This window comes from Bufo gargarizans, chromosome 5 (assembly GCF_014858855.1).
Source record: "Bufo gargarizans isolate SCDJY-AF-19 chromosome 5, ASM1485885v1, whole genome shotgun sequence".
Classification (NCBI taxonomy): Eukaryota; Metazoa; Chordata; class Amphibia; order Anura; family Bufonidae; genus Bufo; species Bufo gargarizans.
The window spans coordinates 480259461-480331297 of NC_058084.1; the positions used below are offsets into that span (position 1 = coordinate 480259461).

The following is a 71837-nucleotide window of genomic DNA, read 5'->3' on the forward strand; positions in this document are numbered from 1 at the left end:
TTTAGGGCTCATGCACGTTTTTCCTCCATCCATGTTGTCACATTTCTCCCCCCTCCATCCATATTGTCACATTTCTCCCCCTCCATCCATGTTGTCACATTTCTCCCCCTCCATCCATGTTGTCACATTTCTCCCCCCTCCATCCATATTGTCACATTTCTCCCCCTCCATCCATGTTGTCACATTTCTCCCCCCTCCATCCATATTGTCACATTTCTCCCCCTCCATCCATATTGTCACATTTCTCCCCCTCCATCCATATTGTCACATTTCTCCCCCTCCATCCATGTTGTCACATTTCTCCCCCCTCCATCCATGTTGTCACATTTCTCCTCCTCCATCCATGTTGTCACATTTCTCCCCCTCCATCCATGTTGTCACATTTCTCCCCCTCCATCCATATTGTCACATTTCTCCCCCTCCATCCATGTTGTCACATTTCTCCCCCCTCCATCCATATTGTCACATTTCTCCCCCTCCATCCATATTGTCACATTTCTCCCCCTCCATCCATGTTGTTACATTTTTCCCCCTCCATCCATGTTGTCACATTTCTCCCCCCTCCATCCATGTTGTCACATTTCTCCCCCCTCCATCCATATTGTCACATTTCTCCCCCCTCCATCCATATTGTCACATTTCTCCCCCCTCCATCCATATTGTCACATTTCTCCCCCTCCATCATGTCCATTTCACCCCCCCCCATGCCACATACATTTCTCACAGACAGACTACTCAGAGACATTTGTCCACACAGTTACTCACCACCAACAGCTCCGCCTCCAGTCTCCAGACCTCCGCTCCCTAGTATACACCAGTTGCTGCTGACCGCCGCCGCCCCAGCGCCATTCGGCAGTCACACCCCCCTGACCTCGTGACTGTCTGTGTTGCCGATGCCGTGCTGCTGCTGAGCCTGCCCGGTGCTCTGTGAGGAGGTGAGGGCCGGGGCCGCACGGCACACCTGCAGGCTGGGGCAGGCGGCCGGGCAAGTCCGCAAGTTATGTATTAAATTAAAAAAAAAATCCGCCCTGGCGCTGCCCCCCTCTCTCTGCGCCCTCAGGCAGCCGCATGGTCTGCCTTATTATAGAGCCGGCCCTGGTCCTAGTGGTGGTTACCAGACCCGTCTCCAGCCTAAAGTTTCCCTCCCGGACAGATTCTCTGGGGGAAGTGATAATTTCATTTTGTTCAGAGAGGCGTGCATATTGTATTTTAGGCTACGTCCACACTCATCTGGGGATGAGATTTAGAGAGGCGGTGTGGTTATTTCTTTGCTTAAAGGGGACGCTCAGTCATGGGATTTTTCTCTGCCGACCGGATCGCAGTCTCTCCAGTCGGTGGATGAATTTTTCAGAGCTCTGGGTCTCATATATGATGACCCGGATCGGACCTCCGTTAAGCAAGCACAATCCAACCATAGGCTTTCGCAGCCTATTGCATTAGGGTGTGCACCCTAAAGCACAAACACACACACCGCGCGCGTGTATATATAGCCTTTATGCCATTAGCCCCCATTATGCCTCTCATTAGCCCCCATTATGCCTCTCATTAGCCCCCATTATGCCTCATTAGCCCCCCATTATCAGCCCTTATGCCTCATTAGCCCCCATCATCAGCCCTTATGCCTCATTAGCCCCTATTGCGCCTCATTAGCCTCCAAATTCCTCATTAGCCCCATATGCCTCATTAGCCCCATATGCCTCATTAGCCCCCATATGCCTCATTAGCCCCCATATGCCTCATTAGCCCCCATATGCCTTATTAGCCCCCATATGCCTCATTAGCTCCCATATGCCTCATTAGCCCCCATATGCCTCATTAGCCCCCATATGCCTCATTAGCCCCCATATGCCTTATTAGCCCCCATATGCCTCATTAGCTCCCATATGCCTCATTAGCCCCCATATCCCTTTTTAGCCCTAATATGCCTCATTAGCCTCCATTGCCTCCAGCAGCCTTATTTTTTATAAAATAAAAAAACACCTACCGCTCTGCTCCTGGACGCCGCCGCTCCTCGCCGCCCGCGATCCTCTTCCTCCTGCTGTCGGCTGTGCTCTGAACTGGCGCGCACAGCATGACGTCACAAAGCGCCTCACGCTGTGCGCAGCTATGCACAGTCGACAGCCAAGGACCAGGAAGCGGTAAGTACATAGCCTTCACCACTTCCCGGTCCTCCGGTACTAATGAGTATTTGTCATTAGTATTCGTCATTAGTATTCGTCAGCCAGCAGGCTTGATTAGGGTGTGCCCAGGCACACCAGAGACACTCCCCGTGCACACGCCTATGAATCCAACCATCATTTGGCAAGCTAGACAGATTCTGGATTGGGGTGATTATTGCATTGACAATTGTCTGAATACATCTTTTTCTGTCCTAACTACTGCAGCCAGCCAGTCGCAGGGGGAACACGGGAGGTTCACGGTGGACCGATGAGGGGCCAAAATATAACACAGAGTTCATCAGTTTACTCACGGTTAGCAGAAAGCCTCCCTGGACCGGCAGCACAGTGTTGAGGTGGACAGCACGAAATCCTCCGGGGCACGCTCTGTGGTAGGGAAGCATCAGCCAAGATGGTGGTTGAGGTGCCCTTGATGTTAGAGGTGCTTAGGGTGCTTGTTGTGGCTGAGTCCGTTGATGGTTTTTGTTGTGACGACAGTACCGTTAATGGTGGTACAACCATAGGTAGTAATAATGAGGTAGACAGTGGTAAGATGCAACTCACAACTTTTACTTGGGATGTCTTTTGATTGCAGCAGTACAATTATGCAGTCTCTAGATGGTACAGAGTTAATTCTGCAAATCCACTGTTTTAGGCTGTTTAGGTTTCTTGGGTTTTGGAGCAGTGGGTTAGGTCTACCTGGTTCCTTTAGATGTGGGGATCCTATTCCTTGTCTTTCCCTACAAGCTGAATATTTTAGACAGGAAAACTCAACTGTCCCTTAGAAGGTTAGTGTGGCTGCCTGAAGCTATAAATCCTCCACCATGCAAAGGTGTTTGTGGCCCTCAATAATGGCTCTTATCACCGATGATTCCTAGGAATGCTTGTTTCTTTTCCAGGGAGGCAAACGCTTCTCCTACTGGTCAGGGATGCAAGTCTATAGTCCGGCCACAGAAGGAAAACGCTCTTCAGCGCCTCACATCTGAATATCACCTCCTAGCGAAGTTGGCTCCACTCACTAATCTGTGTCATGGAGTCTTCACTCTATCTTCTCTCCCACTAACTTGATCTGACTACCTCAGATCTGCTCTCTCCTGAACTACATTTTTCCACACTGATCTTAACTCCCTCCTGGTCTCCACTAGGATCTCAACTGAACACCCTCACTAGGCCTAACCTAGGTATATAGAGGACCTGAACTTTATCCCCATCTAGTGGTGGGATGTATGAATTACACCTAATCTGCCTGGTAACAGGGATTTTGCAGATACACAAATGCAAAGTTATTTATTACAACCTAGTGCTTGTAATAGAGTAAAAAGTGCTTTTCAGCAGTGCCCACACACACGTAGTGGGACGCTGCACTACTAAGACATTACCCTCTTTTATATCTGATTTCGCCAATGTATTTTCTGAGAGTGGATGCCAGGATTTACCTCCACATTGAGACTATGATTGTCCTATTAACCTTATTCCAGGAGCTAAGTTCCCCAAATATAAGTTGTATGACCTTTCTGGACCTGAAAGACTGCCATGAGAGAGTATATTACCGAGAGTTTGGCTAAAGGACACATAGAAACATAGAATGTGTCGGCAGATAAGAACCATTTGGCCCATCTAGTCTGCCCAATATACTGAATACTATGAATAGCCCCTGGCCCTATCTTATATGAAGGATGGCCTTATGCCTATCCCATGCATGCTTAAACTCCTCCACTGTTTTTGCAGCTACCTCTTCTTCCATGCATCCACTACTCTCTCAGTAAAGTAATACTTCCTTATATTACTTTTAAACCTTTGCCCCTCTAATTTAAAACGATGTCCTCTTGTAGCAGTTTTTATTCTTTTAAATCTTCTCTCCTCTTTTACCTTGTTGATTCCCTTTATGTATTTAGCAGTTTCTATCATATCCCCTCTGTCTCGTCTTCTTCCAAGCTATACATATAAAGGTCCTTTAATCTTTCCTGGTAAGTTTTATCCTGCAATCCATGTACTAGTTTAGTAGCTCTTCTCTGAACTCTCTCCAAAGTATCAATATCCTTCTGGAGATATGGTCTCAAGTACTGAGCACAATACTCCAAATGAGGTCTCACTAGTGCTCTGTAGAGCGGCATGAGCGCCTCCCTCTGTCTACTGGTAATGTCTCTCCCTATACACCCAAGCATTCTGCTAGCATTTCCTGATGCTCTATGACATGGTCTGCCTACCTTTAAGTCTTCTGAAATAATGACCCCTAAATCCCTTTCCTCAGATACTGAGGTTAGGACTCATTATCTTGCACTTATCAACATAAAATTTTAGTTGCCAGATTTTTGACCATTCCTCTACTTTTCCTAAATCCTTTTCCATTTGGTGTATCCCTCCAGGAACATCAACCCTGTTACAAATCTTTGTGTCATCAGCAAAAAGACACACCTTACCATCGAGGCCTTCTGCAATTTCCCTGATAAAGATATTAAACAATATGGGTCCCAGAACAGATCCCTGAGGTACCCCACTGGTAACAAGACCATGGTCTGAATATACTCCATTGACTATAACCCTCTGTTGTCTGTCCCTCAGCCATTGCCTAATCCATTCAACAATATGGGAGTCCAAGTCCAAAGACTGCAATTTATTGATAAGCCTTCTGTGTGGGACAGTATCAAAAGCCTTACTAAAGTCTAGATAAGCGATGTCTACTGCACCTCCTCCATCTATTATTTTAGTCACCCAGTCAAAAAAATCTATAGGATTAGTTTGACATGATCTCCCTGAAGTAAAGCCATGCTGTTTTTCATCTTTCAATGCATGGGATTTTAGATGTTCCACAGTCCTCTCCTTAAGTATGGTTTCCATTAAATTCCCCACTATTGATGTCAGGCTTACTGGCCTATAGTTGCCCGGTTCCTCCCTACTACAGATATAGCAGGGTTAGCACTCAAACTCTGGACGGAGGTCTGTCCGTGATCCTTACCCCCTTCCTTTGATTCCTGATTTGTTTAACCAGATTGTGGATGCCAAGGTGTTCGCCAAGGTGGACTGAAGGGGGGCATATAATCTGGTCAGGATCAAGGAAGGGGATGAATGGAAGTTGGCTTTTAATACCCCACAGGGTCACTTTGAGAACCTGGTCATGCCTTTTGGGTTGACCAATGCTCCTGCGGTTTTCCAGCATTTTGTGAATACCATTTTTCATCACCTTGTGGGGAGGTTTGCAGTCATGTATTTGGTAAATTGCATAAATTGTATGCAAAATTAGAGAAGTGTGTTTTTGATGTACACGAGGTACATTTTTTGGGCTACCTGCTGTCATGTTCAGGTTTTCGAATGGATCCAGAGAAAGTCTGTGCTGTATTGGACTGGGATCGACCCGAAAATCTGAAGGCTCTTATGCAGTTTTTGGGGTTCACCAACTATTACCGAAAATATATTCAGAACTATTCGACAGTGGTAAAACCCTTAACTGACATGACTAAGAAACGGACAGATGTTTCAGTGTGGTCCAATTCGGCGTTGCAAGCCTTTTCTGCGATTAAGGAATGCTTCTCTTCTGCCCCCATATTGGTGCAGCTGGATGCATCACAATCTTTCATTGTGGAAGTGGACGCGTCCGAGTTGGGGGTAGGAGCAGTCTTATCGCAGGGCCCTTCACCTGATAAATGGCGACCATGTGCATTTCTCTATAAAAAAAACTCTCTGCCGCAGAGAGAAATTACGATGTGGGTAGCAGAGAGTTGCTGGCCATTAAGTTGGCTTTTGAAGAGTGGCGTCATTGGTTGGAAGGGGCGATTCATCCGATCACAAAAATCTGGCTTACCTGAAGTCGACTGAACCCGAGGCAGGCCAGCTGGTCTTTGTGTTTCACCAGATTTAATTTCATTGTCACTTATCGTCCTGGGGTTAAGAACATCAAGGCAGATGACTTGTCACATAGTTTTCCTGGAGGTGGGGATTTTGAAAATCTGATTCCTATACTGTCGGAGGGGTGGTGATATCCGCTCTTTACCCTGACCTAGAGATGAAGGTATTAGAGGCTCAGGGAGACGCACCGGATTCTTGTCCCTCTGGGAAATTGTTTGTTTCATCAGAATTGCGTCATAAGGTGTTTGAGGAACATCAGTAAAGTTTTTACGGGACACAATGGGAGTAGATCCACTGCCGGCCTCATCTCTCGTAGATTCTGGTGGCCGGGGTTGTGTTGAGGACTATGTGTCGGCCTGTAGTATCTGTGCACGAGCTAAGGTGACACATACTCGACCTTCTGGAACTTTACTTCCATTGCCCATACCGTCCAGACCATGGACTCACTTATCCATGGATTTTGTTACTGATCTGCCTAATTCGTCTGAAAAGAAGTTGTTCTGGTGGTCGTTGATCGTTCTAGTAAGGTGCACTTTATAGCGTTGTCTGGCCTACCTAATGCTAAAACAGTTGCGCAAGTGTTTGTTGACAACATTGGAAACTTCATGGCATTCCCTCTGACGTGGTCTCAGATCGTGGGACTCAGTTTGTGTCATGAACCAGCAGAGTCCAGGAATACAGATACGAGTCAGGAACACAAGAACACAAGCTTAAACCAGGAACCTTAGCAGGACACAAGGACCTTGACACTGAGGCATCTGGGAAGGGGGCTGAGCCACTTATATATGTGCAGGAGGGCTAGGATTGGTCAGTGAGGTCCCATGACCTAGCCCATAAAGCCCAGGAAGTGACTCACCAGCCATTTAGGAAGTGCTGCAAGAAACAAACAGCAAGCATGTGGGGGCCAGGGCTGAGAGCAAACTGTGGAGCGGATCCCAGAACAACAGCACCCACACAGACAGAGCCCAGGACTGCAGCGGTGAATGGGAAGCACCGGCCGCAGATCACCACTGATAAAAAGCGTCTTGAACTTCCTCAGGCTCTGAAAATTCATAATGTGTTTCACAAATCTCCTGTCATGGTGGATGGCAGTTTGGGATTCCAGATCGCCAAGATTATTGACTCTCGAGTTCTCCGTAGACCTCTTCAGTATTTTGATCACTGAAAGGGTTATGGACCCGAGGATAGGATATGGGTACCGGCATCTGACGTGAATGCCAGTCGTTTGGTGAAAGCTTTTCACAGGTCTCATCCGGATAAGGTTGGTCCTGGGTGCCCCGAGGTCACCCGTAGAAGGGGGGGGTACCATCATGGACATTTCCGCTACAGGTGGCAGGAGATCGGTGAGACTGGCAACAAGTGGCTTGATCTGACATGTTTTCCGTTTGGATCAAATGACGTCTGTGTTGTTTCTGGTGCATACCACACCTTCTTTCCCCAGGTGTGGCTATTCGGGTCATTTAACCTTCTCTATTTATTGTTGTTTCTCCCACTATGCTATGTGGTTTATAGCTTCTGTTGGAGTTGTCGATAGCTGGTGTGTGGATCTTGGCTGAGTTCCTGGTGCTGCCATAGCCACTTCAAGTTAAGTTTTTTTTTTCCCTTTTGTATTTTGTGTGGGTTATTTTGTGTGTTGCATTTCCCTGTCATTAGTTTTAAGGCCTGGGGGAGACTCCTGTTCGTCCTTCCTTTTGGAGGAACAGGTTGTCTCAGTCCTGACATTAGTACCAGGGTCCTATAGGGAGAGTTAGGACACTAGGTATTTTATTTCGGTGAATGAACTCCCCTACCTCTGGGGTCTATTTATATTGGTAGTTAGTCAGGACTTTGATTAGGGTTTTCTAGGAGGTGTCTATCTCCTTTTCCTAGTTTCCCAGCCTTATTTCCTCACCACTTTCCCTCCTATGTTCGGTGTGGTGTTTCCCTCCCACACCCGAACGTGACAGCTGCCTTGGAGTGAACTTGGATTCTGCCCTCTCCTTCAGACCGCACATCCAAGCCCTTTCCACCACCTGCTGCCTTCAACTCAAAAATATCTCCCGCATCCGCACTTTCCTCAATTTTGAGTCTGCAAAAATGCTTGTACATGCCCTCATCATCTCCCGCCTAGACTACTGCAACATCCTCCTCTGTGGCCTTCCATCTAGCACTCTCGCACCCCTCCAATCTATCCTCAACTATGCTGCCTGACTAATCCACCTCTCCCCCCATTACTTCTCTGCCAATCCCTTCACTGGCTCCCATTGCCAAGCGGATTCAGTTCAAAATACAAACAAATACATATAAGGCCGTCCACAACCTGTCCCCTCCTTACATCTCTGAGCTACTTTCCCGATACACCCCCACACACAATCTCCGATCCTCACAAGACTTCCTTCTCTCCTCTCTTCCTATCTCCTCTTCCCACAATCGCCTCCAAGATTTCTCCCGTGCATCCCCCATAGTTTTTTTTGTTTTAATACTTAAAAAATGTAAAACAATAAATTTTTTCTTCTCATCATTATATTCTGACTCCCATGACTGTTTGTATTTTTATCTGTGAAGCTGTGTAAGGGCTTATTTTTTGCGGGACAATCTGTATTTTTCATTGATAACACTTTGCAGTATTTAGGACTTTTTGATCACGTTTTTATTTATTTTTTTGGGGATTTGAAATGACCGAAAAAAAGGGCAAAACGGCCATTTTGATTTTTTTCCCATTATGGAGTTTACAGAATATTTTTATATTTTCTTTTTATTTATTTTTGAAACAGAGAGTGTGAGTGATTAGAATTTTTATAGCCTTTTGTGTTTTTTTTAATATATTGTTTAAAAACTTTTTCTTTTAATTTTCCATTTATTTGTAGCACACAGTCCTTTCACCCCCTTCCCATGGGAACTTTAACACACAATCATCTGATCACGTCTCCCATAGACTGCAATAATTTACAATAGCAGTCTATGTGACAACTACTACGGGGGGGGCTCGATAGGTACTTCACTATGGCAGGTGTCGGAGCCTTCAGAAGCCTTGGTACGCCCCGTCCTGTGGTCACACATAGAAGGGTCTAGGATGATATAGGACAGGTGCACAGTCACCCGCAATAACTCCACCATAACTAGGAGACATGGTGGATTAACCCTTTAGAGCCTTTTGGTCACTGAGAGTGTAGCGCTACCAGTAAATGATTCCATGGTCGCAATTGACCACGGCATATGAGGGGTTAAAAGTCCATAATCGGTGTCTGTCTGCTGTCGTACAGCAGATGTATGGAAGGGGTTAAAAAATGAGTTTTTGCTAAAACTGCCTCGTTAAACACCAAGCTTTAGTAAATGACCCCCAACGTGAAAAAGAAAAAAATCCGAAAAACACCACAAAATACGTACTGTATGTGTGAAAGTACCCTGAGGGGTTAAACCTCCACGTCTCCTAGTTACTGTGACCGCTCTCCTGTCCTATATGACCTTGGACCATGTGTGACCACAGGACGGGCGTACTACACCCCGTAGGCGCACTTTGCACCCTGCTGATAAGAGGGCGAATTCTGGCCCCGCTCTGTGACGTTGCAGGGTGTTCACCACGACGTCAGACTGGATTTCGTCATCAGTCTGCAGCCTGTGAATCCACCATAACCTCCAATGAATCCCAGGATCTGCTGGGACTCTGGGAGTTATAATCCAACCTGCGGAGAACCGACAGGACAGTCAGCGAGCTCGGCTCTGCTACATGGCCGCGCCGTGGTTCCTGGGGTATGTGACCGGACGCCCGTTATCGCTTTGTATTGTGAAATGGAAAAGGGGCGGTAAACCTGACAACTGTCGTGTTATGGTTTGTTATACAGGAGAAGCTAAGCTGCTGCTCCCTGTTGTCGGAGACTGTGGAGAAGCTGACGGCCGGACAGGCGATTACGGTCTATTGTTCTCCGTTATCAGCCACTTCTGGGGAGATTTATCAAAACCGGTGTAAAGGAAAACTTGCTTAGTTGCAACCAATCAGATTCAACCTTTCATCTTGCAAAGGAGCTCTGAAAAGTGAAAGGTGGAATCTGATTGGCTGTTACAGGAAACTAAGCCACTTCTACTTTACACCAGTTTGATAAATCTCCCCCTATGGGTCCATGTAAAGCCACGGACACCACACAGAGGGCATCCATGTTCTGCCTGTTTGTAGCAGATGCACTTTAGGGCTCATGCACACGGCCGTTCCGTGCATTGGGGACCGCAATTTGCTTCAGCAGCTGTGTACAGCTTCAGCTCATGTGTCGCCCTTTTAAGGGGAACAGTGTGCGTTGCTCCTTTAAGAGTGGACCCTCCCATCTGCACATGCCCAGTAAGTAGCTGCGGCCTGGACGGGGCACTGGCGATTGTCTGCACAGCTGTCACACCTGGAGCGTCCTGTAACCCCTCCACTGACAGGTAGGGGGCGCTTTAGTCACGTCACACTGCACCAGCTGCTGTATATACCACTGCTGTGTGTATACAGTGTATATATATATCAGTGCTGTGTCTATACAGTGTATATATATATATATATATATATATCAGTGCTGTGTGTATACAGTGCATATATATACCACTGCTGTGTGTATACAGTGTATATATATATATATCAGTGCTGTGTGTATACAGTGTATATATATATATTAGTGCTGTGTGTATACAGTGTATATATATATATTAGTGCTGTGTGTATACAGTGTATATATATATATATATATATTAGTACTGTGTGTATATATATATATATATTAGTGCTGTGTCTATACAGTGTATATATATATATATTAGTGCTGTGTGTATACAGTGTATATATATATATTAGTGCTGTGTGTATACAGTGTATATACAGTGGGATGCGAAAGTTTGGGCAACCTTGTTAATCGTCATGATTTTCCTGTATAAATCGTTGGTTGTTACGATAAAAATTGTCAGTTAAATCTATCATATAGGAGACGCACACAGTGATATCTGAGAAGTGAAATGAAGTTTATTGGATTTACAGAAAGTGCTATAATTGTATAACACAATCCGGCCGGTGCTACATGTGGTCGCTGTTGTTGTTGTTGTCATTTTATTGATTCCAAAACCTTTAGAACTAATTATTGGAGCTCACATTGGCTTGGTAAGCTCAGCGACCCCTGACCTACATACACAGGTGAATCCAATTATGAGAAAGAGTATTTTAGGGGGTCAATTGTGTTTCCCTCCTCTTTTAGTTTTCTCTGAAGAGTAGCAACATGGGGGTCTCAGAACAACTCTCAAATGACCTGAATACAAAGATTCTTCACCATCATGGTTTAGGGGAAGGACACAGAAAGCGGTCTCAGAGATTTCAGGAACATGTTGAGGAAATGGAAGACCACAGGCTCAGCTCAAGTTAAGGCTCGAAGTGGCCGACCAAGAAAAATCTCGGATAGACAGAAGCGACGAATGGTGAGAACAGTCAGAGTCATCCCACAGACCAGCACCGAAGACCTACAACATCATCTTGCTGCAGATGGAGTCACTGTGCATCGTTCAACCATTCGGCGCACTTTACACAAGGAGATGCTGTATGCGAGAGTGATGCAGAGGAAGCCTTTTCTCCGCCGCTTGAGGTGCCGCTAAAGCACATTGGGACAAGCCAGCTTCACTTTGGAATAAGGTGCTGTGGACTGATGAAACTAAAATTGAGTTATTTGGCCATAACAAGGGGCGTTATGCATGGAGGAAAAAGAACACAGCATTCCAAGAAAAACACCTGCTACCTACAGTAAAATATGGTGGTGGTTCCATCATGCTGTGGGGCTGTGTGGCCAGTGCAGGGACTGGGAATCTGGTCAAAGTTGAGGGACGCATGGATTCCCCTCAGTATCAGCAGATTCTGGAGACCAATGTCCAGGAATCAGTGACAAAGCTGAAGCTGCGCCGGGGCTGGATCTTTCAACAAGACAACGACCCTAAACACTGCTCAAAATCCACTAAGGCATTTATGCAGAGGAACAAGTACAACGTTCTGGAATGGCCATCTCAGTTCCCAGACCTGAATATCATGGAAAATCTGTGGTGTGACTTAAAGAGAGCTGTCCATGCTCGGAAGCCATCAAACCTGAATGAACTAAAGATGTTTTGTAAAGAGGAATGGTCCAAAATACCTTCAACCAGAATCCAGACTCTCATTGGAACCTACAGGAAGCGTTTAGAGGCTGTAATTTCTGCAAAAGGAGGATCTACTAAATATTGATTTCATTTCTTTTTTGTGGTGCCCAAATTTATGCACCTGCCTAATTATGTTCAAACAATTATAGCACTTTCTGTAAATCCAATAAACTTCATTTCACTTCTCAGATATCACTCTGTGTGTCTCCTGTATGATAGATTTAACTGACATCGTAACAACCAACGATTTATACAGGAAAATCATGACGATTAACAAGGTTGCCCAAACTTTCGCATCCCACTGTACATATATATATATATTAGTACTGTGTGTATACAGTGTGTATATATATATATATATCAGTGCTGTGTGTATACAGTGTATATATATATTAGTGCTGTGTGTATACAGTGTATATATATATATATATATTAGTGCTGTGTGTATACAGTGTGTATATATATATATATCAGTGCTGTGTGTATACAGTGTATATATATATCAGTGCTGTGTGTATACAGTGTATATATTCACACCTCTCTTGGCACATCTTGTTTTCTACCCGCATTCCTCATGTAATGACCATTCTGGAGCATCTATTCTCATGACTCTATCTTGTACCATTCCTCTGTTATTCCTACTAGAAGTATATAAATTATTTGCATGCTATGTGTGACTGTCACTGCCGGCAGTAACTGATTGGCGTCAGTCGCTTTTTTCCTTATTGTAATATAAGAAAAAATAATTTGTTTTATAATCCTAGATCTACAAACAGGGTAAAGCTCGTCACTGCGCTGGGTCGGACTGTTGAAGTTTGAACCTCACCCACTGGAAGACCCCCACTCTGGACCGGCTGTGTGCCCTGGGTGCCACAGGTAAATATACAGTTGCAAGAAAAAGTATGTGAACCCTTTGGAATGATATGGATTTCTGCACAAATTGGTCATAAAATGTGATCTGATCTTCATCTAAGTCACAGCAATAGACAATCACAGTCTGCTTAACCTAATAACACACAAAGAGTTAAATGTCACCATGTTTTTATTGAACACACCATGTAAACATTCACAGTGCAGGTGGAAAAAGTATGTGAACCCTTGGATTTAATAACTGGTTGAACCTCCTTTGGCAGCAATAACTTCAACCAAACGTTCCCTGTAGTTGCAGATCAGACGTGCACAACGGTCAGGAGTAATTCTTCACCGTTCCTCTTTACAGAACTGTTTCAGTTCAGCCATATTCTTGGGATGTCTGGTGTGAATCGCTTTCTTGAAGTCATGCCACAGCATCTCAATCGGGTTGAGGTCAGGACTCTGACTGGGCCGCTCCAGAAGGCGGATTTTCTTCTGTTTAAGCCATTCTGTTGTTGATTTACTTCTATGCTTTGGGTCGTTGTCCTGCTGCAGCACCCATCTTCTGCTGAGCTTCAGCTGGTGGACAGATGGCCTTAAAGGGGTTGTCCGAGTTATGAAAAAAACTAATATAGCACTGAAAATCTGATATATAACTGAGCTAAGCAAGTTTTATGCAAAAAATATATATATTTTTCCTCATTTCCCTAGTTATTTTCTGGGCCTTTGTTTACATGCAATAAAAACAATCTCTGCCCTTCCCCCTGCTCTGCTAAGGGAGTGAATACAAGTACTGCCCTGAGTGACATGTCTGCCTGCTGGGAGACTCTGCAGCATGTTGTATGTGTAGGACTACATGTCCCAGCTGTACAATGACACTGCTAATACACACAGGATCTTCCCCCTACCTTCTTGTGTAATGCTCTCTCTAGAATCTCAGCTCCAGTGCCCAGAATTGTTCCTGCTGCAGAGCTGTGCAGCTGAAGGGGTTAAGAATCCCAGCAGAGAGTAGACTGCAGTGAGGGGGGCGTGGCCAGCACAGTGACGTCTCGTTTACAGGCTTGTAAACGACCTTTATCAGAGCAGGGAGAGAAGCTGACATCACAGGTCATGTGACCCTCTGTGAAATCTGAGAAAACAGCCACTGGAGATAAAGGGAGTGAATTGGAAAGCTGTTACAGTTGCTTAGTTAGGAACATAGAAAGAACAAAAAAATAACTCGGACAACCCCTTTAAGTTCTCCTGCAAAATGTCTTGATAAACTTGGGAATTAATTTTTCCTTCGATGATAGCAATCCGTCCAGGCCCTGACGCAGCAAAGCCGCCCCAAACCATGATGCCCCCACCACCATACTTCACAGTTGGGATGCGGTTTTGATGTTGGTGTGCTGTGCCTCTTTTTCTCCACACATAGTGTTGTGTGTTTCTTCCAAACAACTCAACTTTGGTTTCCTCTGTCCACAGAATATTTTGCCAGTTCTGCTGTGGAACATCCAGGTGCTCTTGTGCAAACTGTGAACGTGCAGCAATGTTTTTTTTGGACAGCAGTGGCTTCCTCTGTGGTGTCCTCCCATGAAATCCATTCTTGTTTAGTGTTTTACGTATCGTAGATTCGCTAACAGGGATGTTAGCATATGCCAGAGACTTCTGTAAGTCTTTAGCTGACACTCTAGGATTCTTCACCTCATTGAGCAGTCTGCGCTGTGCTCTTGCAGTCATCTTTACAGGACGGCCCCTCCTAGGGAGAGTAGCAGCAGTGCTGAACTTTCTCTATTTATAGACAATTTGTCTTACCGTGGACTGATGAACAGCAAGGCTTTTGGAGATACTTTTACAGCTTTATGCAAGTCAACAATTCTTAATCGTAGGTCTTCTGAGAGCTCTTTTGTGCGAGGCATCATTCACATCAGGCAATGCTTCTTGTGAAAAGCAAACCCAGAACTGGTGTGTGTTTTTATAGGGCAGGGCAGCTGTAACCAACACCTCCAATCTCATCTCATTGATTGGACTCCAGTTGGCTGACTCCTCACTCCAATTAGCTCTTGGAGATGTCATTAGTCTAGGGGTTCACATACTTTTTCCACCTGCACTGTCAATGTTTACATGGTGTGTTCAATAAAAACATGGTAACATTTAATTCTTTGTGTGTTATTAGTTAAGCAGACTGTGATTGTCTATTGCTGTGACTTAGATGAAGATCAGATCACATTTTATGACCAATTTGTGCAGAAATCCATATTATTCCAAAGGGTTCACATACTTTTTCTTGCAACTGTAACTAATTACTTAATGTTGTTCGGTGCTGATGGATTCCAAGGGGTAACCAGAACTGTAAATGCAGCTCTGGTTGTGAGTTGAGCATCATCTATGATGTGCTTACCGGCTCCCTCTTACTAAAGCTTATTGAGTCAATGATGGCCTGTATTGTAATCTAGAGCTGCAGTCAAAATTCAGCTGTTACTGGAAACAGTCAGCAAGCAAAAATATTGAGCTCTGAGAATAGTGAGTGCAGATCTGGAAAATATATTATGGAATATATGTACACAGTGACTGCACCAGCAGAATAGTGAGTGCAGCTCTGGAGTATAATGCAGGATGTAACTCAGGATCAGTACAGGATAAGTAATGTATGTACACAGTGACTGCACCAGCAGAATAGTGAGTGCAGCTCTGGAGTATAATACAGGATGTAACTCAGGAACAGTACAGGATAAGTAATGTATGTACACAGTGACTGCACCATCAGAATAGTGAGTGCAGCTCTGGAGTATAATACAGGATGTAACTCAGGATCAGCACAGGATAAGTAATGTATGTACACAGTGACTGCACCAGCAGAATAGTGAGTGCAGCTCTGGAGTATAATACAGGATGTAACTCAGGAACAGTACAGGATAAGTAATGTATGTACACAGTGACTCCACCAGCAGAATAGTGAGTGCAGCTCTGGAGTATAATACAGGATGTAACTCAGGATCAGTACAGGATAAATAATGTATGTACAGTGACTGCACCAGCAGAATAGTGAGTGCAGCTCTGGAGTATAATACAGGATGTAACACAGGATAAGTAATGTTATGTATGTACACAGTGACTGCACCAGCAGAATAGTGAGTGCAGCTCTGGAGTATAATACAGGATGTAACTCAGGATCAGTACAGGATAAGTAATGTAATGTATGTACACAGTGACTCCACCAGCAGAATAGTGAGTGCAGCTCTGGAGTATAATACAGGATGTAACCCAGGATCAGTACAGGATAAATAATGTATGTACACAATGACTCCACCAGCAGAATAGTGAGTGCAGCTCTGGAGTATAATACAGGATGTAACTCAGGATCAGTACAGGATAAGTAATGTATGTACACAGTGACTCCACCAGCAGAATAGTGAGTGCAGCTCTGGAGTATAATACAGGATGTAACTCAGGATCAGTACAGGATAAGTAATGTATGTACACAGTGACTGCACCAGCAGAATAGTGAGTGCAGCTCTGGAGTATAGTACAGGATGTAACTCAGGATCAGTACAGGATAAGTAATGTATGTACACAGTGACTCCACCAGCAGAATAGTGAGTGCAGCTCTGGAGTATAATACAGGATGTAACTCAGGATCAGTACAGGATAAGTAATGTAATGTATGTACACAGTGACTCCACCAGCAGAATAGTGAGTGCAGCTCTGGAGTATAATACAGGATGTAACTCAGGATCAGTACAGGATAAGTAATGTATGTACACAGTGACTCCACCAGCAGAATAGTGAGTGCAGCTCTGGAGTATAATACAGGATGTAACTCAGGATCAGTACAGGATAAGTAATGTAATGTATGTACACAGTGACTGCACCAGCAGAATAGTGAGTGCAGCTCTGGAGTATAATACAGGATGTAACTCAGGATCAGTACAGGATAAGTAATGTATGTACACAGTGACTGCACCAGCAGAATAGTGAGTGCAGCTCTGGAGTATAATACAGGATGTAACTCAGGATCAGTAATGTATGTCCACAGGGACTGCACTTTGTATCTAGATTAATTCTATATGTCGTCAGTAATTGCTTTTACTGGTATCTTTTGTTCAGATGGTGACTTCATGAGTCGGACAGCAGTGGCTACCTATGATCCTGTACGCCTGCATCGTGAGGCTGCAGGATGGTCTCCCGCTCTCAGCTTCCACAGATTTCCACCTGAACAAACAAGTGTTGGAGTGCAAGAGATGGCTGAGGAGGTTATGTGTGAGCCTGTGCCAGCGGCCGGCCAGGGGCACTGCCATGGTGTGCGACCACAGTATCCAGTGAGTCCAGTGACCCCCCCGACATCTGTCATCTGGGAGGTTATTCCTAGTGATCTTGGCTTATGTTTGTGCCTGTTTTTCGGATATATACAGTGTATGGCCTCCCCCACCAGAAATACTCCAATTTCAGACTCCCCCATTCTGTAGATCTTGAGGGGTGAGAAGACTCGTGGCAGCATGTTCTCAAAGTGTCATGCACCCGTCCCCCAGAAGGGGTCACCAGATGACACTATTGGTATACAGAGCACCAAGGGCAGGAGGAGTCCTCTCAGGAACAGCAAAGCTTCTGACCCTTTAAGATGCCCCAAGGACGGGGATACAAGGGTGATTTAAAAAAATATACTATTATGGAATTGCCATATATTCTAGGTCCACCTGTGGTAAATACATAAATACATGCTATATACTGCATATATGTACACCCCGTTCCTTCTCGCTCACATGTTTGGTGTCTCCCCAGCTTCCGCTCGGCAGGTGACGTTTCCTCTCTGACCATCTGCTCCAGCAGTTTCCCGGTGGCCGCGGCGTTCTCCTTCCTGGAGGAGCTCATCTGGGAGTTCTCATCCTCCTACAATAGCACCGCCATCGCTCTGGCATCCAGACCCTACACCTTCCTGGAGTTCGGTGAGTTACGGACAGCCACTGTGCCGATCCTAGTAATCTAGAAGGGTCAGTGCAGAAAATAGGATCTGATCACTCTGGACGCCCTTAGGCCCCTTTCACACGGGGCGAGATTTCCGCGCGGATGCGTGAGGTGAACGCATTGCACCCGCACTGAATCCGGACCCATTCATTTCTATGGGGCTGTGCACATGAGCGGTGAATTTCACGCATCACTTGTGCGTTGCGTGAAAATCACAGCATGCTCCTCTTTGTTCGTTTTCCACGCAACGCAGGCCCCATAGAAGTGCATGGGGCTGTGTGAAAATCGCAAGCATCCGCAAGCAAGGGCGGATGAGGTGCGATTTTCACGCACAGTTGCTAGGAGACGATCGGGATGGGGACCCGACCATTATTATCTTCTCTTATAACATGGTTATAAGGGAAAATAATAGCATTCTTAATATAGAATGCTTAGTACAATAGCGCTGAAGGGGTTAAAAAAAAATTATAATAATTTAACTCACCTTAATCCCCTTGTTTGCGCAGCCGGCATCTCTTCTGTCTTCATCTTTGCTGTGCACAGGAAAAGGACCTGTGGTGACGTCACTACGCTCATCACATGGTCCACCACCATGGTAAAAGATCATGTGATGGACCATGTGATGAGGGCAGTGATGTCATCAGAGGTCCTATTCCTCAAAGAAGACAGAAGAGAAGCCGGGCTGCGCGAACAAGTGGATTAGGTGAGTTAAATAGGCATTTTGACTATAGACCCCCAGAAATTGCAGGATGCACATGACCAGCAGCGATGTGATTGATTCGCTCCGGCTTGTAGAGTAGTAATTGAAGTAGATTAGATAAAAATGCAATTCCTAATAGGTAAAAGAAGGTTCCCCAAAGGTTGAACTCATTACATTAGGAGATTGAGTGTATTGCAGTGTGTCTCCACCAGAGGGCGCTGTGCTCTTATAGTGCACCGCAGAGGTAATTACACCTAAGCCGTTCCATTCACTTCTACGGGACGGCTCCTTTTTATTTAAGTGTATAATACAGAGCAGTACCATATAAGTGAATGGGGCGCCATAGTTGTTATTACACCTGCTCACTGCTGCGGTTGCGACGGCGAGCAGGTAAACAATGAAGAGAAGAAAGCGCTTGTACGGTGTCGGACCCCCGCCAATCGGATATTGATGACCTATCCTGAGGATCAATATAAATAATACGGACAACCTCTACTCCCTAAGTAAATGTAGACCTCAGACCACACTCTATAAATAAATACAGAACGTAGATCGGACCCCCTAAATAAATACAAACCCCCAAAGCAAATGCAAACCCACGACTAGAACCACTAAATAAAAACAAATGCAGACACCAGACCAGACCACTAAATATATACAGACCCCAGACCAGACCACTAAATATATGCAGACCCCAGACCAGACCACTAAATATATGCAGACCCCAGACCAGACCACTAAATATATGCAGACCCCAGACCAGACCACTAAATATATGCAGACCCCAGACCAGACCACTAAAAATATACAGACCCCAGACCAGACCACTAAATATATGCAGACCCCAGACCAGACCACTAAAAATATGCAGACCCCAGACCAGACCACTAAAAATATGCAGACCTCAGACCAGGCCACTAAATATATGCAGACCCCAGACCAGACCACTAAAAAATGCAGACCCCAGACCAGACCAGACCACTAAATATATGCAGACCCCAGACCAGACCACTAAAAATATGCAGACCCTAGACCAGACCACTAAAAAATGCAGACCTCAAACCACAAAAAATATGCAGACCCCAGACCAGACCACTAAATATATGCAGACCCCAGACCAGATCACTAAATATATGCAGAACCCAGACCAGACCACTAAATATATGCAGAACCCAGACCAGACCACTAAATATATGCAGACCCCAGACCAGACCACTAAATATATGCAGACCCCAGACCAGATCACTAAATATATGCAGACCCCAGACCAGATCACTAAATATATACAGACCCCAGACCAGATCACTAAATATATGCAGAACCCAGACCAGATCACTAAATATATGCAGACCCCAGACCAGATCACTAAATATATGCAGACCCCAGACCAGACCACTAAATATATGCAGACCCCAGACCAGACCACTAAATATATGCAGACCCCAGACCAGACTCTGCAGACCCCCCTCTTTGCTCCTGGGCACCTCTGTAGGTGCTGCCCCCGGGACCAGGACGTTGTCTGCGGGGGGGTCCTGGGAGGAGGACTGTGGGAACGAGGAGAGGGGGCTCGGTGCCTGGTGAAACCACTTGACTGCATTTTCTCATTTTCTTCCCCTTGTCTCTTGCAGATCGTGTCATACAACGTGTGAAACACAATTATAACTATGGCGCCAGCCCGCCAATCCACCTGGACCGCGGCACCACGCCTGTCACTGTCCAGCTTGAGGAGGTAGCGGAGCTCAATGGCGTTGCAAATGGGCACACAGCTGCACAAGTGAGCCCAGGTGGGAGGGACTTAAAGGGCTGGTCCTGTATATATCATTTACAAACAGAAACTGTTACTTCTTCACCGCTCACGCCGGGTCTAAAAACAGGGGGGTGTGGAGTGAGCGGGGAAGGGGCTGGCAGGCATGTCTTATTTACCATTTTCTACGCCTGGTTTAGGCATATAAAATGGTCTAAATGTAAGACAGCTAGAAAGCTGTCTAACATTTAGAATAGGCAATGGATATGCCAAAGTTAAAGCGAGGCCAGAGCCTCTACAGGGGCTTATTAAGACCAGCGTCTAAAATGCCCCATAATGTTTAATTTCTTAATATGGATGCTATATATACCCATATATAAGTTCCCTCTAGTGTCAGCTGTATAATCTTTATGTAGTGAGCTCCCTCTAGTGGTAGTTATATAATCTTTATGTAGTGAGCTCCCTCTAGTGGTGGCTGTATAATCTGTGTGTAGTGACCTCCCCCTAGTGGTAGTTATATAATCTTTATGTAGTGAGCTCCCTCTAGTGGTGGCTGTATAATCTGTATGTAGTGAGCTCCCTCTAGTGGTGACTGTATAATCTGTATGTAGTGAGCTCCCCCTAGTGGTGGCTGTATAATCTGTATGTAGTGAGCTCCCTCTAGTGGTGGCTGTATAATCTGTATGTAGTGAGCCCCCCCTAGTGGTGGCTGTATAATCTGTATGTGGTGAGCTCCCCCTAGTGGTGGCTGTATATTCTGTATGTAGTGAGCTCCCTCTAGTGGTGGCTGTATATTCTGTATGTAGTAAGCTCCCCCTAGTGATGGCTGTATAATCTGTATGTAGTGAGCTCCACCTAGTGGTGGCTGTATATTCTGTATGTAGTGAGCTCCCCCTAGTGGTGGCTGTATAATCTGTATGTAGTGAGCTCCCCCTAGTGGTGGCTGTATAATCTGTATGTAGTGAGCTCCCCCTAGTGGTGGCTGTATAATCTGTATGTAGTGAGCTCCACCTAGTGGTGGCTGTATAATCTGTATGCAGTGAGCTCCCCCTAGTGGTGGCTGTATAATCTGTATGTAGTGAGCTCCCTCTAGTGGTGACTGTATAATCTGTATGTAGTGAGCTCCCTCTAGTGGTGGCTGTATAATCTGTATATAGTGACCTCCCCCTAGTGGTGACTGTATAATCTGTATGTAGTGAGCTCCCTCTAGTGGTGGCTGTATAATCTGTATGTAGTGAATGCCTTCTAGTGGTGGCTGTATAATCTGTATGTAGTGAGCTCCCTCTAGTGGTGGCTGTATAATCTGTATGTAGTGAGCTCCCTCTAGTGGTTATTTGTAGCCAGAATTTTATTATTTATCTTATAATCTGGAGAAAACTTCAGCTCCGATCCCTAAAAATATTTATTAGGAAAAAAAGCACAAAATCCAGTTTCAGGCCAGAAGCAGCGAGCAGACGTGTACGGGTCACTAATGACTCTTTTGGGTGATAATTGCAGCATTTTTCTGATTTCCTTGTTACTCCTCCTCTGCAGCCAATCACAGAATGGGCTCGGTGAGCCCCCTGGGTATCCTGTCGCTGACGCTGAACATCATGTGCGCTGCGCTGAACCTCATCCGAGGAGTCCACCTGGCTGAGAACTCATTCCAGGTAATCGCTGGGAGGACACGCCTGCCGGTTGTTCAGTGGTGGGGCGAGGGTACGGACTCTGTGCTCGTGATATGACTGCTCTGCCATCACTGTATTACTGCTGTCCTACTGAAGTGCAGACTATGCTGACTGTAGGTACTGGGGGCGGCCCCAGTATGGAGACGCTCCACCTTATGTTTGGTTTTTCAGGCAGGGGGGGCTAGAGAAGGATTACCCGTGAAGTCGGCCGCACTATGGCCTTCTCTGCTTCCATCACTGAGGCTCCTAACCTGCAGTGCCATGTCATACCGAGAGCGGACACTAGAGGGAGTGCGGGATCTGAGATGTCTGAAGTGACATCAACGATGTCATCGCTCCTTGTCCTCACAGGTGGACCATACTATATGCACAGCTTATTCACCAGCATAGGGGGCCCTGGAGGCATAGGGGCCCACCGCCACATAAAACGAATCATTCTGATAACTCGCAGGTCATTTTTCTGCGTCTGACCGGTTCCCTCACATAAAGTGCTTGTTATGGAGTCACAGGATGCTTTCTTCTCCTCTGTACAGGACGGATATGACAATGCAGGAAGAGTTCTGGCTTTTCTCATGGCTTTTTCTGCGTCTATATTACAGGTGAGGAGAAGATACGGAAATTTACTGGAGTCTAAGGCCTCTTTCACACGAGCGGGTCCGGATGCGTTGTGGCAAACCCGCGCGAGTAGGTACGCAATTGCATTCAGTTTTGACCGCGGTTGCGTTCCGTTGTTCAGTTTTTATCGCGCGGGTGCAATGCGTTTTGCACGCGCGTGATAAAAAACTGAATGTGGTACCCAGACCCGAACTTCTTCACAGAAGTTCAGGCTTGGGATGTATTATTTCCCCTTATAACAAGGTTATAAGGCAAAATAATAGCATTCTGAATACAGAATACATAGTACAATAGCGCTGGAGGGGTTAAAAAATAAATTTAAAAAATTGAACTCACCTTAATCCACTTGTTCGCGCAGCCGGCATCTCTTCTGTCTTCATCTGTGAGCAATAGGACCTTTGATGACGTCACTACGCTCATCACATGGTCCATCACCATGGTGATGGATCATGTGAATGACCATGTAATGAGCGTAGTGACGTCATCAAAGGTCTTATTCCTGACAGAAGAGATGCCGGCTGTGCGAACAAGTGGATTAAGGTGAGTAAAATTTTATTTTATTTTTTAACCCCTCCAGCGCTATTGTACTATGCATTTTGTATTCAGAATGCTATTATTTTCCCTTATAACCATGTTATAAGGGAAAACAATAATGATCGGGTCTCCATCCCGATCGTCTCCTAGCAACCGTGCGTGAAAATCGCACCGCATCCGCACTTGCTTGCGATTTTCACGCAGTCCTATTCACTTCTATGGGGCCTGCGTTGCGTGTTAAACGCACAAAGAGGAGCATGCTGCGATTTTCACCGCTCATGTGAACAGCCCCATAGAAATGAATGGGTCCGGATTCAGTGCGGGTGCAATGCGTTCAACTCACGCATTGCACCTGCGCGGACAACTCGCCCGTGTGAAAGGGGCCTAAGATGAAGGGAGATGATGGGGAGAGTTGTCCCTGACTTTTCTGACGTGTCTCCGGGCACAAGGGAGATCAGAAGCCTCACTCACTGTATAACGAAAAGTTCTGCAACTTTGTAATAGATGTTTCTTATTATTTTCAAGATCTCTGCTTGCTTGCAGTGTATAAAACTACTGCTTCTTACAGCTGAGGGTTTGGTACAGTTGTATCCAGTTTAGACAAGCCTCTGTGAGTTAGGGCTCATGCACACAAACATATTTTATTTCCGCTTCCGTTCAGGTTTTTTTTGCGGACCGTACGTGGGCCCATTGACGTGAACGGTTCCGCATACGGAAGGTACTCCGTGTGCATTCCGTTTCCATATTTCTGTTCCGCAGAAAAGGAGTGCAGGTCCTATTATTGTCCGCAATTTACGGTCCGAGGCCACATTCAAGTCAAAGGGTCCGCAAAAAATACGCAATGCACAGGGAACACATCGGTATTTTGCGGATCCATACTGTAGAAATGCTACGCCCAGCCCACATCGCTCATGCGTTTGGTGATTAATAAGTTACTGTTTCCAATCCGCAAAAAACGAATCGCATACGGATGTGTTTTGTGGAATAACGGAACGGAAGAGGACTTAAATCAGAGAAAAAAAATCTCAGATACAGAACAACGGATCCGTGAAAAACGGACCGCAAAACAACAACGGTCGCGTGCATGAGCCCTTATTTCGGACTCCAGCCCGGATAGCGTGAGAGAGATCAGAGGATTGTGTAGAGTGGATACAACTGTAACAAACCCTCAGCTGAGAGAAGTATTCAGTCTTTGCAGGTTTTTCAGAATAAGTTTTTTTTCCATACACTGACAGAAAGCAGAGATCGTGTTAATGTGCATACATTCAAATTCTCTAAGCCCCAGAAATATGAGCAGTATCTGAGAAGCCATGTACTGACCCTTCCAGGGCACTGACCCTCATGTCGTCATCTTATAATAGCTGCAGACATAGAGTAGTCGTCATTGGGGGCCGGGAGGTCTCTGCACTTCTTGTCACGCTCCCCCCGCAGCGAGTGGAGGACAGACAGATTCAGGACCCTTTGGTACAATCCTTGTCTCCTCACCCCCAATCTCCTCTTCTTCCAGTGTTACCTCTACCTTTTCTACTGTCCGTCCCGCACCTTGAAATCCTGGGGACTGCTCCTCGGCATCGGCCTGTGTAACCTGCACTTGTACGGACTGCGCAGCCTGTGGCAGATCGGCTTCCATGTCTTTGTGGCGTTCCTGTCTGCGGTGCAGATCGTGAGCCGGAGACCTCTGGACAGACACAGCGACTGTGGGGTGTAACGACCGGCGATGGACGCCTCTTATTTATATGACTTTTATTTAATCTTTTTTTTATAAATGAACATACAAGAACCTTCCTGACAATTACTATGCTCCTGCACTCAATCATTATAAATCAGGCCACTAGATGGCGCTGTTCTATCCTGCACTCCATCATTATAAATATGGCCACTAGATGGCGCTGTTCTGTGGCCACTAGATGGCGCTGTTCTATCCCGCACTCCATCATTATAAATAGGGCCACTAGAGGGCGCTGTTTTGTGTGTCCATTAGAATTTTATTTTGTGTTTTATCTAATGGCCACTGGGGGGCAGTATGCCTCTATAGCTGGGATGCCCAACCTGCGGCCCTCCAGCTGTTGCAAAACTACAATTCCCAGCATGTCTGGACAGCCTACAGCTATTAGAGCATGCTGGGAGTTGTAGTTTTGCAACAGCTGGAGGGCCGCAGGTTGAGCATGCCTGCTTTATAGTATAGTCTTAGGCTGGCATGGATGTAGTTGACAGAGCAGTGATCCATGGACACCGCGATCAGCAGGGCATCATTTTAGTCATATTAACATAGTAAGCCACCATTGTCCTTCTGTGTCACCAAGAAGCAAGCAAGCAGAGGACTTCACCCTGGACATCTGCCCCCTAGAGGTCACTGGTTTCCCTGACAAGAACATGTCTGCCCCCTAGAGGTCACTGGTTTCGCTGAACGGATGATATATAAAAATGCGTTACTGGGAGGATCGGTTATCGATCATTTGCCCATGAAGCTGACAATTTATTAGTTACTGTACATAGTGTCTTGTACTCCAGTCACCTCCAGAGCTGGCTGGCCATCAGTTTCTTCTGCGGTATTATGTAAGCCTTTATTTGCCAAGCCAATAAACTCATCCCTGCCCTTCCCTTACTACTCCTATCATCTACTATATCACCACCGATGGTACCACTGCTCCCATACTGAGCCTGTACTTTCCTATGCTGACATCTAGTGGCCAATATAAAAACTGCAATATTTCATCATTTCCATTTCTGATTTATTTCCAAATGGATACAAATTACAAACCTACAATTTTCAAATTGCTTTTCTAAGAAATAAAAATTAAGTTTCCCTTTAATTCGGAATCTCGGATGCTCTGTAATGTTCCAGGTTGTGAAGCAGAAGGAAAACTTGCAGGAACGTCAGATCCTCAGCAGAAGTTCAGAGGATCTGTGAGAACCCCCAGGATCTCCGGAGCCACAAATCTTACTAATCTGTAATTAGCGATCACTTCCGATAGTCTGGAGCCTCCTCTCGCCGTCCCTGGTTCCCAGTGCCGGATTATTGGAAGTTCATTGTTCTGTCTGCCCGAGAATAATATCCGTGATGAGATTCTCCAGCTCGGATTCTACAGAAACGAGGGGGCCCCGGACATCGTGAGGAGGACCCCCGGATCTCTGTCTATAGAGGCAGCGGCTCAGTATGGCTACAGTCTGTACATGTGATGGTTTCTTCTCTGGTCACAACCAAAGCTGAACTCAGTGAGCAGTGCATTGTGGGTGTTCAGGTGAAAAGACGACTTGTCAGAGCCTCATTTTCTATATAACACCTTCTCCATATACTTGATATGGGGGGGGGGGGGAATCTAGAAGGGGCCCCAATTTGCTTTGGGGTCCTTACACTGTAGCAGTGACACCCCATCTGTAGAGAACTCGGGTCCTGTGGGGGCAGGGCGACCATCTCATTGCTCGGGGCCCTTCCTCTCGTGGTAGACGGGCCTACAGGGAACGTGTCTTGTTGTTTAACCCTCTAACGTCCACTCACTCCCAGCAGTGGGATGCAATTCTCCACAGTGTCCTACAAGACCCATGTCCACACGATCACCAGCAGTGATTGACTACTACACCCAACGTACACGACTGGAGAAAAGTCCTGCTGCTTAAAGGGGTCGTGTCACCATTAAATGTCACTTTAATATAATTCAGCATAAAAGAAAATCTGTTACTTTATGTTGCAAAAATGTTCGAGTTGCGAGATATTCTCTTCGCTTCATTATAATGTCGCCCCCTGGCGGCCCTCTGTATAGTAATGTGGACATCCACCTACAGAGGTGGACGCATATGCTCAGTTCCATCCTTCGGCTGCTACCAGCTATATCTAATGATAGCTACAGGGGAAGAGCTGCAGCAGAAAGGACGCGCCCCCTGAGCTCCGATTGGGAGAGAGCTGCAGCAGAAAGGACACACACCCTGAGCTGGGATAGGGAGAGAGCTTCAACGGAAAGAACACACACCCTGAGCTGGGATAGGGAGAGAGCTGCAGCAGAAAGGACATGCCACCTGAACTGTCATAAAGAGAGAGCTGCGGCAGAAAGAGCATGCCGCCTAAGATCTGAAAGGGAAAGAGCTGCAGCAGAAAGGACATGCCCCCTAAAACCTGAAAGGGTGAGAGCTGCAGCAGAAAGGACATGACCCCTGAGATCTGAAAGGGTGAGAGCTGCAGCAGAAAGGACATGACCCCTGAGATCTGAAAGGGTAAGAGCTGCGGCAGAAAGGACATGACCCCTGAGATCTGAAAGAGTGAGAGCTGCGGCCGAAAGGACATGACCACTGAGATCTGAAAGAGTGAGAGCTGCGGCCGAAAGGACATGACCACTGAGATCTGAAAGGGTGAGAGCTGCGGCAGAAAGGACATGACCCCTGAGATCTGAAAGGGTGAGAGCTGCGGCAGAAAGGACATGACCCCTAAGATCTGAAAGGGTGAGAGCTGCGTCAGAAAGGACCCACCACCTTAGCTGTAGCTGTGATAGGGAGAGAGCTGCAGCAGAAAGGACATGCCACCTGACCTGTCATAAAGAGAGAGCGGCAGTAGAAAGGGCATGACACCTGAGACCTGAAAGGGTGAGAGCTGCAGCAGAAAGGACATGACCCCTGAAATGGTGAGAGCTGCAGCAGAAAAGACATGACCCCTGAGATCTGAAAGGGTGAGAGCTGCAGCAGAAAGGACATGACCCCTGAAATGGTGAGAGCTGCAGCAGAAAGGACATGACCCCTGAGACCTGAAATGGTGAGAGCTGCAGCAGAAAGGACATGCCCCCTGAGATCTGAAAGGGTGAGAGCTGCGGCAGAAAGGACACGACTTCTGAGCTGTGGAACTGCTGATATCATTGGGGGACACAGGAGACCATGGGACGTTCTAAAGCAATACCATGGGGAGGGAATAGAAGACCAGAACAAATGTGAGGCTGGCCATGAGATCTCGCAGGATAAACAGGAAGAGCCTGACCAGGAGGGCCGGCCAGAGAGCATAGAACACCCAGTGAGGCAAACTGGGCAGAAAGAGGAAAGACCAGTCAAACGAAGACAAAGGGTTGGAGCTATCAGGAGACGTGGACAGCAGCAGAGAATAGCCACGAGGAGAATCAGACGTGACCACTGGAAGTGATGTCTGGAAGGTACCTATGGATATCGAGGACTGGAGGTGACGCCAGGACACCTTGTATGACAATAGGCCCCAAGGAACCAGATGGAGGTCCACCCGATAGAGAGGGTCTGTAGAATGCGGGGACATGGGAGACCAGGCCGACAATATGCAAGTACCAGGAAGAGATCCATGGTAAACTGGAACAACTGGGCAGACGGCAGAGGACCAGTCCTGGAGAGACCCCCAGATGGACGAGGGGACATCTGTCCTTTGTGAAAATACCAGCACAAGAAGAGTCTGGTCACTGATCAAGACGATAATGTACAACAACCCAACCCTTACGCGGCCCGTCCAGAACTTCCGTTATTTTTGTTATTCTGCTCATGTAACGGAGCAGAACAGAAATAAATAGCGGTGGTGTGAACATGGCCTCAGAGGTGAGGAACCTGCTCTGAAGAACATGAGGCAATTATAGGGAAGTGATAAAGTCCGGTCCAATATGGCGGATCCTCCCTGTACTTTAATAACCTGCATTCACTACATGCATCACACACACATCAGTGCGAGGTGCGTGTAGTGCAGTGTGTAATGTGCATGTGGTGCAGTGTGTGATGTGCATGTGGTGCAGTGTGTGATGTGCAGTGTGTGATGTGCATGTGGTGCAGTGTGTGATGTGCATGTGGTGCAGTGTGTGATGTGCATGTGGTGCAGTGTGTGATGTGTGAGGTGCAGTGTGTGATGTGTATGTGGTGCAGTGTGTGATGTGCATGTGGTGCAGTGTGTGATGTGCATGTGGTGCAGTGTGTGATGTGCATGTGGTGCAGTGTGTGATGTGCATGTGGTGCAGTGTGTGATGTGCATGTGGTGCAGTGTGTGATGTGCATGTGGTGCAGTGTGTGATGTGCATGTGGTGCAGTGTGTGAGGTGCAGTGTGTGATGTGCATGTGGTGCAGTGTGTGAGGTGCAGTGTGTGATGTGCATGTGGTGCAGTGTGTGATGTGGTGCAGTGTGTGATGATCACACTGCACCACATACATGGATAGATCACACACTGCTGTCACCTTGTGCTGCGCATCCATCTTGATGTCTGGGATGTCGTCTTCAGCTCCACCGCTGCCATATTTGCCGGGGTCCTTGAGAAGCGTTCCCGCCAGCTAGCCCCTCCTCCTAAGGCTCCATTCACACGTCCGCAACGTGTTTTGTGGATCCACGGAGCCGCAAAACATGGACACGGCAATGTGCGTTCCGTATTTTGCGGACCGCACATTGCTGGCACTATAGAATATGCCTATTCTTGTCCGCAATTGAGGACAAGAATAGGACATGTTCTATTTTTTTCGGGAACGGAATTGCGGACGTGTGAATGGACCCTTACAGCTCCCGCCAGCTAGCCCTTCCTCCTTACAGCTCCCGCCAGCTAGCCCTTCCTCCTTACAGCTCCCGCCAGCTAGCCCTTCCTCCTTACTGCTCCCCCCAGCTAGCCGCTCCTCCTTACAGCTCCCCCCAGCTAGCCCTTCCTCCTTACAGCTCCCGCCAGCTAGCCGCACCTCCTTACAGCTCCCGCCAGCTAGCCCTTCCTCCTTACAGCTCCCGCCAGCTAGCCCTTCCTCCTTACAGCTCCCGCCAGCTAGCCCTTCCTCCTTACTGCTCCCCCCAGCTAGCCGCTCCTCCTTACAGCTCCCCCCAGCTAGCCCTTCCTCCTTACAGCTCCCGCCAGCTAGCCGCACCTCCTTACAGCTCCCGCCAGCTAGCCGCTCCTCCTTACAGCTCCCGCCAGCTAGCCCTTCCTCCTTACAGCTCCCGCCAGCTAGCCGCTCCTCCTTACAGCTCCCGCCAGCTAGCCGCTCCTCCTTACAGCTCCCGCCAGCTAGCCCTTCCTCCTTACAGCTCCCGCCAGCTAGCCCTTCCTCCTTACAGCTCCCGCCAGCTAGCCCTTCCTCCTTACAGCTCCCGCCAGCTAGCCGCTCCTCCTTACAGCTCCCGCCAGCTAGCCGCTCCTCCTTACAGCTCCCGCCAGCTAGCCCTTCCTCCTTACAGCTCCCCCAGCTAGCCCCTCCTCCTTACAGCTCCCCCCAGCTAGCCCTTCCTCCTTACAGCTCCCGCCAGCTAGCCGCTCCTCCTTACAGCTCCCGCCAGCTAGCCCTTCCTCCTTACAGCTCCCGCCAGCTAGCCGCTCCTCCTTACAGCTCCCGCCAGTTAGCCGCTCCTCCTTACAGCTCCCGCCAGCTAGCCCTTCCTCCTTACAGCTCCCGCCAGCTAGCCCTTCCTCCTTACAGCTCCCGCCAGCTAGCCCTTCCTCCTTACAGCTCCCGCCAGCTAGCCGCTCCTCCTTACAGCTCCCGCCAGCTAGCCGCTCCTCCTTACAGCTCCCGCCAGCTAGCCCCTCCTCCTTACAGCTCCCGCCAGCTAGCCCCTCCTCCTTACAGCTCCCCCCAGCTAGCCCTTCCTCCTTACAGCTCCCGCCAGCTAGCCGCTCCTCCTTACAGCTCCCGCCAGCTAGCCGCTCCTCCTTACAGCTCCCACCAGCTAGCCGCTCCTCCTTACAGCTCCCGCCAGCTAGCCCTTCCTCCTTACAGCTCCCGCCAGCTAGCCGCTCCTCCTTACAGCTCCCGCCAGCTTCCTCTGCTGCAGGACACTGTACCGTCCAAACTAACCAATGACAAAGCTCCTTTTTTTTTATTTATTTATTTATTTTTTTAAATGACAAAGCTCCTTATTGCAGACACAGGCAGCACTTCCATGATGTTCAGAGCGCCTGCGCTGATGAATGGCATGGAAAAGTCTACGGCGTATTGCTACACCTTAAACGGGGTTCAGAGAGTAAAACAGCCTGAACAGGCGTCTCTGGCGCTTGTACAGACGTTACTGCGACCTCTGGTCTGAAGTCATCCCCACATTCTCATATCATCAGTCCAGTGTAATACCGCCGGCAATTACCGGATGATTGTGCAGGTTACAATCTGCCGCTGGCAAAAAACTGTACAGCGTGGAGACAAGCAATGGAATAACGACCGCCCCCCCCCCCCCCCCCTCCTCATACTGGGGAGAAGACGGCTGCATGTAATGGGAGCGGTCTCCTCAGCAGGCGAGTCCTTCCTTATCGCCTGGAAAATCTGCCTCTGTAATAATACAGCCTTTACACACACTACCAACAACATACAATCCCACACAGCAGCCCCCCCATCACACACAACACACAGGCAACTCCCCAGTATATATCACACAGCAGCCCCCCCAGTATATAATATCACACAGCAGCCCCCCCATCACACACAACACACAGGCAACTCCCCAGTATATATCACACAGCAGCCCCCAGTATATAATATCACACAGCAGCCCCCCCAGTATATAATATCACACAGCAGCCCCCGCTGGATACAATTCTCAGCCCCTCCCCAGCAGTCAGACTCTCTCCCCCCCCTCCCCAGCAGTCAGACTCTCTCCCCCCCCCTCCCCAGCAGTCAGACTCTCTCCCCCCCCCTCCCCAGCAGTCAGACTCTCTCCCCCCCCTCCCCAGCAGTCAGACTCTCTCCCCCCCCCCTCCCAGCAGTCAGACTCTCTCCCCCCCCCCTCCCCAGCAGTCAGACTCTCTCCCCCCCCCTCCCCAGCAGTCAGACTCTCTCCCCCCCCTCCCCAGCAGTCAGACTCTCTCCCCCCCCCCCCTCCCCAGCAGTCAGACTCTCTCCCCCCCCCCTCCCCAGCAGTCAGACTCTCTCCCCCCCTCCCCAGCAGTCAGACTCTCCCCCCCCCCTCCCCAGCAGTCAGACTCTCTCCCCCCCTCCCCAGCAGTCAGACTCTCTCCCCCCCCCCTCCCCAGCAGTCAGACTCTCTCCCCCCCCCCTCCCCAGCAGTCAGACTCTCTCCCCCCCCCCCCCAGCAGTCAGACTCTCTCCCCCCCCCCCCTCCCCAGCAGTCAGACTCTCTCCCCCCCCCCTCCCCAGCAGTCAGACTCTCTCCCCCCCCCCTCCCCAGCAGTCAGACTCTCTCCCCCCCCCCTCCCCAGCAGTCAGACTCTCTCCCCCCCTCCCCAGCAGTCAGACTCTCTCCCCCCCTCCCCAGCAGTCAGACTCTCTCCCCCCCTCCCCAGCAGTCAGACTCTCTCCCCCCTCCCCAGCAGTCAGACTCTCTCCCCCCTCCCCAGCAGTCAGACACTCCCCTCCCCTCCCCAGCAGTCAGACTCTCTCCCCCCTCCCCAGCAGTCAGACTCTCTCCCCCCTCCCCAGCAGTCAGACTCTCTCCCCCCTCCCCAGCAGTCAGACTCTCTCCCCCCTCCCCAGCAGTCAGACTCTCTCCCCCCTCCCCAGCAGTCAGACTCTCTCCCCCCTCCCCAGCAGTCAGACTCTCTCCCCCCTCCCCAGCAGTCAGACTCTCTCCCCCCTCCCCAGCAGTCAGACTCTCTCCCCCCTCCCCAGCAGTCAGACTCTCTCCCCCCTCCCCAGCAGTCAGACACTCCTCTCCCCTCCCCAGCAGTCAGACTCTCTCTCCTCTACAGACGCCGCCTTACCTGACCTTCCCTCTCTGCAAACAGTCAGCCTGTGCTAGTCACGTGATGTTGTGACGTCAGCAGGTCCTTTCTGACTATAGCAGCCGTTACCCTGGTGTTTGTGCTGAGGCCGAAATTGCAGCGCACGTGGGGAAGAAGATGGAGCTGCTGGCGGCGGAGCTTCACCGGGTGCAGGCGCTGAAGTTCGGCAGCTTTACCCTGAAGAGTGGGGTCCTGTCCCCCGTCTACTTCGACCTGAGGGTGATCGTGTCCTACCCGGCGCTGCTCAACCAGGTGCGTGGATGGCGGGGGCAGTGAGTGTGGGGGCAAAGGGGGGAGAAGTCGCAGGAGGAGGGGGCAGTGAGTGTGGGGGCAAAGGGGGGAGAAGTCGCAGGAGGAGGGGGCAGTGAGTGTGGGGGCAAAGGGGGGAGAAGTCACAGGAGGAGGAGGGGGCAGTGAGTGTGGGGGCAAAGGGGGGAGAAGTCACAGGAGGAGGGGGCAGTGAGTGTGGGGGCAAAGGGGGGAGAAGTCACAGGAGGAGGGGGCAGTGAGTGTGGGGGCAAAGGGGGGAGAAGTCACAGGAGGAGGGGGCAGTGAGTGTGGGGGCAAAGGGGGGGGGAGAAGTCACAGGAGGAGGGGGCAGTGAGTGTGGGGGCAAAGGGGGGAGAAGTCACAGGAGGAGGGGGCAGTGAGTGTGGGGGCAAAGGGGGGAGAAGTCACAGGAGGAGGGGGCAGTGAGTGTGGGGGCAAAGGGGGGAGAAGTCACAGGAGGAGGGGCAGTGAGTGTGGGGGCAAAGGGGGGAGAAGTCACAGGAGGAGGGGCAGTGAGTGGGGGCAAAGGAGGGAGAAGGAGGAGGAGGGGCAGTGAGTGTGGGGGCAAAGGAGGGAGAAGGAGGAGGAGGGGCAGTGAGTGTGGGGGCAAAGGAGGGAGAAGTCACAGGAGGAGGGGCAGTGAGTGTGGGGGCAAAGGGGGGAGAAGTCGCAGGAGGAGGGGGCAGTGAGTGTGGGGGCAAAGGGGGGAGAAGTCACAGGAGGAGGGGCAGTGAGTGTGGGGGCAAAGGGGGGGGGGAGAAGTCACAGGAGGAGGGGCAGTGAGTGTGGGGGCAAAGGGGGGAGAAGTCACAGGAGGAGGAGGGGGCAGTGAGTGTGGGGGCAAAGGGGGGAGAAGTCACAGAAGGAGGGGGCAGTGAGTGTGGGGGCAAAGGGGGGAGAAGTCAAGGAAGGAGGGGGCAGTGAGTGTGGGGGCAAAGGGGGGAGAAGTCAAGGAAGGAGGGGGCAGTGAGTGTGGGGGCAAAGGGGGGAGAAGTCGCAGGAGGAGGGGCAGTGAGTGTGGGGGCAAAGGGGGGAGAAGTCACAGGAGGAGGGGGGCAGTGAGTGTGGGGGCAAAGGGGGGAGAAGTCGCAGGAGGAGGGGGCAGTGAGTGTAGGGGCAAAGGAGGGAGAAGTCGCAGGAGGAGGGGGCAGTGAGTGTGGGGGCAAAGGGGGGAGAAGTCACAGGAGGGGGGGCAGTGAGTGTGGGGGCAAAGGGGGGAGAAGTCACAGGAGGGGGGGCAGTGAGTGTGGAGGAAAAGGAGGGAAGTCACAGGAGGAGGAGGGGCAGTGAGTGTAGGGGCAGAGGAGGGAGAAGTCACAGGAGGAGGGGGCAGTGAGTGTAGGGGCAGAGGAGGGAGAAGTCACAGGAGGAGGGGGCAGTGAGTGCGGAGGCAAAGGGGGGAGAAGTCACAGGAGGGGGGGCAGTGAGTGCGGAGGCAAAGGGGGGAGAAGTCACAGGAGGAGGGGGCAGTGAGTGCGGGGGCAAAGGGGGGAGAAGTCACAGGAGGGGGGGCAGTGAGTGTGGGGGCAAAGGGGGGAGAAGTCACAGGAGGGGGGGCAGTGAGTGTGGAGGAAAAGGAGGGAAGTCACAGGAGGAGGAGGGGCAGTGAGTGTAGGGGCAAAGGGGGGAGAAGTCACAGGGGGAGGGGGCAGTGAGTGTAGGGGCAGAGGAGGGAGAAGTCACAGGAGGAGGAGGGGGCAGTGAGTGTGGGGGCAAAGGGGGGAGAAGTCGCAGGAGGAGGGGGCAGTGAGTGCGGGGGCAAAGGAGGGAGAAGTCACAGGAGGAGGAGGGGGGCAGAGGCGGACAGTGTAATAATGTGGGGGGCAGGATAGACAGAGGCCCTACTGTCTGACCCCAGGGATGATGCCCTCGGTGGGTCGTGTTTTTTACCTCTGGCTCGTGCAGGTCGCGGATCGCCTCTATCAGACGGCTCAGGATGCGGGGGTGCAGTATCACACGGTCTGCGGCGTTCCGTACACCGCCCTCCCCCTCGCCACCATCATTTGCGTGAATCACCAGTTACCGATGCTGATCCGCAGGAAAGAGGCCAAAGGCTACGGTGAGTGGGTCATGTGACTGGCGGTTCTGGACGGTGTCCAGCTGGGTGGGGAGGTCGGATCCTTCATCCTCGTCTTCTGTTCCAGGAACAAAGCGTCTGGTGGAGGGCACCATAACCCCTGGGGACACCTGCCTGATCATTGAGGACGTTGTGACGAGTGGCTCCAGCGTCCTGGAGACAGCGGAGGTGCTCCGACGGGAGGGGCTGCAGGTGACGGACGCCATTGTGCTGGTGGACAGAGAACAGGGCGGCCGGGAGAAGCTGGCGGAGAGCGGCATCACGCTGCACGCCATCTGCACCCTCAGCCAGCTCATGGACGTCCTGCAGCAGCTAGGGAAGGTGGACGCAGAGACGGTGGAAAACGTCCGGAGGTTTATAACAGGGAGTAAGGTGAGCGCACCAGTCAAGGCCCCCTGCAGCGCCCTCAGCTACTCCACCCGCGCCGCTCTCCCCGGCACTCACCCTATGGCACAGCGGCTGCTCCGCCTGATGGAGAAGAAGCAGAGTAACCTGTGCGTGTCAGCCGACCTCACGGACTGTGCGGAGCTGCTCCAGTTGGCTGAGGAGCTGGGACCCTCCATCTGTATGCTGAAGACCCACGTGGACATCCTGAGTGACTTCACTCCCGACGTCTCCTCCCGGCTCCGGGCGCTCGCTGATCAGCACGACTTCCTCATCTTCGAAGATCGCAAGTTTGCAGACATTGGGAACACGGTGAAGCACCAGTATGAGGGTGAGGACTCCCCCTGCGCCCCCCGCGCCTGCACCCACACCCTCTGGTCTCCAGGTGGCACGGTGACCCGACTTTTGATCTTTTCTGCAGGTGGCGTTTTCAGAATCTCATCTTGGGCTGATGTGGTAAACGTCCATGCTGTGCCAGGCCCCGGGGTGGTACAAGGTCTACAGGAGGTGGGGGAGGAGCTGGGCAGGGGCTGCCTCGTGATCGCCGAGATGAGCTCCAAGGGGTCACTGGCTACTGGAGAGTACACCAAGGCGGCTGTGAGTAGTCTGATAGCGGGCTATAATCACCAGGCAGATCCCGTAAGGGGTATCCCTTAGCTGTGGTGCCGGTGGGGTCTGGTGGGAGGGGTTTGCAGTGGCTTCTGGTGGGAAGGGCCTGCGGTGGGGTCTGGCAGGAGGGGGTTTGCGGTGGGGTCTGGCAGCGATCTGTCTCCCTCACGCTTACCTATACCTGCCCCTCTGTCTATGGTGGGGTCTGATTGTTCTCCTCTGTCCCCCCCTAGGTGCGTCTGGCGGAGGAGTACCCCACTTTTGTGTTCGGCTTTATCTCTGGAGGTAAAGTGAGTGAGCGGCCGCAGTTTCTGCACCTGACGCCAGGGGTCCAGATGCAGCCGGGAGGTGAGTGGTATCACAGGAGGCCCGCACCTCACATCATGCAGAAACCAGGCACCTCGTGGCCTCTTCTGCCCACACCGAGGGTGACCCAGCTCCAACTACAGGTGGTAGCGCAGGGAGGGGTATGAGGGGCATGCGGAGACCCTGCTGGTCCAGAAGTTGGGATCCGGTGACCCCTTCACTACTGATCTGTGTGTAGGATGTAGTAAGCAGTTGGAAGACCCCCATCAGATCCACTCCGGTTATGGGGTCACTCACTCACGTGTCTTTGTCTCTCACAGGAGATTCTCTGGGGCAGCAGTACCAGACGCCACATGAGGTCATGAACAAGGGCTGTGACGTCATAATCGTGGGCCGCGGTATCCTTTCATCTAACAAGCGGCTGGTGGCGGCGGAAATGTACCGGCGGGCTGGCTGGGAGGCTTATGTGGCCAGGACTGGCGGGGGACCATGAGTCCCTGCCGATGGTCGCTATTACGGATGAGCGAAAGTCTATTCGCGTAAAATTTAGTTCTAATACTGTATGGCGCTCCCGCTCCGTACAGTATTAGAATGTATTGGCTCCGATGAGCCGAAATTATTGCTTCACTTCATGCAATGACTTCATAAATTAATTTGTATTGTAAAAAAAAACATTTCCCAAACTGTGGTTCGGTTCTAAGGTAGCACTTGGAACCAAACCTGAGTTCGGTAATTATTTTTGTATTTTTTTTTTTTTTTAATGAAGTTCTATAGTATTCAATTCATGGCCGGCTCTGTCCAATATACACTGGCGATCAAAATTGGAGAACAATTTATGAACACTTGATATATAGGGAGCGCACATGTTGCTGCGAGGGCCGTAAGTGTAAACGGACCCAACTATCAAAGGGAACGAAGGGCTTGTTGGCAGGAGCACAGGGAAACCAATAAGCAAGATAATGGTTGGAGGACGTCTATTATAGAACAAGGAGGGGAAGGAGTGGGGCTCAGAGGAGGCATGAAAGGGAAGGCCGTAGACTCAACACGGAATCAATAGGAAACAGTTTGATAAATAGACAATGGGTTTATAGAAAATATATTTTTTTTATTTTTTTTATATATATATTTTAATAGTTTGGACTTTTCAGACGTGGCGATATGTGATGTTTATTTATATATTTTATATGTTAAATTGGGAAAGGGGGTGATTTATACTTAATAATTTTTTACTTTTTATTTAATAACTATTTCCCCTCCCCCACCCTTAGGGGCTAGAACCTGGGCTTTTAATCCCTTGTCCTATTTAGGCTACATGTACACGGCACTTGTTTTTTGCAGTCCTGTTTTTTTTTTTTTTTTTTTTTTTTTTACATCCCCATCCATTCCGTTTGTCTGCAAATTTTGTAGGTTGCGTTTCTGTGTGTCTTCATTTATTTATTTTTTTGCCGTCCGCATAAAAAACCCCTGAAGGCTGTAATTCTTATTTAATATATACAGGTTTCCCAGCAACCATCTGCAAAAAAAAACGGCTACGGATGGCTTCCATTGGTCATCCGCATTTTTGAGCGGACCCATTGACTTCAATGGGTCTGCAAAACGTTCATTGCGGACAAGAATAGGACATGCAATCCTTTTTTTGCGGATGGGAAACACTGACGGCGGACGCGGAAAAGAAATGGATTAGTCCACTGCATTTTTAACGGATCCATAGAAATGAATAGGAAACTATCCAATCCGCAAAAAAACGGATCAGAGGCGGCAAAAAACAATTGCCGTGTGCATGTAGCCTCACCCTGATAGATCTCACACTGTCCCTGCTGCCCTGTGCATAGTACACACAGCAGCAGGGAGGTTACTATGGCAGCCAGGGCTTCAGTAGCGTCCTGGCTGCCATGGTAACCGATCGGAGCCCCAGGATTACACTGCTGGGGCTCCGATTGGAACTGCCACTGCACCACCAATGAGGAGGGGGGTGACCCTGTGGCCTCTGCCATCAATTATTTTAACGTTTAATACAGGAGGCGGGTGCTGGCAGCAGATCAGCGGCAGTTAACCAGTCAGGTGCCACACCTGAGGGGTTAACTGCCGCTGATCGCAGCTCCCTGTCATAGGCAGAGTGCCGGCTATGTGATACTGCTGCCGGCACCTGCATCCTGTATTAAACGTTAAAGATGACCTTTCATGGGCCCAGACTTTAACTAGCAGGCTACATAAAGCGGCGCCCAGGGATCTTTCTGCACTTACTATTATTCCTGTGCGCCGCTCCGTTCGCCCGCTGTGGCCCCCATTACAGTCTCCTGCTCCGTATGCTAATTACTACTATCGGAGCAATGGGGAGGAGACATCAGCTGCTCTCCTGGGCGTTCCTTCTCGTGATTGGACAGCACAGGGAGAAGGATCTTATCAATGCCCACGAACGTGATTCGGGCACTGCCATTATGCAGAGTATGGACATGTTTTACGACCGGTGTGTCTTTTTGATTAACAATATCATTTAGGTGCTCGCCCACCCGTCTCCGAAATTCACGAATCGTCTTTCCAATATACTCCTTGCCACATTTGCATGCAAGTCCGTATATGATCCCACGAGATCTGCAATTAATAAAATCATGGATGGTACACCTCTTCCCAGTCGCATTACTCCGGAACGCCTTACCAGTTTGGATATACTTGCAGGCGATACACCCGCTACATCCCTGAATGTTACTACGGATCCATGTGCTACCGGACGTGGGCACGGGAGTGAACTGGCTATGCACGAGTCTGTCCTGCAGACTCCTGCCTCGCCCATAGGTGGGTAATCTCCTACAACTTCCTTAAGATCAGGATCCGTCAGGATTTCCCCACAATATCACGTATCGGCTTGGCCACTTCATCATAGGTCGTTATGAGACGAATGGTTCGATTCGTTTGTGCACATTTAGGTTTTGGTGTAAGCAGAGAAGTACGGTCAGCCTGCAAGATACTGCCCTTTAGGAATACCTCTTCTGAGTGGGAGTGGATGTCCACTCTCCCACCTCCAGAAGGGAAATGGTGGAATTGGGTTTCCTATATACAGTAGTATCCAGTTCACCCATCTTATTTTTAGTAATAGAGACGTCCAGAAAGGGTATAGATATGGAGTCAGACTCGCAAGTGAAATGTAGACCTATCTGGTTGTGATTGAGCCCCTTAACAAATGTTTCAAAAGTATTCTTGGTCCCATACCAGATGGTGGTGATGTCAACAATGTACCGTGCCCACAGCCCAATCAAATCAAGAGGTCCCATGCAGTCCTCACCAAAAACATGTGCAGCCTCCCACCAGCCCAGATGGGGCACAGGGGCTCCCCATCGCAGTGCCCCTGACTCTGTGGTAAGGCTGGTTATTAAACATAAAGACGTTCCTGGTTAGAGTAAATTGTAGAATGCGAAGGACAAATTGGCTGTGGGCACGGTACTGGCAGCCCCTCATCTGGAGGAAATAGTCTGCAGCCTGGATACCCAGGTCATGTGGGATGCTGGAGTACAGCGCTTCCACGTCGATACTGGCAAGCGTGTGACCAGTCTCCACATGTACCCCCTCTAAACGCTTCAGTAGTTCGGTGGGCAATGCACTTACGAATGGAGCCAAATCCCTAGATTTTGACAGAGGGTGCCCACTCCCGAGACAATGGGGGCATACACGACGTGTATCAATGGCCTGGGTTCACTTGACTGGAGCTTAGCCGCGCCCAGGCCATTGATACTAGTCGTGACGTCTCTGGGCCTGCGGTAAACAGCGAGAAGGCCGCGGCGCTGCTGCCTTCTCAAACAACAGATCGGCGGGGGTCCTGGGTGTCGGACCCCCGCTGATCAGATGCTGCTGATCTCATCAGTTTAAAAAAAATTGCAGAACTCCTTTAAGGAAATTAGCGCCAGTTGCCAGATTAACTCCAATAACTTGCAGGTATCTGAAAGTTTTCTCTAATTTGGATCCGTGTTCTTTTTCAATTATCTCATTTACATTTTTATTCTGTTCTTTAGAATAAATACAATTTATGAAAATGAGCGTAAAATGCTGCTATTTTACTCATGTTAGGATATTTTCACATAGGACTGACTACGCTATGACCTTGACATTTCGGAAAATTGTGTGTTCTCTAATTTTGATCGCCACTTGTATATCTATCTTTTTATTTTAAAGCAACATATTATACATAAAATGACAATTGTACAATTCATCTAAAAAAATAAAAAAAATATTTTTTTGCTGTCTATTACTTGATGGTATGTAATATAACCAATTGTGGTCTCAGTCCCTCCATCTGTTCCTGTTGCGGAGCTCGCGCAATTTGCTGGAACCTATGTTAATATATTGCGGTAATTAATAAGAGTACAATAGTCCTCTAATTAGTGTCTTTCTCCACACTGTGTTATTTGTATTTGTACGTTGCAATCCTGTTGCCACTTTTTGTCACAATCTCCACGTGCTGCACGCTTTCTGTATATGTCCGGTGCTACCGGTAGTGATTTACGGTATACATACTGTACGTGGCTTCTCCCCATATCTTTTTCTCGTTCTCCCCGTCAGTCCCCGCGCTCGCGCTGGCACCTTTCTTTCAGCGCATGCAGATTGGTGGTATTGAGACGCCAACTCCGCTACGTGACTTGTGTTTTTGTTAATGGAGGATCTTGGCCTTTCTTATTACCGCTGCTTTATCTTTCTTTCCCAAATGCGTTTCGAAACCTGTGTGGTTTCTTCTTCAGTGGTCAAAGATAATGATACAAAATGGGTATAAATGCAAAAAATCTAATCCAACAGTGTTTCCCCAGATGTTATAGGGGCGGTGGGATGATGCAGGTCATGTCAATGCGCTGGAAAACAGCCGGGCATCGACATGTCGGGTAAATCTACCAGCGGCCTGTTTATAGGGAACAAAAAGTTTCCAGTTCTGTATTGAGTCCCAGAGGTTCCAGTTATGTCATTCCAGATTCATACGTTGACATATTTGAAATGAAATCTCCCCCCAATCTTTCTTCATTGTTTGAATTGTTGCATATATTTTAAACTTAACGGGGGGGCAAACTGGGCAATTGCTCAGGGGCCTCCTGCTTCAGTGCTGCTGTTCAGCTGAACGTCCGTGGAAGCAGACGGGCGGACAGCTGAAAAGCTTCACGTTCAATGCAGTGTAATGCCCCCCCCCCCCAAAATACATAACGCAAGTCATTACCACAGTGCTGCTCTGCTAACTGACAGCTCCGGACGCCAGCAACACTCTTCTACTGGAGCTGTAGGACCTGCCATGATGTCACGCGCAGGAGGTGGAGCTCAACAGAGAAGAGGGTGGTGAAGGACCTGCAATGACCTCGCCATCATGTGACCAGAACAGGAGGTGGAGCTATGCAGTAAAGTAATGAAGACAACCAGTGGAAGAAGTGAAGGATTCAATGGGAGTTGTAGTCCTCTCCTCTTACACCTCTTGTTATGTAATATCAGAGTACATTACAAGATGAGGAGAGGACTACAACTCTCAGCATGTCCAGGCCATTATTATGTAATATCAGTGTACATTACAACACCCTGGATATGCTGGGATTTGTAGTCCTCTCCTTATAATGTACTCTGATATTACATAATAACGGCTTGGATATGCTGAGAGTTGTAGTCCCATTCTCTTATACGTCCCCCTGTAATGCACTCTGATATTAAATAATAATGGCTTAGACAAGGGCTGAAATGATTACTCGATTGAATTGAGTAAATCGACACAGAAAAAATCCTCCATGCAAATTTTTTGCATCGCGGATTAGTTTGTGTCATGTGACCACGCAGCGGGACTGAAGCGCTTGCTATTACTCACCGCTCCGTGGTCACCCTCTGGCTTCTCCCGAACAGCATCTCACTCCAGTGGTCACGTGGCCCGCCTCCCTTACCTCACATCCCCATAATTTGTACCACACCCTCTCAGGCAAATCTGCAGCCAACTCTGCCTGGGGTCCTGGCGCTCCGGATTGTTATTGGTTACAGGACGGTGCGGCCCACGCACGGGGGGGTTATACTGGGAGGGGCGTGGTCCACATCGAAGCCTATCGTTGACTGGCACGGCTTGCTAGCTGGGTTCACAGAGACAACAAAGCTGGCCGGGATTTTGGGACACCGGATTATCCGTTCAGATAATACAACAGTTTGCATCTGTTCAGAACGGATTTGTTTATATTATATTTAACATACAGTACAGACCAAAAGTTCTCATTTAAAGAGTTTTCTTTATTTTCATGACTATGAAAATTGTAGATTCACACTGAAGGCATCAAAACTATGAATTAACACATGTGGAATTATATACATAACAAAAAAGTGTGAAACAACTGAAAATATGTCATATTCTAGGTTCTTCACAGTAGCCACCTTTTGCTTTGATTACTGCTTTGCACACTCTCGGCATTATCTTGATGAGCTTCAAGAGGTAGTCACCTGAAATGGTTTTCACTTCACAGGTGTGCCCTGTCAGGTTTAATACGTGGGATTTCTTGCCTTATAAATGGGGTTGGGACCATCAGTTGCGTTGTGGAGAAGTCAGGTGGACACACAGCTGATAGTCCTACTGAATAGACTGTTAGAATTTGTATTATGGCAAGAAAAAAGCAGCTAAGTAAAGAAAAACGAGTGGCCATCATTACTTTAAGAAATGAAGGTCAGTCAGTCCAAAAAATTGGGAAAACTTTGAAAGCCTCAGAAATTGCAGGTTAACAGCAGCTCAGATTAGAGACCAGGTCAATGCCACACAGAGTTCTAGCAGCAGACACATCTCTAGAACAACTGTTAAGAGGAGACTGTGTGAATCAGGCCTTCATGGTAGAAGATCTGCTAGGAAACCACTGCTAAGGACAGGCAACAAGCAGAAGAGACTTGTTTGGGCTAAAGAACACAAGGAATGGACATTAGACCAGTTGAAATCTGTGCTTTGGTCTGATGAGTCCAAATTTAAGATCTTTGGTTCCAACCACCGTGTCTTTGTGCGACGCAGAAAAGGTGAACGGATGGACTCTACATGCCTGGTTCCCACCGTGAAGCATGGAGGAGGTGTGATGGTGTGGGGGTGCTTTGCTGGGGACACTGTTGGGGATTTATTCAAAATTTAAGGCATACTGAACCAGCATGGCTACCACAGCATCTTGCAGCGGCATGCTATTCCATCCGGTTTGCGTTTAGTTGGACCATCATTTATTTTTCAACAGGACAATGACCCCAAACACACCTCCAGGCTGTGTAAGGGCTATTTGACCATGAAGGAGAGTGATGGGGTGCTGCGCCAGATGACCTGGCCTCCATTCACTCGACCTGAACCCAATCGAGATGGTTTGGGGTGAGCTGGACCGCAGAGTGAAGGCAAAAGGGCCAACAAGTGCGAAGCATCTCTGGGAACTCCTTCAAGACTGTTGGAAGACCATTTCAGGTGACTACCTCTTGAAGCTCATCAAGAGAATGCCAAGAGTGTGCAAAGCAGTAATCAAAGCAAAAGGTGGCTACTTTGAAGAACCTAGAATATGACATATTTTCAGTTGTTTCACACTTTTTTGTTATGTATATAATTCCACATGTGTTAATTCATAGTTTTGATGCCTTCAGTGAGAATCTACAATTTTCATAGTCATGAAAATAAAGAAAACTCTTTGAATGAGAAGGTGTGTCCAGACTTTTGGTCTGTACTGTATATATATAAATTTGTTAGGGCTCGTTCACACGACCGTTGGTGTCCCATGCTGTGAACCGCAAATTGCGGTCCGCAATGCACGGGCGGGCGCATGGGGATCGCAGATCCATTTACTTGAATGGGTCCGTGATCCTTCCGTTCCGCAAAAAGATAGAACATGCTCTATCTTTTTGCGGTGCGGAGGCACGGAACGGAACCCCAGAAAGCATTCCGCAGTGCTTCTGTAGTGTTCTGTTCCGTGCTTCCGTTCCACATCCACGGATTTGCGGACCCATTGAAATGAATGGGTCCGCATCCGTGATGCGGAATGACAACGGAACGGTGCCCGTGCATTGCGGATGCGCAAATGCGGTCCGCAATACAGGAACGGGACACCAACATTCGCGTGAACGAGCCCTTAGTGTGAGTTTAGGTTTTTGCACGAACGCACCTTCTGCGTACGTGCATTTTGCAACCACTGAGTACCGATCAGTAGTGTCCATTACTGATCGCGTCTGCTCAGTTTGCACTGCAATTTATTTATTTTTACTACTTTTATACAAAATTTAATTAGAAATTTATTACAAGCCCCTTCACGTGTGAAAACACTACATACACACTAAATAAAGGTTTACACGTTTCACACATCATACCCCAATAAAATAAAAATGGCCCGTCCGTCCCAACAACTATACTCAGCTGAAGAGGTATACGCCATGCTTGCCTCAAAAAAAAACGAGTCTGCCAGTGAGGGAGAAGAGGATGCTCTTTCCTCTATTCCTCTACCCCCTCATCATCATCATCCGCTGATGAAGGACCCTCTAGAAGGCGCCCCAGGTAGCAGAGGAGGCAACCCCCCAGAGTGAACCCTTATGGACCCCACCCCCTGACCATTATCAGCCCCAAATTCCTGAGTTTGTGGGAAACTCTGGATTCCGAATTGACTGCACGGGCTTCACAGAAATTGATGTTTTCAAAATCTTTTTCTCAGAAGATTTTATAAATTTGATGGTGACCCAAAAAATGTATATGCCCAGCAATTTATTTCCCAGAACCCTACTTCGCCATATGCTAGACCCCTAGGTTGGACCCCAGTAAGTGCAGCAGAGATGATGACATTTTGGGGACTCGTGCTGCATTAGGCAATATTGGAGTTCGGACATTTTCTACCAGACTCCAATTTACAGTCAGACCATGACGCGGAATCATTTTGATTCAATTTGGAAATTCCTACACTACAATGACATTGCACAGTGCCCACCCCAAAACGACCCAACATTTGACCGTCTGTTCAAAATTAGGCCTGTTATTAACCACTTCAGAAACTGGTGTCTAGGATATATGAATGCCTGTCACATCAGAAGACTGCGGCTTGGATGCGGACCAAAACATGTGCATAAGGCCTTTGTAAAATCCGTTTTGAATAGCTTGAGGGGTGTAGTTTCTAAAATGGGGTGATTTATGGGTGGTTTCTATTATGTAAGCCCCAGAAAGTGACTTCATAACTGAACTGGTCCTGAAAAAATTGGGGTTTGGAAATGTTCTTAAAAATTTTAAGATTTGCTTCTAAACTTCTAAGCCTTCTAACGTTTTTGGAGGTATTACTATCTATTATAAAAGTAGAGAAATTGAAATTTGCTAATTTTTCCCAATTTTTGGTAAATTTTGTATTTTTTATAAATAAAAATGAAATTATTTGACTAAATTTTACCACTCTAATGAAATTCAATATGTGACGAGAAAACAATCTCAGAATGGCCTGGAAAAGTAAAAGCGTTTTAAAGTTATTACCACATAAAGTGACACAGATCTGCTAAAAATGGCCTGAGCAGAAAGGTGAAAAATGGCCCAGTCCTGAAAGGGTTGATGATGATGATGATGTTTAGTCATGTGTACACGCAGTCTTACCCTTAGGGCCTCCATGCGCTTAGCTGGCTGAGAAGAAGGCATGACACTTTATCATGGGCCGCAAAGGCCTAGAGTATAAGGCACCTATTCCAGAGACCAATTTCCTGGCACTTATCAAAATGGAGAATCAAGAAAGAGGGAGGGAGGGAAGGTAAGGGGATCTCAAGGTTCAAAGGGTTCGGACAAGATATAGAGAATGTGAAGATAACAAAATTAATAAACGTGAGGAAAAGGTATCTTTAAAATAGAAGGGACATTACCAACCGTGAATTTATAGACTAAGATTTAGGAAAAACCCCAAAATTATATGAACCAAAAATAAGATTTACATAGGAAGATCAAACGCCAGTTTAAAAAGTAGGGTTTTCAGTGCACGTCTGAATGAGAGAAGACTGGGAATCATTTTCAGGGCCAGAGGTAGGTGGTTCCAAAATCTGGCCCCTTGAGCCGAAAAGGATCTACCTCCACGTCTGATCTTATTAACTTGTGGAATGTTAAAATTACAATTTTGAACAGCACCCGTTGTTGGACGGGGAGCCAGTGCAAGGCATTAAGAGAGGGAGTGATATGCTCTCGGCGGGCAACACCCGTTAGTAGCCTTGCTGCGGCATTCTGCACAAGTTGAAGTCTATGCAAGTTCTTCTTAGGGAGTCCCATGTACAAGGCATTACAATAGTCCAACCGACTGCTGATCGCTGCTCCGACCAAGGCTTTCCTGAGAGGGGATTCGATGTATTTTAAGATCCTCCTCAGAAGTTTCAGCTGGTAGTGGCAGGTACTAACCACCTGATTTATCTGAGGAGCCAGGGTTAATCTGGAGTCCAAGACCACTCCCAAGTCCCTGACCTGGATGGCTGTCTCAGGGACGGGTACAAAAGACAATGGCCATTGGGGTGCTGAGGGTGTAATTTTCTGGTCACTGAATGTAATACATTCAGTTTTGGTGCCATTAAGCTTTAGATGATTGGCACTCATTCAGTGATCGATCTCCAAGAGACATCCGGCCAGATCGACTTGATCAACTGTACCTTTGGCAAGCCTAAAGTACAGTTGTGTATCATCCGCATAAACATGAAACTGAAGATTGTGGCTCCTGATGATATCAGCCAATGGTCTCAGATAGATGTTGAACAAGACTAGAGATAGTGCCGAGCCTTGTGGTACTCCACAGGACAGTGGGAGATCGGCTAAGTGAAATACCCCCAGCTTCACTCGTTGTACCCTGTCCTGGAGAGATGAGACCATCCATGCCAAGGTCTTTCCATCTAGTCCGGCTACCACTTTCAACTGGTTCAGTAACACTTGATAGTCAATAGTGTCAAAAGCGGATGATAGGTCCAGAAGGACTAGGACCATAGAGTCATTCTGGTCTAATGCCATCGTCCTGGACATTGATGAGAGCGGTCTCAGTACCCCTTCCGGGTTGGAATCCCGACTGGAAGTCGTTAAGAATGTGATTGGCCTCCAGAAATTCCTGTAGTTGTGCAACAACCTCCCTCTCGCCTATCTTTGCAGCGAACAGCAGTCCCAAAATCGGTCTAAGGTTACTCAGATCGGTCACAGGTAGCACCGGTTTCTTAGGCAGGGGTGTTACCACTGCCTGCTTCAGAATAGCCGGCACCTGACCGCTGAAAAAGGAGCTATTTATAATGTCTCGAATGTATGGTGCCATTGCAACCGCGGCGGACTTCACCACGGCCGCCGGGCATGGGTCTAGAGGCGAGGAGGAGGATCTGAGAGCTCCAATGATTTCAATCGTTCTCTCCTCAGAGATGGGCTGAAATTCTGTGAGGGAATAGGGTAAGGTTGAAAGTGAGGAAGAAAGTGTCTGTCACGGACGGTGTACAGGAAACAAGACAAAGCAACATGCATATATGACTCACTGGATCCAAAGCTAAGGAACCAAAAGGGAGACCCCTGCACAAGACCTGAGACTTTCCCTGGCTGCTCAGCCTATGCAAAGATCCCAGAGGTGGATGGTTGCATATCCACGTACCTCGACTATATAACCCCTGAACACCCTACAATAGTGAGGGGACACGACCACCGGCTCCCTACACCAGACACGGAGGGAGTCAGGGTCACCTGGGATCCAGCAAACAGAAAATAACAGATAAATGTTCAGCACTTAACTTTGTAGCAGACTGGAAAACAAGATCAGCATGCACACACACTCCAGGAAGTAGTATAAGCCGCCCAGTAATGCATTCTGGGGAGGAATTTAAAGGGAAGCAATCAATCCAACTACATGACAGCTGAGAGAGGCTAACGAGATGATGAACTGAACATCACAACAAAGAAAGTCAAGGAGGAGGTTCTGAAAGGCTTCTGTCAGAGCTTCTCAGCTGTCTGGTTGTGACAGTACCCCTCCCTCTACGAGTGGACTCCGGACACTCAGAGCCCGCCTTACCAGTTTGGATATACTTGCAGGCGATACACCCGCTACATCCCTGAATGTTACTACGGATCCATGTGCTACCGGACGTGGGCACGGGAGTGAACTGGCTATGCACGAGTCTGTCCTGCAGACTCCTGCCTCGCCCATAGGTGGGTAATCTCCTACAACTTCCTTAAGATCAGGATCCGTCAGGATTTCCCCACAATATCACGTATCGGCTTGGCCACTTCATCATAGGTCGTTATGAGACGAATGGTTCGATTCGTTTGTGCACATTTAGGTTTTGGTGTAAGCAGAGAAGTACGGTCAGCCTGCAAGATACTGCCCTTTAGGAATACCTCTTCTGAGTGGGAGTGGATGTCCACTCTCCCACCTCCAGAAGGGAAATGGTGGAATTGGGTTTCCTATATACAGTAGTATCCAGTTCACCCATCTTATTTTTAGTAATAGAGACGTCCAGAAAGGGTATAGATATGGAGTCAGACTCGCAAGTGAAATGTAGACCTATCTGGTTGTGATTGAGCCCCTTAACAAATGTTTCAAAAGTATTCTTGGTCCCATACCAGATGGTGGTGATGTCAACAATGTACCGTGCCCACAGCCCAATCAAATCAAGAGGTCCCATGCAGTCCTCACCAAAAACATGTGCAGCCTCCCACCAGCCCAGATGGGGCACAGGGGCTCCCCATCGCAGTGCCCCTGACTCTGTGGTAAGGCTGGTTATTAAACATAAAGACGTTCCTGGTTAGAGTAAATTGTAGAATGCGAAGGACAAATTGGCTGTGGGCACGATAATGGCAGCCCCTCATCTGGAGGAGATAGTCTGCAGCCTGGATACCCAGGTCATGTGGGATGCTGGAGTACAGCGCTTCCACGTCGATACTGGCAAGCGTGTGACCAGTCTCCACATGTACCCCCTCTAAACGCTTCAGTAGTTCGGTGGGCAATGCACTTACGAATGGAGCCAAATCCCTAGATTTTGACAGAGGGTGCCCACTCCCGAGACAATGGGGGCATACACGACGTGTATCAATGGCCTGGGTTCACTTGACTGGAGCTTAGCCGCGCCAAGGCCATTGATACTAGTCGTGACGTCTCTGGGCCTGCGGTAAACAGCGAGAAGGCCGCGGCGCTGCTGCCTTCTCAAACAACAGATCGGCGGGGGTCCTGGGTGTCGGACCCCCGCTGATCAGATGCTGCTGATCTCATCAGTTTAAAAAAAATTGCAGAACTCCTTTAAGGAAATTAGCGCCAGTTGCCAGATTAACTCCAATAACTTGCAGGTATCTGAAAGTTTTCTCTAATTTGGATCCGTGTTCTTTTTCAATTATCTCATTTACATTTTTATTCTGTTCTTTAGAATAAATACAATTTATGAAAATGAGCGTAAAATGCTGCTATTTTACTCATGTTAGGATATTTTCACATAGGACTGACTACGCTATGACCTTGACATTTCGGAAAATTGTGTGTTCTCTAATTTTGATCGCCACTTGTATATCTATCTTTTTATTTTAAAGCAACATATTATACATAAAATGACAATTGTACAATTCATCTAAAAAAATAAAAAAAATATTTTTTTGCTGTCTATTACTTGATGGTATGTAATATAACCAATTGTGGTCTCAGTCCCTCCATCTGTTCCTGTTGCGGAGCTCGCGCAATTTGCTGGAACCTATGTTAATATATTGCGGTAATTAATAAGAGTACAATAGTCCTCTAATTAGTGTCTTTCTCCACACTGTGTTATTTGTATTTGTACGTTGCAATCCTGTTGCCACTTTTTGTCACAATCTCCACGTGCTGCACGCTTTCTGTATATGTCCGGTGCTACCGGTAGTGATTTACGGTATACATACTGTACGTGGCTTCTCCCCATATCTTTTTCTCGTTCTCCCCGTCAGTCCCCGCGCTCGCGCTGGCACCTTTCTTTCAGCGCATGCAGATTGGTGGTATTGAGACGCCAACTCCGCTACGTGACTTGTGTTTTTGTTAATGGAGGATCTTGGCCTTTCTTATTACCGCTGCTTTATCTTTCTTTCCCAAATGCGTTTCGAAACCTGTGTGGTTTCTTCTTCAGTGGTCAAAGATAATGATACAAAATGGGTATAAATGCAAAAAATCTAATCCAACAGTGTTTCCCCAGATGTTATAGGGGCGGTGGGATGATGCAGGTCATGTCAATGCGCTGGAAAACAGCCGGGCATCGACATGTCGGGTAAATCTACCAGCGGCCTGTTTATAGGGAACAAAAAGTTTCCAGTTCTGTATTGAGTCCCAGAGGTTCCAGTTATGTCATTCCAGATTCATACGTTGACATATTTGAAATGAAATCTCCCCCCAATCTTTCTTCATTGTTTGAATTGTTGCATATATTTTAAACTTAACGGGGGGGCAAACTGGGCAATTGCTCAGGGGCCTCCTGCTTCAGTGCTGCTGTTCAGCTGAACGTCCGTGGAAGCAGACGGGCGGACAGCTGAAAAGCTTCACGTTCAATGCAGTGTAATGCCCCCCCCCCCCCCCCCCCCCAAAATACATAACGCAAGTCATTACCACAGTGCTGCTCTGCTAACTGACAGCTCCGGACGCCAGCAACACTCTTCTACTGGAGCTGTAGGACCTGCCATGATGTCACGCGCAGGAGGTGGAGCTCAACAGAGAAGAGGGTGGTGAAGGACCTGCGATGACCTCGCCATCATGTGACCAGAACAGGAGGTGGAGCTATGCAGTAAAGTAATGAAGACAACCAGTGGAAGAAGTGAAGGATTCAATGGGAGTTGTAGTCCTCTCCTCTTACACCTCTTGTTATGTAATATCAGAGTACATTACAAGATGAGGAGAGGACTACAACTCTCAGCATGTCCAGGCCATTATTATGTAATATCAGTGTACATTACAACACCCTGGATATGCTGGGATTTGTAGTCCTCTCCTTATAATGTACTCTGATATTACATAATAACGGCTTGGATATGCTGAGAGTTGTAGTCCCATTCTCTTATACGTCCCCCTGTAATGTACTCTGATATTAAATAATAATGTCTTAGACTAGGGCTGAAATGATTACTCGATTGAATTGAATAAATCGACACAGAAAAAATCCTCCATGCAAATTTTTTGCATCGCGGATTAGTTTGTGTCATGTGACCACGGAGCGGGACTGAAGCGCTTGCTATTACCGCTCCGTGGTCACCCTCTGGCTTCTCCCGGACAGCATCTCACTTCAGTGGTCACGTGGCCCGCCTCCCTTCCCTCACATCCCCATAATTTGTACCACACCCTCTCAGGCAAATCTGCAGCCAACTCTGCCTGGGGTCCTGGCGCTCCGGATTGTTATTGGTTACAGGACGGTGCGGCCCACGCACGGGGGGGTTATACTGGGAGGGGCGTGGTCCACATCGGAGCCTATCGTTGACTGGCACGGCTTGCTAGCTGGGTTCACGGAGACAACAAAGCTGGCCGGGATTTTGGGACACCGGATTAGCCGTTCAGATAATACAACAGTTTGCATCCGTTCAGAACGGATTTGTTTATATTATATTTAACATACAGTACAGACCAAAAGTTCTCATTCAAAGAGTTTTCTTTATTTTCATGACTATGAAAATTGTAGATTCACACTGAAGGCATCAAAACTATGAATTAACACATGTGGAATTATATACATAACAAAAAAGTGTGAAACAACTGAAAATATGTCATATTCTAGGTTCTTCAAAGTAGCCACCTTTTGCTTTGATTACTGCTTTGCACACTCTCGGCATTCTCTTGTTGAGCTTCAAGAGGTAGTCACCTGAAATGGTCTTCACTTCACAGGTGTGCCCTGTCAGGTTTAATAAGTGGGATTTCTTGCCTTATAAATGGGGTTGGGACCATCAGTTGCGTTGTGGAGAAGTCAGGTGGATACACAGCTGATAGTCCTACTGAATAGACTGTTAGAATTTGTATTATGGCAAGAAAAAAGCAGCTAAGTAAAAAAAAACGAGTGGCCATCATTACTTGGTGGTCCCTTTTGTTAGGATCGACCACCAGAGGACACAGGTAGGTCAGTAAAGTCGCACCAAACACCACACTACACTACACCCCCCCCGTCACTTATTAACCCCTTATTAACCCATGATCACCCCATATAAACTCCCTGATCACCCCCCTGTCATTGATCACCCCCGTCAGGCTCCGTTCAGACGTCCGTATGATTTTTACGGATCCACGGATACATGGATCGGATCCGCAAAACACATGCGGACGTCTGAATGGAGCCTTACAGGGGGGTGATCAATGACAGGCGGGTGATCACCCATATACACTCCCTGATCACCCCCTGTCATTGATCACCCCCCTGTAAGGTTACATTCAGACGTCGGCATGTGTTTTGCGGATCCGATCCATGGATCCGTAAAAATCATACGGACGTCTGAATGGAGCCTTACAGGGGGGTGATCACCCATATACACTCCCTGATCACCCCCTGTCATTGATCACCCCCCTGTAAGGCTCCATTCAGACGTCCGTATGATTTTTACGGATCCATGGATACATGGATTGGATCCGCAAAACACATACGGACGTCTGAATGGAGCCTTACAGGGGGGTGATCAATGACAGAGGGGTGATCACCCATATACACTCCCTGATCACCCCCTGTCATTGATAACCCCCCTGTAAGGCTCCATTCAGACGTCTGCATGTGTTTTGCGGATCCGATCCATGTATCCATGGATCCGTAAAAATCATACGGACGTCTGAATGGAGCCTTACAGGGTGTGATCACCCATATACACTCCCTGATCACCCCCTGTCATTGATCACCCCCCTGTAAGGCTCCATTCAGACGTCCGTATGATTTTTACGGATACATGGATCGGATCCGCAAAACACATACGGACGTCTGAATGGAGCCTTACAGGGGGGTGATCAATGACAGAGGGGTGATCACCCATATACACTCCCTGATCACCCTCTGTCATTGATCACCCCCCTGTAAGGCTCCATTCAGACGTCTGCATGTGTTTTGCGGATCCTATCCATGGATCCGTAAAAATCATACGGACGTCTGAATGGAGCCTTACAGGGGGGGGTGATCAATGACAGGGGGGGGGATCAGGGAGTCTATATGGGTGATCACCCCCCTGTCATTGATCACCCCCCCGTAAGGCTCCATTCAGACATTTTTTTGGCCCAAGTTAGCGGAAATATATATATATTTTTTTGTTTGTTTTTTCTTACTAAGTCTCATATTCCACTAACTTGTGTCAAAAAATAAAATCTCACATGAACTCACCATACCCCTCACGGAATCCAAATGCGTAAACATTTTTAGACATTTATATTCCAGACTTCTTCTCACGCTTTAGGGCCCCTAAAAAGCCAGGGCAGTATAAATACCCCACATGTGACCCCATTTCGGAAAGAAGACACCCCAAGGTATTCCGTGAGGGGCATATTGAGTCCATGAAAGATTGAAATTTTTGTCCTAAGTTAGCGGAAAGTGAGACTTTGTGAGAAAGAAACAAAAAAAATCAATTTCCGCTAACTTATGCAAAAAAAAAAAATATTTCTATGAACTCGCCGTGCCCCTCACGGAATACCTTGGGGTGTCTTCTTTCCAAAATGGGGTCACTTGTGGGGTAGTTATACTGCCCTGGCAATTTAGGGGCCCAAATGTGTGAGAAGAACTTTGCAATCAAAATGTGTAAAAAATGGCCTGTGAAATCCGAAAGGTGCACTTTGGAATATGTGCCCCTTTGCCCACCTTGGCTGCAAAAAAGTGTGACACATCTGGTATCGCCGTACTCAGGAGAAGTTGGGCAATGTGTTTTGGGGTGTCATTTTACATATACCCATGCTGGGTGAGAAAAATATCTTGGTCAAATGCCAACTTTGTATAAACAAAATTGGAAAAGTTGTCTTTTGCCAAGATATTTCTCTCACCCAGCATGGGTATATGTAAAATGACACCCCAAAACACATTCCCCAACTTCTCCTGAGTACGGCGATACCACATGTGTGACACTTTTTTGCTGCCAAGGTGGGCAAAGGGGCACATATTCCAAAGTGCACCTTTCAGATTTCACAGGCCATTTTTTACACATTTTGATTGCAAAGTACTTCTCACACATTTGGGCCCCTAAATTGCCAGGGCAGTAAACCTACGCCACAAGTGACCCCATTTTGGAAAGAAGACACCCCAAGGTATTCCGTGAGGGGCATGGCGAGTTCCTAGAATTTTTTATTTTTTGTCGCAAGTTAGTGGAATATGAGACTTTGTAAGAAAAAAAAAAAAAAAAAATCATCATCATTTTCCGCTAACTTGTGACAAAAAATAAAAAGTTCTATGAACTCGCTATGCCCATCAGCGAATACCTTAGGGTGTCTACTTTCCGAAATGGGGTCATTTGTGGGGTTTTTCTACTGTCTGGGCATTGTAGAACCTCAGGAACCATGACAGGTGCTCAGAAAGTCAGAGCTGTTTCAAAAAGCGGAAATTCACATTTTTATTACCATAGTTTGTAAACGCTATAACTTTTACCCAAACCATTTTTTTTTTATCAAAGACATGTAGAACAATAAATTTAGCGAAAAATTAAAATATGGATGTCGTTTTTTTTGCAAAATCTTACAGCTGAAAGTGAAAAATGTCATTTTTTTGCAAAAAAATCGTTAAATTTCGATTAATAACAAAAAAAGTAAAAATGCCAGCAGCAATGAAATACCACCAAATGAAAGCTCTATTAGTGAGAAGAAAAGGAGGTAAAATTCATTTGGGTGGTAAGTTGCATGACCGAGCAATAAACGGTGAAAGTAGTGTAGTGCAGAAGTGTAAAAAGTGGCCTGGTCATGAAGGGGGTTTTAGCTAGCGGGGCTGAAGTGGTTAAGAAATGAAGGTCAGTCAGTCCGAAAAATTGGGAAAACTTTGAAAGTCTCCCCAAGTGCAGTCACAAAAACCATCAAGAGCTACAAAGAAACTGGCTCACATGCGGACCGCCCCAGGAAAGGGAGACCAAGAGTCACCTCTGCTGCGGAGGATAAGTTCATCCGAGTCACCAGCCTCAGAAATCGCAGGTTAACAGCAGCTCAGATTAGAGACCAGGTCAATGCCACACAGAGTTCTAGCAGCAGACACATCTCTAGAACAACTGTTAAGAGGAGACTGTGTGAATCAGGCCTTCATGGTAGAATATCTGCTGGGAAACCACTGCTAAGGACAGGCAACAAGCAGAAGAGACTTGTTTGGGCTAAAGAACACAAGGAATGGACATTAGACCAGTGGAAATCTGTGCTTTGTTCCGATGAGTCCAAATTTGAGATCTTTGGTTCCAACCACCGTGTCTTTGTGCGACGCAGAAAAGGTGAACGGATGGACTCTACATGCCTGGTTCCCACAGGAAGCATGGAGGAGGAGGTGTGATGGTGTGGGGGTGCTTTGCTGGTGACATTGTTGGGGATTTATTCAAAATTGAAGGCATACTGAACCAGCATGGCTACCACAGCATCTTGCAGCGGCATGCTATTCCATCCGGTTTGCGTTTAGTTGGACCATCCTTTATTTTTCAACAGGACAATGACCCCAAACACACCTCCAGGCTGTGTAAGGGCTATTTGACCATGAAGGAGAGTGATGGGGTGCTGCGCCAGATGACCTGGCCTCCACAGTCACCGGACCTGAACCCAATCGAGATGGTTTGGGGTGAGCTGGACCGCAGAGTGAAGGCAAAAGGGCCAACAAGTGCTAAGCATCTCTGGGAACTCCTTCAAGACTGTTGGAAGACCATTTCAGATGACTACCTCTTGAAGCTCATCAAGAGAATGCCAAGAGTGTGCAAAGCAGTAATCAAAGCAAAAGATGGCTACTTTGAAGAACCTAGAATATGACATATTTTCAGTTGTTTTTACGCTATTTTGTTATGTATATAATTCCACATGTGTTAATTCATAGTTTTGATGCCTTCAGTGTGAATCTACAATTTTCATAGTCATGAAAATAAAGAAAACTCTTTGAATGAGAAGGTGTGTCCAAACTTTTGGTCTGTACTGTATATATATAAATTTCAGTTAGGGCTCGTTCACACGACCGTTGGTGTCCCATGCTGTGAACCGCAAATTGCGGTCCGCAATGCACGGGCAGGCGCATGGGGATTGCAGATCCATTTACTTGAATGGGTCCGCGATCCCTCCGTTCCGCAAAAAGATAGAGCATGTTCTATCTTTTTGCGGTGCGGAGGCACGGAACGGAACCCCAGAAAGCATTCCGCAGTGCTTCTGTAGTGTTCCGTTCCGTGCTTCCGTTCCACATCCACGGATTTGCGGACCCATTGAAATGAATAGGTCCGCATCCGTGATGCGGAATGACAATGGAACGGTGCCCGTGTATTGCGGATGCGCAAATGCGGTCCGCAATACAGGAACGGGACACCAACATTCGCGTGAACGAGCCCTTAGTGTGAGTTTAGGTTTTTGCACGAACGCACCTTCTGCGTACGTGCATTTTGCAACCACTGAGTACCGATCAGTAGTGTCCATTACTGATCGCGTCTGCTCAGTTTGCACTGCAATTTTTTGTTTTTTTTACTACTTTTATACAAAATTTAATTAGAAATTTATTACAAGCCCCTTCACGTGTGAAAACACTTCATACACACCCCACACTAAATAAAGGTTTACACGTTTCACACATCATACCCCAATAAAATAAAAATGGCCCGTCCGTCCCAACAACTATACTCAGCTGGAGAGGTATACGCCATGCTTGCCTCAAAAAAACCGAGTCTGCCAGTGAGGGAGAAGAGGATGCTCTTTCCTCTATTCCTCTACCCCCTCATCATCATCATCTGCTGATGAAGGACCCTCTAGAAGGCGCCCCAGGGTAGCAGAGGAGGCAACCCCCCAGAGTGAACCCTTATGGACCCCACCCCCTGACGATTATCAGCCCCAAATTCCTGAGTTTGTGGGAAACTCTGGAATCCGAATTGACTGCACGGGCTTCACAGAAATTGATGTTTTCAAAATCTTTTTCTCAGAAGATTTTATAAATTTGATGGTGACCCAAAAAATTTATATGCCCAGCAATTTATTTCCCAGAACCCTACTTCGCCATATGCTAGACCCCTAGGTTGGACCCCAGTAAGTGCAGCAGAGATGATGACATTTTGGGGACTCGTGCTGCATTAGGCAATATTGGAGTTCGGACATTTTCTACCAGACTCCAATTTACAGTCAGACCATGACGCGGAATCATTTTGATTCAATTTGGAAATTCCTACACTACAATGACATTGCACAGTGCCCACCCCAAAACGACCCAACATTTGACCGTCTGTTCAAAATTAGGCCTGTTATTAACCACTTCAGAAACTGGTGTCTAGGATATATGAATGCCTGTCACATCAGAAGACTGCGGCTTGGATGCGGACCAAAACATGTGCATAAGGCCTTTGTAAAATCCGTTTTGAATAGCTTGAGGGGTGTAGTTTCTAAAATGGGGTGATTTATGGGTGGTTTCTATTATGTAAGCCCCAGAAAGTGACTTCATAACTGAACTGGTCCTGAAAAAATTCAGGGTTTGGAAATGTTCTTAAAAATTTTAAGATTTGCTTCTAAACTTCTAAGCCTTCTAACGTTTTTGGAGGTATTACTATCTATTATAAAAGTAGAGAAATTGAAATTTGCAAATTTTTCCCAATTTTTGGTAAATTTTATATTTTTTATAAATAAAAATGAAATTATTTGACTAAATTTTACCACTCTAATGAAATTCAATATGTGACGAGAAAACAATCTCAGAATGGCCTGGAAAAGTAAAAGCGTTTTAAAGTTATTACCACATAAAGTGACACAGATCTGCTAAAAATGGCCTGAGCAGAAAGGTGAAAAATGGCCCAGTCCTGAAAGGGTTGATGATGATGATGATGATGATGTTTAGTCATGTGTACACGCAGTCTTACCCTTAGGGCCTCCATGCGCTTAGCTGGCTGAGAAGAAGGCATGACACTTTATCATGGGCCGCAAAGGCCTAGAGTATAAGGCACCTATTCCAGAGACCAATTTCCTGGCACTTATCAAAATGGAGAATCAAGAAAGAGGGAGGGAAGGTAAGGGGATCTCAAGGTTCAAAGGGTTCGGACGAGATATAGAGAATGTGAAGATAACAAAATTAATAAACGTGAGGAAAAGGTATCTTTAAAATAGAAGGGACATTACCAACCGTGAATTTATAGACTAAGATTTAGGAAAACCCCCTAAATTATGTGAACCAAAAATAAGTGTTACATAGGAAGATCAAACGCCAGTTTGAAAAGTAGGGTTTTCAGTGCACGTCTGAATGAGAGAAGACTGGGAATCATTTTCAGGGCCAGAGGTAGGTGGTTCCAAAATCTGGCCCCTTGAGCCGAAAAGGATCTACCTCCACGTTTGATCTTATTAACTTGCGGAATGTTAAAATTACAATTTTGAACATCACCCGTTGTTGGACGGGGAGCCAGTGCAAGGCATTAAGAGAGGGAGTGATATGCTCTCGGCGGGCAACACCCGTTAGTAGCCTTGCTGCGGCATTCTGCACAAGTTGAAGTTTTTGCAAGTTCTTCTTAGGGAGTCCCATGTACAAGGCATTACAATAGTCCAACCGACTGCTGATCGCTGCTCCGACTAAGGCTTTCCTGAGAGGGGATTCGATGTATTTTAAGATCATCCTCAGAAGTTTCAGCTGGTAGTGGCAGGTACTAACCACCTGATTTATCTGAGGAGCCAGGGTTAATCTGGAGTCCAAGACCACTCCCAAGTCCCTGACCTGGATGGCTGTCTCAGGGACGGGTCCAAAAGACAATGGCCAAGAGACATCCGGCCAGATCGACTTGATCAACTGTACCTTTGGCAAGCCTAAAGTACAGTTGTGTATCATCCGCATAAACATGAAACTGAAGATTGTGGCTCCTGATGATGTCGGCCAATGGTCTCAGATAGATGTTGAACAAGACTAGAGATAGTGCCGAGCCTTGTGGTACTCCACAGGACAGTGGGAGATCGGCTAAGTGAAATACCCCCAGCTTCACTCGTTGTACCCTGTCCTGGAGAGATGAGACCATCCATGCCAAGGTCTTTCCATCTAGTCCGACTACCACTTTCAACTGGTTCAGTAACACTTGATAGTCAATAGTGTCAAAAGCGGATGATAGGTCCAGAAGGACTAGGACCATAGAGTCATTCTGGTCTAATGCCATCGTCCTGGACATTGAGAGAGTGGTCTCAGTACCCCTTCCGGGTTGGAATCCCGACTGGAAGTCGTCAAGAATGTGATTGGCCTCCAGAAATTCCTGTAGTTGTGCAACAACCTCCCTCTCGCCTATCTTTGCAGCGAACAGCAGTCCCAAAATCGGTCTAAGGTTACTCAGATCGGTCACAGGTAGCGCCGGTTTCTTAGGCAGGGGTGTTACCACTGCCTGCTTCAGAATAGCCGGCACCTGACCGCTGAAAAAGGAGCTTTTTATAATGTCTCGAATGTATGGTGCCATTGCAACCGCGGCGGACTTCACCACGGCCGCCGGGCATTGGTCTAGAGGCGAGGAGGAGGATCTGAGAGCTCCAATGATTTCAATCGTTCTCTCCTCAGAGATGGGCTGAAATTCTGTGAGGGAATAGGGTAAGGTTGAAAGTGGGGAACAAAGTGTCTCATCCATCCTATGAAACGTTGGGATATTGTCCCTAAGTTTCTGGATTTTTTCAGCAAAGTAGTCGGCTATTTGCTGGCACAGTGCTTGAGAGTGCTCCGTCGTTGCAATCTTACATTGAGGATTGACTAGTTCTTTAGCCCCTTTGAAAAGTTCTCTGGAGTTGTTAACCGCATTGCCTATTTTATTTGAGTAGTATGTTCTTTTGGTATTTTTAATATTATCTCTGTACTTTCTCATACTTATTTTGTATTTAATTTTGCTGTCTTCTATGGGATTTTTTCTCCAGGCCTTTTCAAGGGCTCTGGTAGTCTTTTTATCCTCTCTTAATTCAGCAGTGAACCAAGGCGGGTTTTTATTAGGGGGACGAGGTTGCTGTTTATGTTTCATAGGGGCTAAGGTGTTTAGTGTAGCCTCTATACAATCATTAAAAGCTGTTAATGGAGCGGAATACATCTATATTCAGATTCTCCTTAAAGCTGTTGCCAAATTCCTACAAATTAAGAATTTTCAAATTTCTTTGTTGGGTGAGAGTCACTGGAAAATGGGGAGCTTTTTTTAAAGGGGGGATAGTTTGAGTAAAAAGTATATTTTTGTGATCAGTCCACAACAGATCATGTATGGATTGAACCTGTATCTCCACCCCGGATGTCAGAATCCAGTACAGGATGTGGCCTCCCCTGTGAGTCGGGGAGGTCACCTCCTGCATGAAGCCAATGGTCTCAAGAGATGTTAATAATTGCTGGGTTTGGATGTTGGACACATCATTGGCCCAGAAATTTATGTCGCCCACAATGATGTTCTTCTGACTATCTAAGGAAGGCCGATGTGGCCAATTCCAGCAGTTCATCTTCAAATCCTGTTTTTAAATCTGGGGGGTGGTAGACAATATAGATTGAGAAGGCCTCTTCTGGCATTTGATAGCTAGGTGTTCGAAAGTTTCGATAATTGGGCCATTCTTTAGGGCTGTCATCATTAGATGCTCACGAAAGATCATTGCAACACCTCCACCTCTAGTGGCCCTGTCTATGTGAAGAATTTTGTACATGGGGGGGACCAATTCAACCAACATAGGATTCACCCCCTCCCAAAACCACGTTTCGGTTAGGCACAAATAGTCTAGATTATTAGATAAAATCAAATCGTAAATGTTGGCTGCATTCTTAACCGCAGAACGGCAGTTTAGAAGTGCCCCTTTCAGCATATGCTGGTTCTGAGTTGGAAACGGCCCCGAAGGTGTAATCTTTTTCGGGAAGCTTTTCCTTTTTCTTAAATGCCTGTGGGTTTTTGGCAAAGATGCGGATTTCCACAAATGATGTGTGGTCAATTTCCTCGTTGTTTGTGCGGGCAATAGTGACAATGTGGCCCCATCCAGAGCAATTAGCTCATTACGTGTGTACATCATCATATCGATAACCATCCTAAAAAATCAGTTATTGTAATAAAATTACTATAAAAATTAAAACTACAAAAGTAGTTACAAAAATAAATAGTACATTATAACAAAGACATTAAAATGTCTATTGTGTTACCCAAGTTCTCTGATCAAACCAGGCGAGCGTTTCCCAATAGTGGAGGAATCTTGGTGATGTCAGTTAGTCTAATAATCCGTCCGTGCCCGGACGGGCACAGACGGGCTTGCCTTTGGCGCGCCGCCGGCAAGCAGTCGGCGCCCGCTATGTGGGCGCAGTGGGGCCGGGTTAATAAGGGTACCTAATTAGGCCACACCCACAGTGTCTCTGTCGAGGCTCCGCCCAGAGTGGTGTTCTTGGGATTCCTGGGAGATAGGCTCTGGCAGGAGGAAGTCTCTTGTATTTGAGGTAGGTGCTGGAAGTTCAATCTGGATAAAGTGCTCGTGCTTCTCAGTTGGTGCAAGGTGCAAACAGATCTGGGATCCACTGCCCGCTCACCCGCTGGGGGGAGTCAATTAGCCGCTTAAGGTAGCCTGCTGCTCCAAGTCGTTATATTCCTCCTCCTCAATGATGTTATCTACCTCTTCTCTTTTCATATGGCGGCCAATGAACAATTATATCTGCAGGTTATGGCCTCATGCACACGACAGTGTTTTTTCACTGTCAGTGATTTGGCTTCAGTGGTCCGATTTTGCTTCAGTTGTGTTTCCTTGTGTCTTCCTTTTTTTTTTTTTTGTCTGACAGGGGAAATAAAAGGAAGGTTAATGAAAAGTGTAATTTTATTGCACCAAGGTCTTATAGAAAAAAACGGACACCGACGCGGACACGGATGACTTACTAGTTGTGTATCCGTTTTTTTTGACGGACCCATTCAAGTCCTCTGTTTTCCACTGACAAGAATAGGACAGGTTATATTATTTTGACGGACTGGAATCACGGACGCGGAGAAAAAACTGAGGACTATCAGTTTTTTTTCACAGCTCCATTGAAATGAATGGGACCTCCGCTAAACTGTGAAAAATTACGGAGCGGACGCGGATGCACACAACGGTCGTGTGCATGAGGCCTATGTCAAACTTTTAGCAATGACAAAATTGGCCTCATTTATGAGAGGCCCCACTTAGACTCACAGTGACCAATCAAGTAGCTGCTTTTAGCTGGTTTATACATTTTTTGTTTTTATGCGGTTCGGACGGATCACGGACCCATTCAAGTTCAATGGGTCTGGATCCGTCTGCAGAATCCGCACGGATGTTGCCCGTGGATTGGGGTTCGCAAATACACGCAATGGCCGTGTGCATGAGCCCTAAGACAAATTTATCAAACAACATGAGACATTTGATAAATTTGGCATAAAGTTCTCCAACGTAGACTCCAGCAAAACTGACTTCAAATTTTCCCCTCATGATAAATTGCCTCCTATATCTACAGGTTATATCACATCCATAGAGATGATATTGGCCACATTAAGTGTCTCCATAGTCTGATAGGTGGCTGCATTCATCTGATTGATAGAATTTTAGGGATATTACACATTATCGGCGGATTATAGATAAGGTACCGGTGCTTTTTCTATTGAGGGAATGTGGGGGAATATCCAGGAATATGATAACAATGATGATAACAATGGTCTACAGAATGTCTATATATCCTTACATTATACCCGGTATTCTGCTGCCTCTGTAATTCCTTCTCCTCCGTCTTTTCTATTGACTCTTCCATCTTTTCTTTTTACTTTATCCTGTTAAAGAGTAATGAAGACGGATACTGAAAGTGAGACAATTTACTATTTCATGTTGGGACAGGGGCCACATAAGGCCTCCTGCACACGACCGTAGGTGTCCCGTTGCCGTATTGCGGACCCGCAATACACGGGCACCGATCCATGTGCATTCCGCATCACAGATGCAGACCCATTCACTTCAATGGATCCGGATTTGCGGAATGGTGCGGAATGGAAGCACGGAACCCTACAGAAGCACTACGGAGTGCTTCCGTGGGGTTTCGTCCTGTACTTCCGTTCTGCCAAAAAATATAACATGTCCTATCATTTTGCGGAACGGGCGGATTGCGAACCCATTAAAATGAATGGGTCCGCGATCCGCTGCGGCTGCCCCACGGTCGGTGTTCGTGCATTGGGGCCACGGGGTGCACACGTTCATGTGCAGGAGGCCTAAGGCTGAAAATGTAAGTGGCACTAATAAAACAAACAGCTGGAGGAGCTAATAATTCACATGACTGGGTATAGAAAGAGCATGTTAGAGGGATACAGTCTCTCAGAAGCAAAGATGGGCAGAGGATCATCAATCTGCGAAAAACTTCATCTTACAATTGAGGAACATGGGTTTGGACATTATTTCAATAAGGAGATATAAAAAAAAATTAAGTAACAATTTCAGAAATATCCCACCACCCATAGTACATAATATCAGAAGATTCAGAGTACCGCTATGCAGAGACCTTGCTATGGGCAGAGTGATTGACCAGCTCAGTACGTGGCTATGCAGTTTAAACACCAGATGGCGCTATAGTCTCGTCTAGAAATTTCATATTGCTTCACTGCTGGTTTTTTCGACAACATGTAGCTGTTGAACACTACTCATATTATCTTTTAGTCAATATACATGAGATTTAACCCTTTGATGTATGCAGTTTTCATATTTACATTTTTTCCTGCTTCCTTGTCCTCCAAGAGCCATCATTTTCGGTTCAAATAGTCGTGTGAGGGATTGTTTCTTGTTGGACAAGTTGTACGTTCTAATGCTACTGTTTTATATTCCATACAATGTACTGAGAAGCTTTGAAAAAATAATAATTACCAGGTTGTACTGCATGCAGTACTTTTAGTCCGGCTGCCTCTCGCCGTGCGCTGCCGTGCCGCCGCCGGAACTCCTCCCCTGCCCCCATTATAATCAATGGGGACGAAGTGGCAGTCCGGGGGCACACATTCACTAGGACGGATCCGACAGGTTGTTCACCCGCCGGAACAGCCTGCCGGAGTCCCCTACCGCTAATGTGAAAGTATCCTTAGTTGCAAGACCTTCTATATGTCCCAGTGCTAGCACAACGTATGGCTCTATGCTCTCAGAGAAAGTAGCTGATGTTCAGCAGGCATAAGCCTGCTGAACATCAGCCACAAGCCACAAGCGCTCCACGTCACATTGCACCTGGTGTAGCTCCCTACAACGGCCGTCCTGAATTCAGTGGAGGAGTCGGGGGATATGACCAGCTGTGCTCCAGTAGACGGCCATCGCAGGGAGAGCTAGGGATCCCCGTGACGTCTTTAGGACTAGTGATGAGCGGCAGGGGCTATATTCGAATTCACGATATTTCACAAATATTTGGGAGAATTCGTCATATATTCACGAATTCCAGATTATTTTCTTGATTGCAAAAAAATTGGCAATGTAATATTTGCATAATGCGCGCGCAATACAGGCGTGGGTCACTTTTGCAACATTTTCCAAGGTGCTAGAAGTTTCCTGAGACTGGAGAAAATGGTTGGCACGGCAGAACATTAAAAAAGGCTTTATATGCAGATCACCACCCTATTCATGGTCAGATAGCCCTTACACAGCCTGGAGGTGTGTTTGGGGTCATTGTCCTGTTGAAAAATAAATGATGGTCCAACTAAACGCAAACCGGATGGAATAGCATGCCGCTGCAAGATGCTGTGGTAGCCATGCTGGTTCAGTATGCCTTCAATTTTGAATAAATCCCCAACAGTGTCACCAGCAAAGCACCCCCACACCATCACACCTCCTCCTCCATGCTTCACGGTGGGAACCAGGCATGTAGAGTCCATCCATTCACCTTTTCTGCGTCGCACAAAGACACGGTGGTTGGAACCAAAGATCTCAAATTTAGACTCATCAGACCAAAGCACAGATTTCCACTGGTCTAATGTCCATTCCTTGTGTTCTTTGGCCCAAACAAGTCTCTTCTGCTTGTTGCCTGTCCTTAGCAGTGGTTTCCTAGCAGATATTCTACCATGAAGGCCTGATTCACACAGTCTCATCTTAACAGTTGTTCTAGAGATGTGTCTGCTGCTAGAACTCTGTGTGGCATTGACCTGGTCTCTAATCTGAGCTGCTGTTAACCAGCGATTTCTGAGGCTGGTGACTCGGATGAACTTATCCTCCGCAGCAGAGGTGACTCTTGGTCTTCCTTTCCTGGGGCGGTCCGCATGTGAGCCAGTTTCTTTGTAGCGCTTGATGGTTTTTGTGACTGCACTTGGGGACACTTTCAAAGTTTTCCCAATTTTTCGGACTGACTGACCTTCATTTCTTAAAGTAATGATGGCCACTCGTTTTTCTTTATTTAGCTGCTTTTTTCTTGCCATAATACAAATTCTAACAGTCTATTCAGTAGGACTATCAGCTGTGTATCCACCTGACTTCTCCACAACGCAACTGATGGTCCCAACCCCATTTACAAGGCAAGAAATCCCACTTATTAAACCTGACAGGACACACCTGTGAAGTGAAAACCATTTCAGGTGACTACCTATTGAAGCTCATCAAGAGAATGCCAAGAGTGTGCAAAGCAGTAATCAAAGCAAAAGGTGGCTACTTTGAAGAACCTAGAATATGACATATTTTCAGTTGTTTCACACTTTTTTGTTATGTATATAATTCCACATGTGTTAATTCATAGTTTTGATGCCTTCAGTGTGAATCTACAATTTTCATAGTCATGAAAATAAAGAAAACTCTTTGAATGAGAAGGTGTGTCCAAACTTTTGGTCTGTACTGTATGTATATATATATATATATATATATATATACACTAACTAACCATTTCAGGACCCTGACATTTTTCACCTTCCTGCCCACGCCATTTTTAGCAAATCTGACATGTGTCACTTCATGTGGTAATAACTTTAAAATGCTGTTACTTATCCAGGCCATTCTGAGAAAGTTTTCTTGTCACATATTGTACTTCATGACAGTGGTAAAATTAAATAAAACATTTTTATTTATAAAAAAAATACCAAATTTACAAAAAATCAGTTGTGGCCATCATCACAGGGGTGGTGTGACACGCGAGGCGGGCCCCCTATTCGCGATTGCACTAATCGGCACTAATGATGCAAATATTTTGGCACAATACGTGAAACTTCACATTTTTGCAGGTCTGCATCTATGTATGGACAGCAGAACCTATCACACTACCTAACACCCTGTACTGGAACAGCTACACTATATAAGGATATAACCTACACTGACTATCTCCAACTAACTATCAGTATTATATACACTGCCTGTCCCAAAAAAAAGTCGCCACCAAAAAAAAAAATGAAAAGATTCTCAATGGGGTTAATGTCTGGACTCTGTGGTGGCCAATCCATGTGTGAAAATGAGGTCTCGTGCTCCCTGAACCACTCTTTCACAATTTGAGGCCGATGAATCCTGGCATTGTCATCTTGGAATATGCCCGTGCCATCAGGGAAGAACAAATCCATTGATGGAATAACCTGGTCACTCAGTATGTTCAGGTAGTCGCTGACCTCATTCTTGGAGCACATACTGTTGCTGAACCTAGACCTGACCAACTGCAGCAACCCCAGACCATAGCACTGCCCCCACAGGCTGGTACAGTAGGCACTAGGCATGATGGGGGCATCACTTCATCTGCCTCTCTTCTTACCCTGATGCGCCCATCACTCTGGAACAGGGTAAATCTGGACTCATCAGACCACATGCCCTTCTTCCATTGCTCCAGAGTCCAATCTTTATGCTCCCGAGCAAATTGAAGCCTTTTTTTCTGGTTTGCCTCCCTGATTAGTGGTTTTCTTACGGCTACACAGCTGCTCAGTCCCAATCCCTTGAGTTCCCTTCACATTGTGCGTGTGGAAATGCTCTTACTTTCACTATTAGACATAGCCCTGAGTTCTACTGTTGTTTTTCTTCGATTTGATTTCACCAAACGTTTAAGTGATCGCCGATCACCATCATTCAGGATTTTTTCCCCGCCACATTTCTTCCTCGAATACGATGGGTCCCCACTATCCTTCTAATTTTTTATAATGCTTTGTACAGTTCTTAACCCAATTTTAGTAGTTTCTGCAATCTCCTTAGATGTTTTCTCTGCTTAATGCATGCCAATGATTTGACCCTTCTCAATCAGACTGACATCTTTTCCACGACCACGAGATGTGTCTTTCGACATGGCTGTTTAAGAAATGAGAAGCAACTTATTGCACCAGTCGGGGTAAAATAACTTATTGCAGCTGAAAGAAAATCGCCCGAGTAGTAATTATCCAACAGGAGGCTCATAACTAATTGCTTAGATTTAGGTGGTGACTCTTTTTTTGGACAGGCAGTGTATATATAAGCTAACTAACTGACTATATAATGTAGTGTTAAAGGCCCAGAGCACAGCAATGACACTGCTCTCTCTCTCTCTCTCAGAACTTTAAAAAACTGTAGAAAATGGCTGCTGGGGAGGTTCTTACAGTAGATATAAAAAGTCTACACACCCCTGTCAAAATGTCAGGTTTCTGTGATGTAAAAAAATGAGACAAAGATAAATCATTTCAGAACTTTTCCCACCTTTAATGTGACCTATAAACTGTACAACTCAATTGAGAAACAAACTGAAATCTTTTAGGTGGAGGGAAGAAAACTAAATAAATAACTAAAATAATGTGGTTGCATAAGTGTGCACACCCTCTTATAACTGGGGATGTAGCTGTGTTCAGAATTAAGCAATCACATTCACAATCCTGTTATATAGGAGTCAGCATACACCGGCCATCATATAAAGTGCCTCTGATTAACCCCAAATAAAGTTCAGCTGCTCTAGTTGTTTTTTCCTGACATTTTCTTAGTCGCCTCCCACAGCAGAAGCCATGGTCCACAGAGAGCTTCCAAAGCATCAGAGGATCTCATTGTTAGAAGGTATCAGGTATCAGTCAGGAGAAGGGTACAAAATAATTTCTAAGGTATTAGATCTACCATGGAACACAGTGGAGACAGTCATCATCAAGTGGAGAAAATATGGCACAACAGTGACATTACCAAGAACTGGACGTCCCTCCAAAATTGATGAAAAGACTGGGAGGCGACCAAGAGGCCTATAGAAACATTAAAGGAGCTGCAGGAATATCTGGCAAGTCCTGGCTGTGTGGTACATGTGACAACAATCTCCCGTGTTCTTCATAGGTCTGGGCTATGGGGCAAGACGAAAGCCTTTTCTTACGAAGAAAAACATCCAAGCCAGGCTGCATTTTGCAAAAACACATCTGAAGTCTCCCAAAAGCATGTGGGAAAAGGTGTTATGGTCTCATGAAACCAAGGTTGAACTTTTTGGCCATAATTCCAAAAGATATGTTTGGCGCAAAAACAACGCTGCACATCACCAAAAGAACCCCATCCCCGCAGTGAAGCATGGTGGTGGCAGCATCATGCCAAGGGGCTGTTCTTCTTCAGCTGGAACTGGGGCCTTAGTTAAGCTCGAGGGAATTATGAACAGTTCCAAATACCAGTCAATATTGGCCCAAAACCTTCAGGTTTCTGCTAGAAAGCTGAACATGAAGAGGAACTTCATCTTTCAGCATGACAACGACCCAAAGCATACACCCAAATCAACCAAGGAATAGCTTCACCAGAAGAAGATGAAAGTTTTGGAATGGCCCAGCCAGAGCCCAGACCTGAATCCGATTGACAATCTGTGGGGTGATCTGAAGAGGGCTGTGCCCAGGAGATGCCCTCGCAATCTGACAGATTTGGAGTGTTTTTGCATAGAAGAGTCAAAATGTGCCATGCTGATAGACTCAGAACCAAAAAGACTGAGTGCTGGAATAACATCAAAAGGTGCTTCAACAGTATTAGTTTAAGGGTGTGCACACTTATGCAGCCATATTATTTTATTTTTATATTTTTTCTTCCCTCTACCTAAAAGATTTCAGTTTGTTTTTCAAATTACGGATATATATCACTATATTCTAAATATTCACGAATTCCCGAAGTGCCGATATTCACAATTAATATTCGAAATTCGAATATTCGCGCCCAAGGCTATTTAGGACACGCCTATGGGAGATCCCCTCTACTCAGCCACTCTCTGTGTACTGATGGGGTATCTCTCTTATTTAGACCTGGCGTTAGCAGGGAAAAGTCGCAGTTTGCGGCGCAAAGGTCCTTTGCACCGCAATCTGCGCCAGAAATAGAAAAGAACCACCTTCTTGGGTAAGATTGTATAATTTCTTATTTTAAGCACTTGTTATTGTTTGTTTTTTTACTTACTATTTTAATGAGGAGATTAAAAGTTAAGTTTTAATTAAGATTGTCCTTTCCAGTGATGGCATACCTCTGGTTCTTGGCTTGTAAAAAATAAATCGCCCCATCCTAAAGTCCAAAATAAGAGGTACATAAAAGACTCATTTCACACATGCTCCCACCAAAGCCTCAGACGTTGTAGCCAACGTTTGTCTGTGTGTCCAAACCCTGAGGACCATATGATTACCACCTGGCACTTTATAAATATGCAAACTATTTTTCCTTCCTCTTTGCACCTTCCATTGGTTGTGCCCATGCCAGTTTTCTCCCAGGCTATACTTACGCAGATACCACAAAGCATTCTCTAGTCAGGCCTGCAACCTTTTTAGGGAAAATGTTTCATTTGTCGCTGTATAACCATTTTCATTTTGTCTTGGTGCCTAAGGGCTAAATCAGCCGATTGTGTTTTTGTCCATTGTTCCTATAAGAAGACAAGTCAAGAGGTTGAGCAACCTCAAAGGATAAAAGACAACAGTGAATGGAATGAGAAGGTCTGGTCAGGATCCAAAAGCAGATGCAAGCAACGAGGTACATGATTCCGTGTAAATGCATGATTGCCATCGTCATGCCAGTTCTTTTTCAGAATGTCTGACTACAACTAAAGGTGGATTTACACGGTGCAGATTATTGGGAACGAATGTTCCTGCAAACACTCGTTCCCGAAAATCTACCTGTGTAAAGGTGCAGCTGATTACCCAATGAACGAGTGAAATGCTCGTTCATCGGATGAAACTGTTGTTAGTGCAGACACCTTAATTACCTTTCCCGGGCAGCAGATTGTGCTGTCTAAACAATGCAGCTCTATGAGGACGAGCGATCACAATAGCGGTCCCTTGTCCTCATACCATGGAGGTGATCGCTGCATGTAAATCCATCTCTTCACTTCCACTTAACGAGCAGCAGATTGTCAGGAAAGAGCGCTTCCTTCCCAACAATCTGCTGCTCATCTGCACGTGTAACTGCGCCTCAGAATGAGGTGATCTTCTTCTAAGACTCAGCCATTCATCACCAATCAAGAATGGCCCTATTGATATGTTGTATGTAAAAGTTCTCATGGGTAGTAATTCTCCTTGTGGAGATCCAGCTGACACAGGAAGTCTTAAAGGCATTGCTCCCTGGGGAAAAGGTATGCTAATTAGCTCTCCTCCAAAAAGTTTAGGGTAGCCACCCTGTTAGTCAATGGCATTTCACTTAGACAGCCAGCGCACAGCTCTTTGCTGCCATGGGGCAAGAACCCCGAGACTGCTTGCAAATAAGTGACCCAGTGTCCTACAGAGACCACCCATCAAATCTTTACCAAGTTCTCAAAAAAACTTTTGATATGTCATAGCGACTTACCAAAGGTTTTGATAGATGAAAAACATGAAACACTTATAAATGGCAGATTAGTGATGGCAGCTTTGGGCAGCTGTTGGTCTGTAAAGTGGGGGCCAGAGCTCACATTATAAATGGTGGCCCTTCGAGGAGATGTTCAGTATTGCTGCCCTGATTCCTATTGTCAGCCCCTTTAATTGTGCAGCCACTCCAGTTCTGAGAATATAGTAAAGAGAAGAGCAGGTCCCCCAGGTGCCATGGCTAACAGGTCACCCACTATTAGACTGAACAGAGAAGGAAGAGGTCTGGAACCTGTTGGATCAGATCAGAAAGGGACACAGTCAATGCCAACTTGGAGTTCAGTCCTGCTGGGGGTGAATGCTTGGCAAGGCCTGCTGCAGCAGGAGGACCAAAAGTTAAGCCTGCCAAAAAAGAGGGAATCTCCCTCCTACATGCATTATGCAGAAATCACACAGCAGCTCCAAACACAGAGTACATACCCCTGACGGAGGTGCACCAAAAGAAAAGCACAATAGGGTCTTGGGACCCGAAGATGCTCTGGAAATGCAACCTGAGATCACTGGAAAGGGAGCCTCCCTTCTGTAAATGCATGATGGAAGATTAGGCCACAGAACATGCCTGAACTTTAAATCGTGTAAGGCTGAGGACGTGGAACACAGTTCATTGTGGCTGCAGTGACCTGAATACAGCTTCATGTATAAGTGATATGCCACAGAGTAAACATGGGAAGAGAAGGTCTCTCTC

The 71837-nt window shown here is 47.0% G+C and overlaps 2 protein-coding genes across 4 annotated transcripts; both read left to right on the top strand.

The window, feature by feature from the left end:
• The first annotated feature begins 9604 nt into the window (after positions 1 to 9604).
• Positions 9605 to 25982, top strand: SEC22C (SEC22 homolog C, vesicle trafficking protein). 3 transcript variants are annotated; one of them, XM_044293669.1, is made up of 8 exons: positions 9605 to 9728; positions 12881 to 12992; positions 17055 to 17266; positions 17727 to 17890; positions 20238 to 20393; positions 21887 to 22002; positions 22554 to 22619; positions 24677 to 25982. In XM_044293669.1, exons 3-8 carry the CDS (start codon positions 17091 to 17093, stop codon positions 24875 to 24877), a joined length of 879 nt encoding a protein of 292 aa, XP_044149604.1. In that variant the 5' UTR covers positions 9605 to 9728; positions 12881 to 12992; positions 17055 to 17090; the 3' UTR covers positions 24878 to 25982. The 3 variants fall into 3 exon arrangements, with proteins under 3 accessions (XP_044149604.1, XP_044149606.1, XP_044149603.1); XM_044293668.1 differs by lacking the exon at positions 9605 to 9728 and adding an exon at positions 10094 to 10394; XM_044293671.1 differs by lacking the exons at positions 9605 to 9728; positions 22554 to 22619 and adding an exon at positions 10088 to 10394.
• A 6783-nt stretch (positions 25983 to 32765) lies between these two features.
• LOC122938569 (uridine 5'-monophosphate synthase-like) lies at positions 32766 to 37631 on the top strand. The gene is made up of 6 exons (XM_044294161.1): positions 32766 to 33047; positions 34971 to 35124; positions 35210 to 35857; positions 35948 to 36123; positions 36369 to 36483; positions 36762 to 37631. The coding sequence occupies exons 1-6, from the start codon at positions 32913 to 32915 to the stop codon at positions 36932 to 36934; spliced, it is 1401 nt and encodes a 466-aa protein (XP_044150096.1). The 5' UTR covers positions 32766 to 32912; the 3' UTR covers positions 36935 to 37631.
• The last annotated feature ends 34206 nt before the right edge of the window (positions 37632 to 71837 follow it).

Excerpts from the sequence above, each read along its gene's own strand:
- LOC122938569 (XM_044294161.1), top strand. The coding sequence starts at position 32,913 with ATGGAGCTGCTGGCGGCGGAGCTTCACCGGGTGCAGGCGCTGAAGTTC. Across the intron at positions 33,048-34,970 it reads ACCCGGCGCTGCTCAACCAG|GTCGCGGATCGCCTCTATCA; the intron begins GTGCGTGGATGG and ends TGGCTCGTGCAG. Across the intron at positions 35,125-35,209 it reads GAAAGAGGCCAAAGGCTACG|GAACAAAGCGTCTGGTGGAG; the intron begins GTGAGTGGGTCA and ends CTTCTGTTCCAG.
- SEC22C (XM_044293669.1), top strand. The coding sequence starts at position 17,091 with ATGATCCTGTACGCCTGCATCGTGAGGCTGCAGGATGGTCTCCCGCTC. Across the intron at positions 17,891-20,237 it reads CTACACCTTCCTGGAGTTCG|ATCGTGTCATACAACGTGTG; the intron begins GTGAGTTACGGA and ends TGTCTCTTGCAG. Across the intron at positions 20,394-21,886 it reads AGCTGCACAAGTGAGCCCAG|CCAATCACAGAATGGGCTCG; the intron begins GTGGGAGGGACT and ends CCTCCTCTGCAG.